Raw genomic sequence first — 72,089 nt, forward strand, 5'->3', positions numbered from 1 at the left:
GTAATATTTGATTACAGTCTATTTATTATTCCCATAATTACAGATTTACATACACTATTTCTAACAATCTTAAGACAAATCTAGATTCTGTAATTTTGGGATTGAAATTGAAACCATGTCTTCCCAAACCGAAAGACCTGAGAAATTTAATGGCTCAGATTTTAGGATTGGCAAGAGAAGATGAGATTCTTCCTGATATTTCTTAACCTAGACTACATCTTAATTGATTATGAACCATTGGAGAATGGGGAAGAACCGCCCAGAACTCATCTCACAGAGAAAAGGAACAGAGATAATTATCTCTGTGAAGGTCATATACTGAGTTGTCTCAGTAACTAGTTGTTTGATGTGTTCTTTAGGATCGAATCTGCCAAAGAGTTGTGGAAAACTCTAGAGCGTAAATATCTTGTTGAAGCAGCAGGTTCAAAGAAACATCTGGCTGGAAAATATTTTAGGTATCACATGGTTGATGGAAGATCAGTAATGGATCAACTAAATGGGATCCAATTACTTGTATCTGACATTCTTGCAAGGGGAATCAAGATAGATGAACAACTCCAAATAGGTGCTATTATTGAGAAACTTCCACCATCCCGGGAAAATATTCAAGACACACTTTTACATGACAGGAATGATTACTCTCTTCAAGACCTGTTTGTATTCCTTAGAACTGAACAAGAAAATCGGTTCAGGAAACAAAAATCTAAGGTCTACGAGTTCAACTCTAAGGAAAACCTCACCGAGTGATCACATGGAAAGAAACTGGAACTGGGAAGAATCATTTTAATAAAAATAACAAAGGATTTAAGAAGAAGGTAACTATTTTGTGTGTGGAAAACCAGGAAAGGGCAATCAAGATAAATGAACAACTCCAAATAGGTGCTATTATTGAGAAACTTCCACTGTCATGGGAAAAATTTCAAGACACACTTTTACATGACAAGAATGATTACTCTCTTAAGACCTTTTTGTATTCCTTACAACTGAAGAGGAAAATCGGTTCAGGAAATAGAAATCTAAGGCCTATGAGTTTAACTCTAAGGGAAATCTCACCGACTGATCACATAGAAAGAAGACTGGAACTGGAAAGAATCATTTTAAGAAAAATAACAAAGAATTTAAGAAGAAGAAAGGTAACTGTTTTGTGTGTGGAAAACTAGGACATTATGCTAAGAATTGCAGGCTTAACAATAAGAAGAAGAACCCTAAATAAAACAAACACCTGAGGCAAATGTGGTTGAAGATCAATATCTTTCTGTCGTTGTATCTGAAGTAAACCTGGTTAGTAATGTGAAGGATTGGTGGGTGGACACTGGTGTCACCAGATACATCTGTAGTGACAAAAGCGTATTTTCTTCCTACGAGATGGTAGGAGATGGAGAGTGACTTTTCATGGGCAACTCGTCGTCAGACTCTGTGGCGGGTAAAGGAACTGTGTTGTTGAAGTTTACGTCAGGAAAAGTGTTGAAGCTCTGTGATGTCCTTCACATACCAGATATACAGAAAAATCAGGTGTCCGGGTCTCTTTTGATTAAGAAAGGGTTCAAACTTGTATTTGAAGCAGATAAGTTTGTGATAACTAAGAATGGTGACTTTGTGGGAAAAGGGCTACTCGAGTGAAGGCCTTTTGAAATTGAATGTAACTGAGAACATCATGAATAAAACATCATCATCTTCTTCTGCTTACATTACTGATTCTGTTTGTGTATGGCATGGTAGACTAGGTCATGTTAACTATGCTTCACTTAAGAAAATGATGGACTTAGGACTAATCCCTAAGAGTGATCTAACACAAGAAGAAAAGTGTGAAATATGTGCAATCAAAGTACTCTAAGAAGCTTCTTCACAAAATAGAAGAAAGGAGAACTGAACTCCTAAGTTTAATTCAGAGTGATGTGTGTGAATTAAATAATGTATTAACAAGTGGAGGTAAAAGGTATTTTATCACATTTATAGATGATTTCTCTAGGTATTGTACTGTTTATCTTATTAGAAGTAAAGATGAATCCTTTGATAAATTCACTACATATAAAACTGAAGTAGAAAATCAGCTAGAGAAGAAAATGAAAATCTTAAGGTCTGATAGAGGTGGTGAGTATACCTCAAATGAATTTAGTGAATTTTTTGAATATCAAGGAATAATTATCAAGTTACTGCACCATATTCACCTCAACAAAATGGAGTTGTTGAACATAAAAATAGAACTGTAATTAACATGGTGCATTCTATGTTAGGAAGTTCAGGATTACCTCAAAACCTTTGGGGAGAGGCTCTTCTCTCTGCCTGCTATGTATTGAACAAAATACCCTTCTATGTATTGACAAAATACCTTTTAAAAACTCTGACAAAACTCCATGAGTTATGGAAGAGTAGATGTTTAAATACCCCAAAGTGTGGGGGTGCCTAGCTAAGGTTAGGATTCCAGATCCTAAGAGTTCTAAGTTAGGTCCTATAGATTGTGCATTTTTTGGATATGCATAAAACAATAGTGCATATAGGTTCTTAATACATAGATCTAAACATCTTGATATGGGACCTAACACAATTATAGATTCTAGAGAAGTTGAATTCTTTGAAACTATATTCCCTTATAAGACTAGTCTAAGTAAGAACTCACATAAAAGAACCTTGGAATCTATAGTAGATGAACATCGGGTAACAAATGAATTAGTTGAGCCTAGAAGGAGTAAAGGGCAAGCATAGAGAAAAATTATGGTCCAGAATTCACTGCCTATCTTCTACAAGGAGATTCTAGGACATATAAAGAGGCCATATCATCTCCAGATTCTTCATTCTGGAAAGAGGCTGTCAAGAGTGAGATTGACTCAATTTTGAGTAATGGGACATGGATCTTCACAGACCCTGGTTGCAAACCTATTAGTTGCAAGTGGATCTTTAGAAAGAAATTAAAAACTAATGGAACTATAAATAAATACAAAGCAAGACTAGTAGATAAAGGGTTTAAACAAAAAGAATGGATGGACTTCTTTGACACTTATTCACATGTCACTAGAATAACCACTATAAGAATCTTAATTGCCATAGCAACAATTTATAACCTGAAAATTCATCAAATGGATGTGAAAACAACATTTTTAAATGGTCAATTAAATGAGGAGATCTATATGGATCGGCCTGAAGGATTTGTAATCCAAGGCCAAGAACATAAAGTGTGCAAGTTAATAAAGTCGTTATATGGACCAAAACAAGCACCTAAATAAGTGTGCAAGTTAATAAAGTCGTTATATGGACCAAAACAAGCACCTAAATAATGGCATGAGAAGTTTGATAGTATGATGCTATCAAATGGATTCATAATTAATGAATCAGATAAGTGTGTTTATAGCAAATTTAGTGGAGTCACTGGATTTATTGTTTGCCTGTATGTAGATGATATGTTGATCATCGGAACGGACATAACTTTAATCAAAGATACTAAGAAGTTTCTTTCAAATAACTTTGATATGAAAGACCTAAGAAAGGCTGAAATTCCAAGGGTGGTCCCTAATATGGCAACTAATGAGGAGGTAAAATTTTAGGTTAATAACAAGTTTTAATCTTTTGAAAAACTCAAACCCAAAAATAGAAGATTAAGAGATCAACAATGAAATTCAAGCACACAAGTTAAATCCTAAGTGCAATAAAAGAAGGGCAAGAGATAAGAGAGATTGCACCCGAGATTTAAAGTGGTTCGGTCCTCCAAACATGAGGCCTTCTCCACTCCACCAACCAAACCCGTTGATGGCTTCACTATAGGATCTTCTTAACTTCGGCGAAGATCAATGCCGATTACAATTCCGATCGCCTTTAACCTTGGTGGCAATCTTCACCACGGAGAGTGGGCTACGCTTCTCCGAACACTCGCCCGAATACAATCTTGATAAAGAAAGAAAGAACCAAAAATCCCTCACAAGGGTTTACAAGATTTGTAGAAGATGTACAAATTGAGCCTAATGATCCAAATCCTAATCTTAGAGGATGAGAGGCATAAACAAGCTTTAATCACTCTTTGGATGTTCAAATGAAGTTTTTGAGTGTTAGGATTGATTATTGGGAAGATTAGAATACCCATATATATATATATATAGGAAAACCCAATATGACCGTTTGAGGGGCATTGTCGTAAATCTGGCAAAGTTCCCAACGGTCAAATTTCTTCCCGTTATAGTTGTCTCGGAGTTCCGAGAATTTCTCTCGGAGTTCCAGGAATACAAACAGAAGATGAAAAATTCTACTGGACCAAATCTCGGAGCTCCGAGGCGTTTCTCGGAGTTCCGAGAAGCCTATCAGCAGCAGATTTTCAATTCTGTTTCACTGACTTCCAACTTTACACCAATTTGAGATTGTTATGAGGGTTCCACATTGTTGGAACACCACAAGGACAAACACTTTGACATTTAGGGTGTGTGAGATTAACTTAATTTATGCCTCTTAAAATCTAATACTAGATTAGATCTTATACATTCTAATAGACTTCGATCTTCAATAGATTCTTCAAGTCTTCATGCGTCTTGGATCACCGATGACTTTGGCCTTCATAAGTGGTCTAATGAGAGCTTCTTGGCCTCAATCCAAGCAATCTTGTCTTTAAGCAATTATGATCTACAACTTAGACAATTAAACACATTAGTGATCTTAAATCACTTGTGTATTGGAATCATCAAAATAAGATGGGAATTGCCAAGGTGGGAACCATTGGGCTTACAAAGGCACATGTAATTCTGGGTAATAAAATTAAAAGAAGCCCAGAAGAAATAATATTAACCCAGTCACACTGTGTAGAGAAAATACTAAAGAGGTTTAATCAATTTGATTGTAAACCTGTATCCACCCCTTATGATTCTAGTATAAGATTGTGTAAAAATAATGGAACAGGTGTAAACCTACTTGAATACTCTAGAGTAATTGGGAGTCTGATGTATTTGATGAACTGCACTAGACTAGATATAGCCTATGTAGTAGGAAGACTCAGTAGCTACACTTGTAATCCTGGTCATGATCACTGGGATGCTTTAATTAGAGTATTGAAATAACTGGGATGCTTTAATTAGAGTATTGAAATATATGAATTGAACCATTAACTATGGTTTACATTTTACTAAATATCCTACTGTACTAAAGGGGTATAGTGATGCCAATTGGGCATTTGGATTGGAAACTAAGTCTAGGAGTGGATATGTCTTCACCCTAGGAAGTGCAGTTGTTTCTCGGAAGTCAACCAAGAAAATATGTATAGCTAGATCCACTATGGAATCTGAGTTCATTGCTTTAGAGAAAGCAAGTGAGAAAGCCGAATGGCTTAGAAACTTAATGACATATATTCCACTGTGGAATAAGCCAGTACCAGGTATCACAATCCATTGTGATAGTCAGGCTGCTATTGGAAGAGCAGGAAACAATGTGTATAATGGAAAATCCTGACATATTCGTCGGAGACATAACTCCATAAGACAACTTCTGAAGAATGGAGCAATAACAATTGATTATATGAGATCAAAAGACAATATATCAGATTGTCTTACAAAATGACTAAATAGAAATTTAGTCATTAGCACATCAAGGGGGATGAGGCTGAAGCCCACTACTTAGATCACCTATAACGGGAACCCAACCTATCTGACTGGAGATCCCAAGAAGTAGGTTCAATGGGAAAAATAAGTTATTTGAGTGATCTGTTATGTACTAAGTTGTTAGTGAATTTAATTAACTGAGTCTATCCCTATGATGTGGGTGCAACTTGTAATGATAAGAGAATGAGTCGTAGGACTCTTAATGTTATCTATAGTTGACTAGCTGTCTAACTAATTGTCAGTGGGGTGCATAATTACAGGGCACTCCTGATACATATACCTATACAAGTGTGGAAGTGTGGCAACTTCCTATGAGAATTGAGCTAATTTTTCTAAAGCTTTAGCACATGGCCGAAAAGTGCGATACCGTATGAGCTTACTTATGCCTTTTTGTGTTGTGTGTGCAGTATGTTATCTCAGTTTATTACTCGAAGTGTTTGGTTCAAGACGTAAGTTCACCGAGTACTTGATAAACTCGATATACCTACACTAAGTAAAGGTTCAAGTCCAAAAGACACATCTACTGATGCATAATACATCTTTGCCTTGATCAAATCAGTTCTTTATGATTTCACGATTTTATTGCAATTTTGAATTGGTTGGGGATTGTTGATTTTTAAATAGTGAAAAACCAAGTTGTAATCCAAAATTACAAATGATAGAATAATTTTGTCATTTTGTGGTTTGTCCTTTGTGACTTGCTTTATTGTTTGTCTTTTGTGGATTCTTTGCCTTTTGAGCCTTTTAGCTCAAATTTTGAGATTCCCTCAACTCTTCTAAAGTATGGTGAAAAACCTTGAGTCCTAGATGGGAGAAGGGAGTAGAAACTTATGGGCATATATATATATATATATATATATATATATATATATATATATGAGCTGATATTTCCGCTCCCCTTTTAGACTAATCCGCTCCAAGTTTCTTTTTCACCCTAGCAAATGACAAGAACACCCTTGTGGCATGTTCTGTTATCTTCACACGCCAAATTTGCCCCTGATTGCTTTAAGCAGATGGTCAACGTCAAAAGCCACAAAAAACGTATTGAGGGCAGTGCGTATCAAACGGTTATGCTATGTTTGGTTGTGTTTTTTTTAGAAAAATAGGGGATTTTAATTCTCGTGAGAAATTAATTTTTTCCGTAATTGTCATAACTTTCTACATTTTGTTGGTATTTTTTCGTAATTTTCAAACTTTATAACCATTTCTAGGTAATTTTTCATTTAAAACTTTATAACTTCAGCTATTTTACTTTTTTTGCGTAATGATTACTTTTTTTTCTTATTTTTGCTTTTGCTAGCAACCTTTGCCATGTGCGCATCTTTGCACCAAGGATGGCCACATGCCGAGAAGTGGCATAGGAGAAGTTTGCTAGCAAATTCCTATAAAAAAAAAGAAGAAAATGTTATCAACAGTACTGTTTTCTTATGAGGGCACTCTCACTTTATTAAAAGTATGGTATGGCCCACACCATAGGATGATCCAAACCGTGCATTAGATGGGCCATAGCCTAAATAGGTTATGCTCCAAAAATCGTTTCCATATGATGATCCTAACCTTCGGTGGGACTAACAAATGAACGGCTTAGATTAACCAAATACCTATTGAGGGAAGTGCTTATCATGTAAAATCTCGGGTATAAAAGCGTTGCTTTGGCAAAAACCCTAATTTCATTGTTTTGGGGATTGAGGAGTTGCAGCAAAAATGGTATTCATCTAAAACTGATTTCTTTAATCCGTCTCTTCCTCATTTTTTTCTCCTTCTCGATGTGTGTTTATTTATATGTATTTCTTTTTAATATTTATTTATATGTGTTTAGTGCTTATCATGTAAAATCTCGGGTATAAAAGCGTTGCTTTGGCAAAAACCCTAATTTCATTGTTTTGGGGATTGAGGAGTTGCAGCAAAAATGGTATTCATCTAAATCTGATTTCTTTAATCCGTCTCTTCCTCATTTTTTTCTCCTTCTCGATGTGTGTTTATTTATATGTATTTCTCTTTAATATTTATTTATATGTGTTTCTGACCATGAAAGCTTGCAGAGATAACTTATACTGAGAATGATTATATATTCTGATTTTATTTTGATGGGCCATGGCTTTCATGAGCAGAGCACATAAACTACCATGTTTGTCCTTCGCCCTCTCTATCTCGCCATGTTCGTCCTTCTGATTTTCTAATTTGGTCTAACAAAAATGGAGCGAAGTTTTTCAACGGAAGGAATTTCGGAGCTCACCGAGATCATCGAGCTCGTTAGCACTAATAGCTTAGAACAAATTGCAGAACTCTATCATCCATCTATTCCTTCAGATGTAGATGATGGAGAGGTGGAGATAAACAATCAAGCAAACAATGTTGAGTCTAACATATTGTTTTCCTTATCAACAAAAACTTTCTCAAATCGCGAAGAACTTATTGCTAATATTCGCGACATGGTCTTACTTCAAGGATATGCAACATGTATTAGAAAATCTAAAAGAGATCGTTATGTCATTATTGGTTGTGATAGAGGAGGGAAGTATTGACGTAGAAAACCGGTATCTCAAGGGAAAATAATGGGTGGAGGGAAAAGAACAACGGCATCTCGGCTTATTAATTGTCCTTTTGAAATTTGGGGAAAGAGGCGAGTTGATGGAATTTGGTGGGTGGTGCTTAAAAATATTTCGCATAATCATGTATCTTCAAGTGATAGGTCAGGACATCCCTCTTGTCGCCGGTTTTCTAAAGAAGAGATTGAGCAAATCAAAGAGATGACAATAGCCGGTATTCCACCACGACAAATACTTACTTCACTTCGGCAAAGTAATCAAAATCTTCAAGCAATTGCTAGAACTTTGTATGATGCAAAGGCGAAAATACGAAATGAGAGCTTATTGGGTCGTACACCTATTCAAGCTTTATTTGAAGATATTGGTCAAGGTGGTTTCATATATGATTTTAAGCATAATAAGAGTGGTCATTTGACTCATTTGTTCTTTGCACATCCGTTATCGGTTGCTTTGACAGATAGCTATTCTTATGTCTTTTTGATGGATTGCACGTATAAGACAAATAGATATAAAATGCCATTACTTGATATAGTTGGTGTAACGAGTTTCAATACTTCATTTTATTCTTGTTTTGCTTTCCTGGAAAGAGAGGAGGAAGAGGACTATGTGTGGGCATTGGAGAGATTTGGAAAAATTTTGGGTGTTGATGGTCATCCTTTGGTGATTGTGTCTGACAGAGATTTAGCTTTGATGAATGCCATTCAAGTTGTTTTTCCAAGGACTACACATCTTTTATGTGTATGGCATATTGAAAAGAATGTTCTTTCAAAATGTATGTCTCAGTTTGAAGAAAAAGAAGAGTGGGACATGTTTTTATCAACTTGGACATATTTGATAAAGTCTCTAGATGAATCAACATTTGATACGGCTTGGAAGCTTCTTGAAATCCAATACAAAGAAAAGGTATTCATTCTCAACTATCTTAGAAATACTTGGCTTCCTTTCAAAGAGAAATTTGTATACGCATGGACCGAGAAATATATGCATTTTGGAAATCATGTGACATCAAGGGCAGAAGGTGCACATGCAATGCTCAAGAAATATCTTCAAGTTTCGACTGGCGACTTTCGTGAGGTCAAAGGAAAAATTTGTCTTGCAATAGAAAATCAATTTCAAGAAATCAAAGCAAGACTTTGTAGTGAAAAAGTTCGCATTCCACATAAATTTCATATTCCATTATTTAAAGAACTTGTTACTCATGTTTCCATACATGCACTTCGAGAGATTTTTAAGCAATATGAGCTGGCCACATCCGCCACACAAGTGGCTACATGCAGAGGTCATTTTTCAAATACAATGGGTCTTCCTTGTGCACACAAAATTAGGGTTAAGAAAGATGGAACATTGGAACTTGATGACATACACCAACAGTGGAGAATTGACATAAGATCATTTACTAACATTGATGGTGCACTGGATAGTGAAGGTGTACAAATAGATTGTCTACTAAAGGAGTTTCATGAAAAATACCAACAAATGCCTCTAGTCCAAAAGGAAGATGCCCGAATCCAAATTGCTCAACTTGTTGATGTTCCATTTCCCTTCATTCATGAACCTAATGTCCATCCTCACAAAGGGCATCCAATGGGTTCACAGAAAAGAAAAGACGATAGCTCTACAAGACGTGATCCTTCGGCATTTGAGATTGTTGAAAGGAACAAAAAATGTGGTGTATGCAAAGGCGTTGGACATAACAGTCGCACTTGCCAATATAAAGTCACTGCATTGTCTTCAAGTAAGTGTGCACAGAATTTGGTATCCTCATTGTCTTCAAGTAGCTCATATTTCCAATCCAAAAAAAAAAGTAGTCTCAAATTTTATCTGTTATTGCAGGTATGGAACATACATAGTCCTTGTTCATTTATAAGAGTGAGTAAAAGCATAACTTTTCTGGCAGGTTAGAATAATTATTCAGTTTTTCAATCTTGCATTTGAATGAAATGAAGCAACGATCCCCAATTCATTTTTTGATTGCCCCATAATGTGTAACTATTGGTCATGCTTGCAGGCTAAAGATTGATAAGAAGTTGGGATGGGCTGCTAGTTGAGATCTGGGAGTTGTTCTTTTAAGATTAGTTTCGTTCCTTGGATTTTTTTTGTCTTTTACTAGAAATAAATAAACATATTATTTTTGTTGATGCATGAAAATATATTTGGCATGTACTAAAAGAAATAATGATCTCTTTTAGATTTTCTAATAGGATGCCACACCAAAAACGGGTTGATGCAGTCATTGCTAAGATAACAGGGGCAAATTTGGCATCAGCGTGTTTTTGTGGTTTTTGACGTTGACCATCTGCTTAAAGCAATCATGGGCAAATTTGGCATGTGAAGATAACAGAACATGCCACAAGGGTGTTCTTATCATTTGCTAGGGTGAAAAAGTAACTTGGAGCGGATTAGTCTAAAAGGGGAGCGGAAATATCAGCTCCCTATATATATATATATATATATATATATATATATATATATATATATATATATATATATATACACTTTTCTACGTGAAATCCCAATAGGCAAACCAAGAGGGGGTGAATTGGGTCTAATTCAAAAAATTTGAATTTGCAATGTGAGTTAAACCCTAGAAATTGAAAGTGCAACTAGCCCTTGTTAATTTATAAGAGAATAAGGAAAGATATTACCAATAATATTGCACAAAGGAGAGAAGAGTGAAAGAGACAACGAACACAAAGATTTATGTGGTTCAGAGCACGTCCTACATCCACACTCCACGTATGTGTGCGGATTCCAGTATCTTGATCCTCCTTCAAACGGCAGGATTAATGAGCCAATTACAATCAACAAGTTTCTCCTTTCTTAAGGGCCGAAGCGTATGACCCCTTACAAACAAGCTTCTTCTTTTCAAAGGGTTGAAGCATAAAACCTTCTTTACAATGGATGAAGGAAACAAAGAATGAACACTTAGCCTCTTGATTGGGCTCTGAATACAACAATAAAGGCTCACAAACTCTCAAAAAATGAAAGACAATAAAGCCTAAGGAGATCTCTTCAAGTGTATTGAATGCACAAGTTTAGAGTTTGAAAAAGTTTGAAGAGAGTTGAAAATTTGAAAGTTCTAGCTCAAGAATCAAAGATTTGATTGTTAAAATCTTGTTTTTGAAGGTCCAAAATGGCCTATATATGGCCACAAACAAGGTATGACTGTTGGAGGGCGAAAGGGTAATTTTGCACTTTAAAAAATTAAAGACTCGTTGCCCAACGGTACTATTTTTGCGAGGCTAGACGTCTGGTCCATGATCTGGTTTGGCATTTCTCTATGCTGTTACTATGAAGCCTAAGACATCTAGACCTCTATCCTAGACTCGACCTAAAAGATCGGACTGATTTTTAAAGTTTCTTTAGCGATTATTTAAATTCAAGTGGATTCTAGATTTTATGACACCCTATAGGCCCTATCTAAATGCAAGTTAGCCTTAAGCTAATGCAGGTGGTTCATATATCCTATGTGTAACTAGGCTGCATGTCCTAAGGAAAATAATGGGCTATCTAACGCACCCTGCTCTAGTCATCAGTCGGTGATGGGGATCGCCAACTGACCGGATGGAGGCGTTCCTGGCTAGGACAAACTCCTAACTCTAACACAAACACACAACAGCCAAAACACTCTATCTAAGACAAACTCCTAACTCTAGAGGAAGATCTTTTTGAAAATAATGTTTATCGAGAAAGCTTTGAAATATTTTTGCATTTTTGAAAGGTTTAAACGGTTTCTTTATAAAGTTTGAAATGATTATTTTGAAAGGTTTAACTGAACTTGGGACGAGAATCCCAAGCTGCCTACGTACCTCGTGGAAGATGATCAAGCCAACGTAGTTCGAAAACAAATACTCATAATACGCTCTTAAAATTTCTTAATTTTTCAAATGTTTTTGGTGTTTTAAATTTCAAATGTTTTTGAGTTTCAAATTTCTGATGATTTTGGATTTTAAAATGTTTCCATGTTTTTGTGATTCAAAATTGAAATGTTTTTTATGTTTGAAACGATTCAACCCTTAGCCAAAGAGAACAAATGAGAAAAACGCACTCGATAATCCAAATCGTGGAAGAGTGCAAACACCGTAAGGTAAAACCCCTAGGGCTAAAAGAAAAAATAAATAAAAAGGTAAACAAGTGTCCAAAAAATAGTAAGGGCACACAAACAAGTAAACTAGTGTGATAAGGTAAATGAAGAAAATCCTAAAAAGATAAAACTCTAACAAGACTGAGTTAGTCTCTAAAAGATGAAAAGGCAATCAAGCTAAGCAAAAAAATCTTACTCTAAAAGGTTCTACAAAGGAAGTGCTAATGAGAAAAGGCATGTCTCCTAAAAGGGTAAAAACAAATAGAGCAAACGAGACAAAGCCTGTTTCCGATAAGAAGAGGATAACTAAGATAAATGAGACAAAGTTTGTCTCCTAAAAGAAAGGGGAAACAAGAATGCTAAATGAGACTGAGCAAGTCTCCTAAAGGTATATATCTACCACTAATGAGACAATGTATGTCTCCTATGGAGGGCTCCAAGTATCCTTATCCTTGCCCTTGCAATGATAAGTAGGGACGAGGCAACTAACGAACCAAGTTAGTCTCCAACTAGTGTGGGTACAAGTTGGGGTACAACTTAGAGAGGATTCTATGAATGAGGCCAAGGATGCCTCATATGGGTAAACTCTCTAAATAAGACAATGCTTGTCTCCTAAAGTTGGGAACTACCACTATGAGACTAAAGTAGTCTCCTAAAAATGGAGCTCTAGATGACTTTCATTACCCATGCAATGAGGGAAAAACTAGTATCTAAAAGACTAGGAAAGCACCTAAAAGAGAAGGAAAAATACACTGGGACTTAGAAAGTCCCCTAAATGATGGGCTTAGGCTAACGCCTTCATCGCCTTAGCGATGAAAAGAAGTTTCCCAAAACTAATAAACGAAATTGAGTAACGGGGATAATCCTAATCTCTGATGACAATCTCACAGATGAAGGCAAATTCACAATAAAGTCCAGATGCTGACACAAACCAAAGCACCTTAATGATTACCCAAACCTGCTAGAAAGAGAATGATTTATGAAAGATGGTAATAATCAGCCCCAGATAATGGGGTTCAAAATCCCATGCTCAAATAACATGATTGGAAGTATTGAGGGGATTAGGCCACAAAAGGAAAGTTTGGCCAACTTGAAGGGAATACAAATGGGAACTTGTAATTGGATAGAGGTCAAAATCTTTTGGTTAAAACTATGATAGAATTTAAAAAATATCCCGTGCAGCTAAAAAACCTGGATATATTTAAATCTCTCTAAGGTTGACTCTAACACAGCAATAACAGAGAACTTTCAATACAGAATTCCATGCTAGTTTGTGAAATGAATATAGAGTTGATTATATTGGACTAGACACGAATTCTATCCCTAAACAAAAGGGCAAATAGACAACATAACAGCACGGGGCAGCAGTCTTACTTGGAGCTTGTCCAAACTGAACTTTACGATTCAAAAGAAAACTTTACAATTTCTAGAATGAGTTCAGTAAAGAGGATTAGAATGCAATAGAATTAAAGAAAATTTAATCATGTAAAAAAATTTCAAGTACAACAAAGCATATATGATCAGATAATGAAATACACAAAGACATATGTCCATAATTATCATGACACAAGCAAGTGTGTGTACTACAATTAGAACAAGAGGAGACATATAATTACATTTTCAACTATCATTTACTAAAAACTCCTATGACTAAAGAAAACCAATATCTATGAATATAAAGTAACATTCCAGGGCAGTATCATAGCAAGGCATTTGTCATCACAATGGTGCAAGCAGACCATTACATCACTATTATATCAAACTATGTGAATTTTGATGTTCTTAACTAAGTGCCTCGTCTTAGGCATTTCTAACACCTGTTATAAAAACTACCTTATGAATGGGCTGTTGCAAATGAAAGTAACCACATTAGGGATGAAGGCATGATGGGCTACAAGATACGCCACACTTATGATTCTTAAACTCACCTATAATGAATGTGAGAAGGTAACAAATCCCACACAGTTATAATGGTATCATTTCACTGACAATGGAAAAATATACAATGTCTAACCAAAAGAAAAACCTCACCATAGCAGTATAAACTGATTTTACGAACATACGAGAATGAAAATATGAGTTGAACTGGAAGCATATGTGCTTTATAAAACATGTACTGGGCTACCAATTGATGTGCTAAAAAAATATGAGCTGGACTGTAAAGGGATGTGCTTAAAAAAATGAACTGAACTATGCATAAATGTACTTTCAAGACATAAGTTGGACTAGATGGGTCAATTTTTATAAACACATAGAGGATAGACCTGACCACAACTGGATAGACCAAATTTCACACACTCACAGACCATGAATTATACTTGATGCAAGTGGTTTAAGAGAAAAACTGATCTTTATATAACTTGTGATGTAAACAGTGAAGGGAAAACTGAGTTTGGGCAGCTTGTAGTGCCATAAGTGAGGTGAAAAACTGATCTTTGGCAACTTGTGATGCGTCATGTGAGTTGGAAAACTGATTTTGGGCAGCTTGTAGTGCCGTAAGTGAGACGAAAAAAAATGATCTTTGACAACCTGTAATGCCACACTAAGAAATGGAAATCTACCCCAAGTGATGCGAAAAATCAATTTTTAGCAACTTGTAATGCCCACTATGAAGTGGAAATTGAAATTTTTTTTTCAACTTGCAGTGTTAATTGTGACAAAAGGAGCTGAATTTTGTGACATGCAGTGCTGAATGTGAAGAAAATAGCTGATTTTTATGTGACATGCAGTGCTGACCTGTGAAGAAAAGAGCTGATTTTTATGTGACATGTAGAACACAGGCTGAACTACAAATTGAATGAGCTGCTATATGAAAAAAAATCTACATTATGATATTATCCACACTCCATCACAATCTTTGTCAATGGGACATACCATGACATAAAACAGTAGTATCATTCCCCTAAAATGATAATAGTACAAGCATATCTATTTCTATCTTCAGGGCCAAAAGATAAACAGAAAGTATGGGCAACTGCTATGCTTATACAACAAAATGAAGGCTACTACTAAAACAAGGCAAACACTTGAGTATGTCATTACAGGTATATCTACTATTCAAACATAAGCCTTTTAGATCATAGAATTGATGCAAAAAGAGAATAGAACTGAACTGATCTATTGTGTTCTCTGAACCAAGCAATCATAATAACAAATCCAAAGTTCTTAGAGTCAAGGGATTGTTTGGATACCACAAATATATTTTGATTGAGAATTTACACAAGCTAAGTATTCCACAGGATATAGCATCAAAGGAATAAGCATAGAAATCATATATCCAACACTACACAGGAATTCCTAAATTGAAATAACACCTCCGTATTCACTCAAGTTTATGCAAATCATCTTATTTTTATCAATTCAGGATAGACAAAGAAAATATTTCAATAAAACCAAATCTATATTGGAACAATAAATCTCATTATATCAGCACATTTCATTTAGAAAGAACGACCATAATGAAAAATCCAAAACAAATAGCATGAAACTCAAATTAGCACCTGTAAACTCAAAAAATCATAATAATTATATTTGTAAAACATTACCTGAACGATGAAACCTTGTCCTTCGCTCCTCAGGAATAAAAACCTTTAATCAAGCTCTTCTTCTTCTTCTTCTTCCTCTCGAACATCAACAAATTCTCCTGAGTTCAGGTCTTAAAACTGAAATTTCCTTCTCAAATCCGAAACTTCTTTTTTTTTATGAGGATGTGATGTAAATCTAAGATTTCAGAAGGAGAAGAATGACAATTCTAAGGTTTTTCGTGAAAGCAAACGAAAGATCTATAGTTTTATCTACAGAAACAAAGCAGATTCGTAATTCTATCTCGAGTTAGGATTTCAATCAAGAAGATGAGGTCATTTTAGAATCTAGGGCTTAACACCGAGGGAATCGAAAGATCTACAATTTCTAAGCTTTTGAAATCACAGAACCTCCGTATTACAACTTTGATTTCAGGTTTTAAGATTCCAGTTTGCTCTTGGAATGAGGTTTGAGGTTCGGATCAAAGATTTAGGGTTTCTAAGACAAAAACATAACAGATCTAAGGTTGTAAAAGGGAGAACGACTACAAAAGCTAACAACAGAAAGAGAACGCCGCCGGTGAAAATTGGCCAGATTTGGGTCAAGTTTACCGGCAAAATCTGATCGGAGAAGAAATAGAAAGGTTAGGGTTAGGGATTTGGGATTTGGGGATTTTGCTCTCTCTAGATTAGGTTAAGAAAACCCTCATTAAAATGAAAAATGAGAGGTTAAGTTGCTATTTATAGGAGAAAATGGGTGCTCATATTGACACAACTATTTGATAAGGTGTGCGGTTGCGCGGAAAAATTAATATGCGCACGGACAGTCGCGTCCTATTTGATCCCGAGTCGGCCTCTTCCAGGATAATTCACCCCCTTCTGTATTTAACTATGCACAATGTCTCGGCTCGTTCGCTAGGCAATTCAGCTCGAATTTCAACGAAATTTTGCAGAGACCTTGGTGGGATCCTAACCTAGCTTAGGATGAAATTTGGGGTATTAATTCAGTAATTTGGTAAGGTTTTGCTCAAACAAAGTGAATAGGGGTTTCGTCAAAATGGGGTGTCTACGGGGCATCGAAACTGAGCAATTCGAAGGGGGTAATAACCATGACGGAAATCCTGATGGAGGAAATTAGAGCCTCTTGACATGGTTTTCGAGATTACTCTCAAAGCGGTTAGCCTTACCATAAAAAATAACACATCAGATGTAAGGGTGAATCAAAAGTGAGTCGAGTCCTTCGAATAATGTATATCTTCTTTGATAGAGTCCTTGGAAGTCTGTTTCTCGTTCATATTCGTTTTCCTTCAAGGTCCAAGTTGTCTGGCACTGAACGAATGGGTGTATACCTTCCGAAGTGAAAAAAAAACCTCGGAATAAATCCTGGTTTAGGTATCAGAGAAAGGCAAGAAATATCCTGTTTAGACATAATGGAGATGTCAAGTATCAAGCAATGGTCAATGAAAGGAGAAATTTTTGTGCTCAGTTATTATCTGATCTTTATTCTGAAGAAAGAACCCATGCAAATCTAAATTCCCCTACCAACCTCGGCTCTGCTTTCCTTGAGACTCTTATCATGGAAGTACAATACACTAGGGGCATCTTTTATGACTTACGTCATAAAAGATATCAAACACACAAAGGCAATCAATGCCAATGTTTACAACAAGTTGAGATAAGAGAGATACGAGCATATTTTGAGCCAAATCTCTAAACTCCTCAAATGAGTCCACTCTCTAGAAGTGTTAACTTTGAAAGAAAATTAATTTTCTCAGTGGAGTCTAGAATTTGCTCCCGCAATCTTCAAACCCCAGCAGAATGCTTTTTCACCTGTTGAAAGGGTCAATACCCAGAAAAACCCATCAAGTTATTTGAGTCTGATCCTCAGCAAGGAACTCGTACTCCCCAATCTTCTCGGCAAGAGACATTTAATCTCAGAATAATCATTCAAAATCAATCAATTTTCAACACCCCCAGGGCTCTTTGTGGTTTTCCAGTTACGTACACCATGGACCCTTGCATTCCTATGTGGCTGTTCATGATCTGTCTTTTAGGCTATATCACGGACCCACTACCCTTATTCATTCAAGGCTCTTCATGGTCTACCATTCAGGTACACTGTGGACTCTTGCCCCTTGAGTGGCTCTTCATGATCTGTCTTTTGGGTTGCATCATGGACCTACTATCCTTGTCTTTTGGGTTGCATCATGGACCTACTATCCTTATTCATTCAAGGCTCTTCGTGGTCTACCATTCAGGTACACTATGGACCCTTGCTTCTTGAGTGGTTCTTCTTGATCTATCTTTTAGGCTGTATCATGGGCCTGCTATCCTTGTCCATTCTTGGCTCTTCATGGTTTACCATTTGGGTACACCATGGACCCTTGCTCCCCTAGTGGCTCTTCATGATCGGTCCTTGAGGCTGTATTATGGATCCATTATCCTTATTCATTCTTGGCTCTTCATGGTTTGCCAGGCAGGCACATCATGGACCCCTGCTTCCTGAGTGGCTCTTCGTGATATGTCCTTTAGTGTATATCATGGACCCACTATCCATGCTCATTTCATTCATCTCCATTACTTGTTATTCTTGTTGGGCTCTTCGTGGCTTATTATCACGGACCCCAAATGTAGTGCTAGGCTCTTCATGGCTTATTGCCATGGACCCTAGATTCGTCATGTGGCTCTTCACGGCTTGTTGCGGTGGACCCTCGATTACTTCTTGGCTCTTCGTAGCTTATTACTATGGACCCTCGATATACAATTTCCTAAAAAAATGTGTTTTTTCCGCGAGGCTCTTCGTGGCTTACCACCATCGACCCTCCATTCTTGCTTGTTGGGCTCTTCGCGGCTTATTACCACGGACCCCAGATTATGGCTTGGCTCTTCATGGCTTGTTGCCGTGGACTCTCGATATACAATATCCTAAAAAAAAATGTTCTCTGCAAGGCTCTTCGTGGCTTATCGCCATGGACCCTTGATCAAAATTTCCATTCAACTGTTGTTCTTTTTTGTCTAATTTGGTGAAAAGCTGGACCGCAACTTTATCTAGTTATTTTGTTGTTAGTAATGAAAGGCCAAGTCATGATCCGTCGTTCCACAGTGTACCGCCATCCAAGTGGGGAGTCAAGAATACCTGTGTGACCGATGTGTTACCCAAGTTATATGTTTGGTGGGAGACTGTCTCACCAATATGTTTTGAATGCCGAGTTATGTGTCCATCGTTTCACCAAATTAATCATAAGTCATGTTGAATGTAAAATTTTAAAACTAAAATCTATTTTACCCTTGTGAATACCGTTTCAAAACCTAAAAACCCAAAATTTTGTTTTGTTTTTGAGCTTTTTGCTAGTTTACCTTTGTGAATATCATTTCAAAACATAAAATTCAAAATTTCATCTGTTTCATTTCGGGTAAGCCAAAATGTGTTGTCTGTTCAGCTTTGGCATTCGTGTGACAAGCACACTCTGCCAAAGAGGAGCATTTGTAGACACCCCATTTTGACCGAACCCTAAGTAGCCAAGTTCTAATAAAACCTAGAACCCCAAATTTCACCCCAGGGTAGGTTAGGGTCCCCCATAGGTCTCCACAAAATTTTATCAAAATCCGTCAGGATTTGCCTAGCAAACGAGCGCAATTCGAAAGATAGTGTATATAGTGTAGCAGAAGGGGAGTGATTTATCCAATCTAAGGGGTTGTCTGGTTAGAATAATTTATAGCAGAGGGTTGTTTCTGGGTAACTTAAAGGGGCGAATTTGTCCCTTAAATTTCATTAAATTCTTTTCTTGTGGATCACCTTTGCCCATTCAACACAAATGTAAAATGTTTTGCAGAGGGGTGCCTGGGAAACTTAATGGGCTTGAAAATTAGCTAAAATCTCTATAAATAAGATACTTTGGCTTCATTTTTTCTAATTTTAGGGCTTATAGCAAACCCTAGCAGAGAGAGGTAGAGAGAGAGAGAGAGAGAGAAACGAAACCCCAGCTTATATTCCCCTTCTTCTCCGGCTTGCTCCGATCATTTTTCGGCCAAACTTTGATCAAGCTTCAGCTGGTACAAAGTAAGATTCAAGTGATTCAGTTGAAGAAAAAAGAAGAAGAAGGAAGAATCGGAACAGAGAGATAGAATAGGAGAGTGAAAATACATTATTTTCTGCATGAGGGGGTGCAATTACCAAGCTTAAGGGTTGTTAATTTCAGCCTCATTTTCACCTATAAAATGAGAAATCGGCTGGGATTTGGGGGGATCTTTTTTTTTTTTTTACAGATCTGATTTCAGAGAAAAAAGAGATAAAGAAAGAAAGCTAGGGTTCCTTTTCCCTTTCTTCCGATCATCTTCCCCGGTGACCTCGCCGGAGCACTGGCCGGTCTATTTCAACTTGTTATCTTACTCTTCTACTTACCTCTAACCTTAGAGCTTGCTGTTATACCTTAAATGTGAGGTGTTCTTCCACCGAAGCCCTATTTTACTTCAAGAAACCCTAAGTTGAAACCCTAAACCTCTTCTTTGTCTTTTCTCCGGCTCTGTTTTGTCTATGTACCCTAGCACAAGAGAGAAAACCCTAGAAAAATTGCAGAGGAGATAAAGGGAGTTCGAGCTCCATCTTCATTTTCCTCATTCACGACCACCATCTCAATTGATTTCGGCAATTTTGTCGGAATCCGTCCAAACCTTCTTGAAATCCGGCAAGTACAACCTCCATTTCCAAGATCTGATGCATTCCCTACATGATTTTTTTTTTAAGAAAAATCTGAGATGAGATACAAAAAAGAGATAGGGAGAGCTGAGAGATAAGCAGTAGAGTTGATGGAGAAGGGAATTAAGATGTTTTTCAATTACGAGTTGTAGAGATAAAAGAGAGGTTTGTAAAGGAAGCTTAGAAAGTTGAAGAGGAGATTCACATCTTGTAAAGAGGTATTCATTTCCTGCTCTCAATTTGAAGGTATGATCTCTTGTTTATTTTTTTATTTTTTTGTCTATCTTTGCGCTATTGATCTTGTCTCGAATTATTCATTTGTGTTGAGAAGAGAGTTGGAATTTTCTTAGAAAGCATGGAGGTATTCACTGTGTATTTTTTTTTCCCACGAATTTTTTTCTATTTAGAACTTTATATAACTACATCACAAAGATTTTCTTTACCTAATTTTTGATAGATCTGTATCTTTAAGATTACCTCCCTGACTCTAGGGGATTGACTTTGAAATGTATTGCTCCATGGTAATGTGTCTGATGTGATGAGGCGTTCCTTAGCTTTCTTTGATTTTCTGGTGATTAAGAAATATATATCAGTTCTGCCCTTTTATTTCCATAGCTTACCGGTAGATTTTTTTATATATATACCAGTTTTTCTTTGTTTAGGAATAATGCTTTCAGCTATAGAATGTATCTCCCTGTTATGTTTCACCCTAAATCTTTGAATGTGTAGTCAAACGATTCTTTTCTTTGAATTTTTGTTGTGTTAATTACATTGATAAGCGAGTGTTTAGGCCTCAAGTATTTTTTTACAAACTTTATCTTTAACAGGAAAAAAGAAAGATTCAAATAAATTTTGTCTTAATTTCAACTTTTTGATAGTTCATGTTGATTTTATAGTGCTCTGTCTTTGTTAGAAAATTATGATAACATTAGCATAACCCTTTGTAATAAAGCTAGTGGGCATGGGTCTAGTTTCTTGTGGAAAATGGTGTCAGCATTATTATGTTTGGATAAAATCTGTGATTTAGGGTGTTATACTTAATGGGCCTACAAGATATTTTAGAGCTGTAATGCCTTACTAGCAGTCTTTGAATACAAATAGATAACGAATTTTTGTATACTCTACCAAGTCATAGCCTCGTGTCTCAAGCTTGTATATACTCAAAGTGTTTATGATCCTATCATTTTTTTTTATCTGGTCATTTGTTCCAACATCACATAATCTCAAAAGCTTTGATTATTCTTATAGTAAATTTAGAGGATAGCTGCTGATGGTTATTTTATTATGATGGATTGGTCAGTTAGTTTTTATTTCTACGGGATCCCATGTTCAAATGTTTGCGTGTTAATTAATGTACATGTGTGTTTCAGAAGTATATCTTGCAGGTTATGAATTTTGACTTAGTAATTAGGTGTTGCAGGGGCTTTTGTACAAAACAGTGAAATAGACGTAATGTTTTCTTTTACTCTAGCCTTGGAACGTACATAAGAAGATAGATTTTTTATTTGAATCTGTTGTGGTTCACTTTGTTAAGTGATGGATATAATGTTTGGACAAAACATATTTCGGTCTTAAGTTTCTTTTTCAAAAGTTTGTGTAAGAATTCTTTAGTAGGAGCAGCCCTGTAGTGTTTTTAACTTGAGAAACATCAGTAATAATAAGACTCAGCTATCCTTTGTTTTGAAATTAGAAGGGTAATTTTAAGCAGGGCTTTCACCTAGTAATTTGTTCATGGAAATGGTTTTACTTAAGAACCTACACCTATAGATATCACTTTTATGATCTTAGCAAATAGAAGTGTTGCAATTTTGAGTTGGTAAGACATTATATTGAAGGATTTTCATTGGGATTTGCACTATGTTATTTGGTGGTTTTGAGATTTGTCAAGATCCCAAATTTTGGGTTGTGTACTGTTAAAAAAAATTCATGAAGAGCTCATGGCAATTACTATTGTGAGTTTCCATATTATGTAGCTTTAGCTCTATTGTTTTCAAGATCCGGTTGGGAGTGGGTAAATTTTGACTAATATACTGGAATGGTTACATTTGGTTATTGGTATTAGAGTTGCATGACCGTTTGGACTACCCAACTACTCTTATATGTCTGTGGTTATTGCTTCTTATTTATGTGATGTTTTGTTCCTTTATGAATGGTTGAATTGACATATACCCTGTCATTTTCATAACCATGTTTGATTTACATGCACAATTTCAGTTAGTATCTTTCCCTTTATGAAGCTTACTAAGGCTTTCCATAGGATTTGTTTGAACTTTTTGACTGCTCTTTAAACACCAAATGTCAAGCTCGGTTAGTGCTAATGCTGAAATATGATTATGATGATATCATTTCCCTATTCATTCCACCATTCAAAAGCCCAAGTGTATTAGATAGCCCTTTTTTTTAAGGGCGATGAAGGCGTTAGCCCAAGCCCATCACTAGGGGACTTGCTTAGTCCGAGGAGCACTCCCCTCTTTTATTTAAAAGACTTGCCCAGTCTTTTAGATGTGTATCCCTTAAAATATAAGGTCCTCCTATTCATTGCACGGGCAATGAAAGAGTCATCTAGAGCCCCCTCTTAGGGGACAAGCTGTGTCTCATAACGAACCAAGTTGTACCCTTGAGAGACAGGCTTTGTCTCACTAGTGAGCAACTCATAGGAGACTACCCAAGTCTCATTATTAGCACATCCTTATTAGAAGACCAACTTGGTCTGTTAGTTGCCTATACCCATATTCTATCTATCATTACAAGGGCAATGATAAGGTTACTTGGAGCCCTTCATACGAGACATTCAGTGTCTCATTAGAGTTAGTTGTTTCTCCCATAGGAGACAAGCTTTGTCTCATTGGCCCTAGTTATCCTCTTGTTTTATGAGACATGTCATGTCTCATTAGCGCCCCTCTTAGAGTTACTAGCATAGGAGTTTGTCCTTAGCCAGAAAGTCTTTTCTCTAGATAGGAGTCTGTCCTTTAGTGTTAGGAGTCAGTCCTTCAGTTTCAGGAGTCTGTCCAATCATCATAGGGAGCTAGGATTCTGTCCAACCTTTCATCAAGTCATGTGATTCTGTCCAATTCTTCCAAGGCATAGGATTCTGTCCAACCCTTATAGAGTCAGGATTCTGTCTCCCCCGCAAAGTATAGGATTCTGTCCAACCTTTGCGGGTTGTCCTACCCTTATAATGATAGGAATCTGTCATCTTGAGTGAAAACAACAAAAACACTTGAAAACATGAAAACTTAAAAATATTCAAAAATTTCAAAACATCTGAAAAATCCAAATCATCTGAAAAGTCATCGAGTCACTAGGAGAGTAGTTAGGAGAGTCTGTTTTCAAACTACGTTGGTTTGATCCTCTTCCACGAGGTAGGTAGGCAACTTGGGATCCATATCCCAAGTCCAATCAAACCTTCAAAAATAAACATTTCAAACCTTCAAAAACAAATCATTTCAAACTTTCTAAAATACAAAAATTCTTCAAAACCTTTCCAAAAAGATCTTCCCCGAGAGTTAGGAGTCTATCTTAGAAGTTTGGGGTGTCTTAGAGTTAGGAGTCTGTCCTGGTTATGTTGATGCTTTGTGTGTCTTGTCGTGTGAGTGTTCCTAGAGTTAGGAGGCCTCGAGTCGTGGTTGGTTAGACATTTAGTCAAACCGATGGCTAGACTAAGATGCACTTAGTTAGCCCATTATTTTTCTTAAGACATACAGCCTAGTTACACATAGGATGTAGGGCTCACTTGCATTAGTTTAAGGCTAAAAACTTGCTTTAGTTAGGGCATATAGGGAGTCCTAAAAATTACAATTCACTTGAACTTAAGCAATAGCACAAGAAGCTTTAAAAACTAGTCGAGTCGAGTCTAGTTGATCGAGTCTATGATAGCGGTTCTAGAAGGGTAGGCATCGTAGCTTAGAATAGGCCACCGAACTACGTTGACTCTTATTCTTCCTGAGGCCGGGAAACGTAGAGCAGCCGGGATGACCATCCTGGTCCGAGTCAAATTTCTCATTATAGTCTACGGTTTGTCATGTTGTATCATGTGTGATGTCGAGTCGTGTTATGTGTTTTGTTATGTTTTCTTATTTTCATGTACAGACCTTATACCTTTAGATCCAGTATGCATGCGTTTGCCCACCAGAACTTAGACACCAATTAGGCATGCCACTTATAACCTAACTATGCTTAGGTGACACTTCTTTCATTTATTTTGTGTGTGTTTGTTATTTCCATCCACGGGACATACATGCTTAGGTAAACGTTATCTCGGGGATATCCGTTCCCATTTCACATGATTTTCGCTCAAAATTCTTCAAAATTAATAAATAAATGGCATAAGAGACCAGGTGTTTACACTCAGAAGAATTGGGGGCGCCTAACACCTTCCCCATTCATCATCAAGCACGGACTTTTGTATCTCTAGTTATCCGTTGCGACAGAGTATAGTATAAGATCCAAGGCCCACTTCCTTGGATGGCGACTCTGAGTTATTTTAGGTACGTCTCGATTCTGGGCTCGTCCCTAAATCAAGAGGTATCTCATTTTACATCACCACTCATGCTGTGAGGGGCACTCTTTCGAGAGTTCATTAGTAGAGCTCTCCTTCACGTGTGGAGATCTTAGAGGATTGACAGGGATCTCGTATCCTCTCCTCCTTCCTCGGGATCGGGGTCCACAGAATGGGGCGATGAGAAATGCAATTAGGCGTGTTTTTCCAAATACACGCCATCACTTTTGCTCTTGGCATATTAGTGGGCATCTAGTTGAGCATGTTCCAGCCATGCGAGATAAAACTAGTCTGTTTTATAAGGAATACAACCATTCGTTTTATAGGAAACATAAAGCCGACAGTGAGAAGGAATGGGGAGCTTTGGTGGAGAAATATAATTTAGATGAAAAACATTGGTTATGTAAGATGTGGGATTTACGAATCCACTGGGTTCCTGCTTATTTCAGAGACACATTCACAACTGGAATGACTTCAAGTGCACGTAGTGAAAGTATTAATGCTTTATTCGATGGATTTGTTAACCAAAGTACCACTTTACAAGAATTTGTGGTACAATATGAGAAGGCACTTGTAGATCGGCGGAGAAAGGAAGTTGAAGAGGATTGGAGGACTAAATCATCACATGCAGTATTGAAGACAAAGAGCACATTGGAAGCAGATGCTGCAAAGTATTATACTAGGAAAAAATTTTACTTGTTCCAACTTGAATTTCTAGCGAGTATTGATTGTTGAGAGGACATGGAGTGCGAAGAGTAAGAATGTGTAATGAGGAGGAGTGGAAGAGTTACAAGGTTATATATGATGTATCTGAAGGTCTTAATGCTACATGTGAGTGTGCGATGTTTGAGACCATAGGGATTCTATGCAGACACATACTTCGCATAATGGATATGAGCATTTAGGTTCTATTCCGGAGCAATATCTCTTAAATAGGTGGACAATTGGGACGAGATATCAAGTGAATGGTTTGGCATCTACAAGCATAGGAGATAGTGACGAAGTAACTCCATTTGAGAGATTGTGTATTACATCAAGGGTTCAAAAAGTACTAGATGAACACCCGAGAAAGAAGAGTATTTTGAAGAAGACGGAAGAAGACTTAAATGTGTGGTTGGCGGAATGCGACCAAGCAAAGAAAGGCAAGAAAAGCAGTCCAACTATCTTGGAAAGCAGTGGCAGTCAAGTACAGCCCAACTATCCTAACGAAACACCCGAGATATGTATTCACGACCCTCGAGATGTGAAAACCAAGGGTCGGCCGAAAAATGCTACAATGTTTAAATCTCCAGTAGAGGCCTCTCAATCTCAACCCAAGCAGCAAAGGACGTGTAAAAAATGTGGAGGAAAAAGCCATTATGTGACCACGTGCAAAAACATACCCAAGGTTTTTATTCTGCTTAGTATATATATCTCAATGAGTTTGGAATGAATTTTTTCAATGTGCAAGATTTATAATATGTTTCTCATATAGATGCCTACAACGGAGGTTGAAGAGGAAGGAAATAGAGTTGGCGAGGACGAGGAAGAGGATCTCGGTTGAAGTAGACTAAGTAAGTGTTGACAATCATCATTTACATTGGCTTTATCTCACATAATTGGTGTCATCTTTTATTTATTTATTTATCATTTGAATAGTCACTTGGTGTCTTCTTTTTCTTTTTTATCATTTGATCAGTCACTTGGTATCACTTGAACATATTCACATTGGTATAAATTCTTCTTCAAATATTTGCAGATTCACAATTATTCTTTTGATGAATTTTACTCATGCATTGGATGCAGGTCAGTAGAAGAGCAAGAAAATTGGTGAACGAAGACTGTCATCCATATTTGGGGCCTAGGAGGGAGAGGAATGGGTGCACCATAGGAACAGACCTTGTAGACATGTATGGTAGCCGTGGGAGTTTTGGTAGCATTTTCCACGTCCTTAATTTGATGTCTGTGAAGAACAATGTTTGTTATGGGCCTATGTGAAGAACAATGTTGTAATGTAACTGGTGGTTTTGTGAAGAAGAATGTTATATGTAACAGGTGAAGAATATGTAACTGGTGGTCTCTTCATTTAATACACAATGTAATAGCCAAACCAATTTTAATCTCCACTCCTTAGTCATTTGGTGCAGCTCTTAAGTTTTGCATTCCTTGTCGATTAAATGTGGATGAGAGAGTTTTGCATTTTAAATGTGTGCTACCAATTTCTGTCCTTACATGGAGAGTTCTACATTTTGCTCTATGGCCTTGGCTTGTACAATTTTTTTGGATGGAGGCTTTGCACTTCCTAAGTTTGAGCCATCAAAATTTAACTTAAATCTCCTAGAAGCAGAAGAACAAGCGAGAGGATATACAGATGAAAAGCTCTCCACTCTACAAATCCTTACTATTCTAAAAGCCTAAACACCCGAAATTTTGTCAACCATCTTTCACGAAAATTCCTTGCCCTTCCATTTGTATATTTTCCTACTGCGTCCCATATCTACAGGGCATTTTCGTCATCATGGCATTTCTACGGAGCAACGCAGATGTCGTCTATCTCCTTTCACGTGTCAAAGAAAGAATACATACTTTTGACGTTGATACCAACGATAGGGCCCCTTCCTTTCACTTAATTCCTCGCCCTTGTGTTCTAAAATCTTTCCATTATGTCCCATCACTGAGGGGTATTTTCGTCATTCAAAAATGCAGCCATCTGTCTCCCGAAAACAGAGCAGATGTCGTATATGCCTAAATACGCATCCTTTAATTTTAGCCGCCCATTCTTTCAAAACCCTATTTGGAAAATTTCTCTCTCTCTCTCTCTCTCTCTCTGGTCAGCCCATCACATTGCAGCAGCAGCGAACAAGAGAGGAGTCGGTGGTTGTAGCTCACGTTAAAGGTCTCTCTCGATTTCAACGGCTTTTTTTCGTTCTTCTCTTCAAATTCCTTATTCTATTTTGTCTCTCCTTCTTTTACTTTTTTCTTCTTGTGAATGGGTTTCATCTTGATCTCCTCTTTGGTGCTAATTACACTTGCCCCTTTCCTATAGCATTTTAGCATCGACAATGTCTCTATTCCTACCGCCCAGATTTAGGGTTTAATTTTCTGAACAAAAATGTAAGGAATGAATGATCCTTTTTTTTTCCTTAAATGAGAGAGATAATCTCATCAATCCCACTAAATTCGGGCATTTGATAATTTTCTTCTTCATTTGGGAATTCATGGTTATTTTGGTCAGTTTTACAAATTCAATGACACCGTGAGGAAGAAATTTGATAGTGTTTCCTCTTCTTTAAATGCAAATGCATTCCTTTTTTTCTAATCATGTCAAAATTGATTGGAGATCTTGTGGTAAATGTCATTTCATTATGTTGTTTCCATATTATCTCATGACATTGATATTTTTATTTATGTTCTGGCAACAAAGCTTCACTATCATTTTTTCCTTATTCCTTCTCTATTGTTGTCTCGATTTTTATTTTATTTTTACTATTGTTTATTACAATCAAAGTGAGTTTTAATAAATTTATATTTTTGAATAGTTTCTGCTCTTAGAAGCTGGTATGAGTATTGTTTCTTTTTTTATTGGGAATGTTATGTAAATCCTTCCATAAATTGTTCCTTTGATTGGATATCCTTCCGGCACAATTTTTTCCTGAAATTATCTTGTCTATCACTAATTTTGCTCTGCTAATATTTTATCCAAGAACAAAGGATAGCGATTCTTGTCAAGGAGAAAAAAAATTCATGCTTGCTACCGTGTAGAGAAGAGACCCAATTTGATCGATTGGGATATGAGTTTTGTGATTGAGCAAGTTTGGCTTGGTTTATCTGGTCTTATGGGGTGATTAGCTTCAAAGCTTACGAATGTTGGACTGGTTTATTTGATCTATTGGCATAATTTCAAACCTGGGTCTACTTGCACAAAATTTGTCCTGAAATTTGTTTACTAATTTTGTTCGGCTACTATTTTTATCCAAGAACACATGATAGGGGGTCTTTTCTAAGATAAAATAAATTCATGCTGGCTACCCTGTGGAGAACATACCCAATTGATATATTGGGTTATGGGTTTTGAGTTGAAGCAATGTTGGCTTGGTTTATTTGGTCTAATGGCGTGTGCTTTGAAGCTTAGGAATGTTGACTGGTTATTTGATCTTTATTTGATCTATTAGCGTAATGGGACTGCACATTATGGAAACCTCTATAGATCGGAGGGTTAGGATTATCTGATGGAGATGATCTATGGTGTTGGCGCCACTGTATTTTTGAAAAATACTAGAATTTATGTACATTTATGATTTTTAGAAGGGCTATTCCACCATCTACTACCTTTTTTACGCTTTTTAAATTTGCTGTTAGTGCCATTATTGGATCAATTCAAGTGTATGGGAATATCACCTCCCACAATTCAAGTGTGTGGGAATCAATTTACGTGCACATCATCATTTGTAAATAGAGAAAACATTAAGGGCCCGTTTGGATACCTAATATTTTGTATTTGGATTTGGAATTGAGTTTTGAATACAAAATGAATAGATCCAAAGTAAATAGATCCGCCAGCTCATGTTGAGGGAGATAGAGAGGGAAGGGGGTACTTCCTACTGGAAGAGAGGGGTTTAGGAGCAAAGAGTGTGAAGGAAACTGTCAGATCTGTGGATTTCCAATTACTTATTTCCACAGCATATTTGGAAATCTGATTTTTTTCACTGTCATCGCTGATTTGGAAATCAAAGGATTTTATCCGGATCCAAATCACAGCACAAAAAGTGCTGCAAATGTGAGAAATCCAAATCAAAATCCTCTTCATCCAAACGGGACCTTTTTTACTACTTTTTCTTTTCTTTGCCGACCAACAAAGCCCTTCACTCTTTGCTTTCGTCTTCTGCCAATCAATCGGTGAAAGGTTCTACTGCCCACCACCAATCATTGTTCTTACACGATTTCTGGAAAACAAGTTTATTTGGGTATGTAAAAAAAATCTTTATTTTTTGTTAATGATTTTTTAAGAGTTTCTCTCTGATACAGGTGCATTCGACACTACACAGCTGCTCGACAATTCTTTGTTTGAGGAGCTAATGGACAAGTGGGTTTGCATGTTAGTCTTTTGATCACAGATATGGTATTTATGCATTGTTGTATCTTGTTCGTGTTAATACTAACCATTCTAATTATGTATGTCATTCAGTGATCTTCAAGGTGTATGATTGAGGCTGTAATGGAAAGGAGAACTTCAATGATGTATTAAAGGTGCTGCAAGATTTGACAAGATCGTTCATGTTTGAGGAGCAAAGAGAGTTAGCTATTTGCAGTCCTTTCTTTTCTTTGACTATTATCCACATGTTTAGAAGAACTTTTTGCATTGGAAGTTTTAGGAGTGATATGACCCATGTTTCCACTTGGTATTCTTAGTTGGACATACTTGTTTTGGTCATAAAGAAACTTGGAGAAAGAATATTTTGTTGTTTTTGTTTAAGGTGTTTTTAATTATCTTGTTATTGGTTATAAAGAAACTTGGAGAAAAAGTATATTTAGCTCTTTTTGTTTAAGGTGTTTTTAATTATCTTGTTATTGGTTATAAAGAAACTTGGAGAAAAAAGTATATTTAGCTCTTTTTGTTTAAGTTGCTTTTTATTATTTAACAATGAAAGATATTGAAGTCGCAAGTTAATTATGAATAGATGGAAATATGTCATGGTAAACTTAAAAAATATTATACAAATAGTTTCTCTTATCATCAAGGTATGATGATTTGATTAATTTAAATTGCTCGGATGATGATTCATTTGGAAAGCTCCAAGGATGATATAAATTCCTAAGCAAGACCTTGTCTAGCTTCATCTTTAAGACATTCCTAGAGAAGTTCCTCATTAACAAATGAGTAAATAGCCCTCTAACCAATCTATCTATCTTAAGGGTAAACATGTATAGAGATTTCAGTTGTGGACAAAGGAGCATTGCTTCATTTCTCGCTTCCCTGCTCTTAGAAAATTCTATAAGAGCTCGCTATAATATATTATTTTCCTTGTATTAGGGCTAACACATATAAAACCCCTTTTATTTCCTTGTTAGATTAGTTTTTTATGAAATGGATTTGGGTTTGGGCGACTTGGGGTTTTGCAAGAAGGCTTCCTTACTTGTTATTTTTGGTTGGAATGGAGGAATTTCAAAGCTTTGTTTTGAAGCGTAATTTCATTTTTCCTACTTAATCCCCTGGTTTAAATCAAGGTTTCAAGTTATTTCAATAATGCTTTGCATCCTCTATTCCTTGCATGTTTTTTCTGAAAGATCTATGATCTTCATGATATGTAAGTAGGTTTAACCTCTGTTCATTGATTACATTAGAATATAGCAATTTAAAAATTTGTTTAAGAATTGCTTGAATCAAGTAAACAAGACAGAATTGTAGTCTCGGTTTGCAATCTTAAAAATCTCTGCAAACTGAGTCCAGTCCGCTATCGTTTGAGATTTTCTCCCCGACTTGGATCTCCAACTAATCCTCCGAGGTAGCCTCAGTTAGATCCTCATCAACTGCTAGTGAAAATATCAGTTATATTAGAGGTCCTATCTAAGAGCCTAAAGCACAGTTTCTCATAAATCTGGCCCTCTTATACATTACTAATTTTAATATTGTGGTGCAAATGTTAAATTCTAACTATATGTGAGTGGATTTTAAACTTTAAATGGAATTCCATTGAATGTGCCTGAGCATGTCTTTATTGCTTCCTTTCCAAGTAGATGCCTTTGTGTAATTTAGAATTGCAATGGAATCCTCTGGGACCTACATACCAATAAATTGAGCAGGCATGCATCTTTGAAGTTTCATTTAGAGTGACCAAACATATGCAGAAATTGGGGTTCTCTGGTTAGAGTGACCGCACAAACAAATTTGAAATCTGTTCCATTGAAGCCTAGAAGCTTTGTTTTTTCAATTAGTGTTTTAAGTCTCCGTAACAGGGGCAGAAAGCTTGCTAATTCATGCCAACATAGCTCATGGATTGTTAATTGCTAAATTATTTGGGTTTTCCATCACAAGCCTATCTAATCCCAATGTGAGTTAAATGTTGTCTAGAACCATGAACAGTCCCTATGGCAAGATAGTTTCTATTGAATGGGATTTTCTACTCGAGATACTACTCCATTGTTCTCTCAATTACTGGATGAATTAGCTTAAATTTTAAAGTCAACACTATTCCGGATATTATCTTGTGGCTGTTTATCTCAAGTTAAAGGTGTCTTGTGTGACTATGACTGTGAAAGAGTTGTGTTTGCGGAATTATAATAGCAGAATTCAGCTCATAGTGCCTTATATCAGCCCGTATTGGATCACATGTTGCCTTTTTGGCTTTGACTTGTACTTCCTCATTCGCATCGACATCTCCTTGCAAGTTACCTTGCATCACTAATGAGTACCTTACTCCTGATGTACCATAATTTCTTTCTTGAAAGTTTGTGGCTAAGGGACATTGTGGTCTATAGTCTGGAAATGAATGTGAGATGTCTGCGAGAACTATTTATTGTACAAATATTGACAAAAAGGTGCCATTATAAAACGGGTAGATCCCTTTTACCCTCTTCATGAAATTTTTTTTTCTAAAGGATTCATTTAGCCGACCCCAATTAGCTTGGGACAAAGGCTTTGTTGAGTAGAGTTGAGATATATTGACGAAAAGGTAGATTTAAAATTATATGTAATGCTTTGAATTGGTCTTGGAAACGGACGCCAAACTGGTTTCTAATTTATTTGTTCATTCAGTGTAAGGCTTCTCAAGCAGATTTTACTCTTCTTTGAAACAGTATGTGGAGTGGGGAGGTTGGTGGCTGCTATTGTAACGAACTTCATATTTGGTTTCTCACGATCTGTTTATGCTGCTTTCAGAAAGGAAAGACTAACGAAGCTATATGATGTACGTTTAGTGCTTGAGACTGCTTGGAGGCTCAACATTCCACTTGTGTTGCTTTAATCGAATTTGTAAATGTAAGTATTTCTTATTTTTTATTTACTCATGCAGAATTTTTACTACATGTTTATGTTATTGCAAGTATTTCTTGTCTTTTGTTTATTTATGTAGAAGTTTTTTATTCGTGCTGAAGTTTTACTACCTGTTTATGTTATTTTGTCATGGAAATTGTTTTTTGTACGCAAAATGAAATCCTAATGGACGCTGGAGAGATCTCAATAGATATTTATAAGATAAAAAATCTTAATATGTCGCATGTCAGACTAGCTACCTCGTGAATGGAGACCAACCTCGCAATTCCCTATAATTTATTGTTACATTTAGATTATGGGATTTGCTAGGGTCATTCCCTATAATTTATTGTTACATTTAGATTATGGGATTTGCTAGGGTCCATCACAAGGGGCATTTCGCGGTCGCAATTCCCTATAATTTATTGTTACATTTAGATTATGGGATTTGCTAGGGTCCATCTCAAAGGGCATTTCGCAGTCACGGCTGGTCTGTTGCGAAATGATACCTACAGTGTGATTCGAGAAGTTAGCAATCTTCTGAAAAAATCTTGGACAGTATTCATATAAACCATTGAATTCCAGTCTTCTGTTGCAGTGATAGTGCTTGTGATTAGTTCTGTTGTCCCAAGATGATACCTACAGTGTTATTCGAGAAAAATACTTTGGTTGATTAATAAGCTTATGGTGTCAGCACTATGTTTATTAGTATTCTCTAATATAATTATGGCCTTTCCAAGTGACTTAGATTGTTGGACGACACGTAAAAATCTCTATTGAAGATGTGAAACCACTTCCAACTATCTAAAAGCCAAGTTCATTTACCATTCAGAAAAAAAAACAGCAGCCGAGTGTCTAAAGTTTGAGCCAAGACTTACTGAATGGAAAGAAGAAGCAATCATAGACGATGAACTCAGAACAAGATTGCCTGCATTATACTTTGATAGGGTTTTCTTGCCCAATGTAGAGGGTTTTAGGATTGTTGCGGTCACATCCTATGAATGTAGCCACCTTCTGAATCTTCCCAAGCCAACTGCCCATCCGGTATTTGTTTAATGTTTACAGGATTATTCGTCAACGAACTTTTGCTATAATTCCATACCCCTATGTTGCTAAATCTTCCTCTTGTGTTCTTTTTTCAGGGTCATTTTCAACATTTCAATTCCTATTCTACCCGTCTCTTTTGGTCTTTTCACTTCTAAATATCCCTGCACAAGCGTAAGTCACCGTTTCTTTCTACCAATCAACGCTTCTCTTCTCTCCACGCCTAATCACTGCCTTCATCTTCCAACACCTGTTCGTCAAACGAGACCACGTATTGTCGAAATGTCACCACCTGTCGCCGCAAATCTGTCCTTCTCTCTAGAAATGGTATTTTGAAATTCTCTGAGAAGCCATGAATATTGTTTTAAACAGATGAAAAATCTCAAAATTGTGGTGATATAATTTAATTAAGATCTGTCTAGAGAGATATGCCATTCAATATCTCTATGAAAAATTCAAATCTGTATTTGACCTACGGAATAAATCAGATGGACCAATGTTTATTTCAGTTTTGATTATAGAGTTGTGTTCTTTTTCTTTGATCTATCCGCGATGTTTTGAACATTTTGTTCTTTCTTTCTGTTTTGTAATTTGTTACAATTGAAGTATACGTGTATTTTTGAAATGGGTATTGCGGCTGATAAGTGATTTTCTTTTTAATTGATCATATTGTTGAGTTATTGGGAAGTAAATAATTGGAAGTCTTTCCATACATTGTTACCCTGTTGCCATTCCATATGACAGTTCGGTCCTAACTTGTAATGCTAGGTACCACTAATTCGTATAGATGTATTGGTTCAGTCTTGATCTTACTTACCAGATGTCATTTGGTCTACTGTTTTATTTAAAATTTTGGTTATGGCCTGTTCCCTTTGTGAATATGAGGGTGAGTAGTTAGTGGCCCGCCTTCTAAATGTTGGACCATTCCAATGAGAGACCATATAGATTGATTGCTGATTGAAAATTAGCAAGTCCTCATGTCAGGGTTAAAGTCTCTAAATTTACACAAATTTTGCTGGAGTGCTTTGTTGATGGCATTTTAACTTTTAATTTTTAATTTTTTAATGCTTGTTCCCTCATGTGCACATGACTCAATTATCCTGCCGGATTTGTGCTCTGTTTTAGATGGTTCAGTATAACCTTTTAAGTTGTATTAGGTTTTGATATGCCTTTTATTGACCAATAAAGAAAGATAAGAAGAGGGAACAGAGCAAATTGTATTGTAGATCAGTAAGCTATGTTGAAGGGTCTTAGACCTTGGATGGGCCATTTCTTGAGGAAATCAACAAAATGATATGGTTTTTGATTGATAACAGTTCTACTCCTTGAACAAGTGGATTGGATGAGATGAAAAAAAAAATGTACCACAGTTAGCTTCATATAAGAAACTACCTTATTACGGTTATCCCCTTTTTCTTTCTTTGTTGTGGTTCCACGTTGTCTTTTTTTAAGGTGCGAGTATTAGTTCAATTCAGCTTTCTTGTGTTAGTTCATTTTCAGTCCAGCACTCATTTAAAATGTGCATATGAATTGAGTATTCTGTTACAAAAAAGACATGGTGAAGAGCTATGCTTACCAAAATTTGATAAAGCCTATCTTATTGGACTAACTTCTCCATTTACAAAAATACCAACAATAGGAACCACTCTCGACCCTCCATGAAAGAATGAAATGCCTTGGGAGACATTGAATGAACTCTCTTTGTAGTGGGCTGACTTGGAACCACATATCAGTCCAAAGATCAACATGCAAGTGGGAGTCATAGGTTTGAGTAAATTGACATTCCTGATCAAATGTAAAGAAAGAATAAAGGAAAGATTAAACTTCCTCCCAGATTTGGTACTAGATTTTCTACCTTTTGTTCTTTTCCTGCATATGTTTTCCTGCATTTGTGAAGTTTTCCTTCTTTTGGTTTTATTCTCATTTTCATTTTATTGGCACAACAATGCTAGGCTGCTGATATTGGCACTACCATGCTTTGATAATACACTAACTCATCATGTCCTTTGTTATTTAAAAAGCTGTCAAATGTTATTACAGTTCCCAAAATGCTCTGAGAAGCCATGAATGTTGTTTTAAACAGATGAAAAATCTCAAAATTGTAGTGATATAATTTAACTAAGATCTGTCTAGAGAGATATGCCATTCAATGTCTCTATGAAAAATTCAAATCTGTATTTGACCTACAGAATAAATTAGAATTTCAGATGGACCACCTTGGATTCCAGATCATGGCCATCAGATGAGATGAATCGAACTATCTAAAATGACCCAAGAATAAAAATATTCACCATGGGTTGTTTGAGACTTCTTGCTTCAAGCTGGTTTGAAATTTAAAAAGCAGGTTGTGCGTGCTTTTTATTAATTTATGAGAACTAATAATAGTTGTTATGTGCAAGATAAGACAGTGAACTGACACTCAACGCCATTTTACCAAGGTTCTTATAGTAGTTGGAATAAATTTGTAGTACCTGCATAGTGTATGCATTATTTGTATAGGCTTCACATAGAATACCAGATTTTGTCCATCTTCTGCTCCAGCTGATGATTAAGTACTGGATAAATGGCTGCAAGTACGATCTGCCATACTAGATACATGGCTTCCGGAGCTGGTTGCATTTATTCAAAGTAAATATATGGATCATTTATCAGGCTTTTGAGATTTCTAATTCATGCCAATCAGCTGGTGTTATGTTATGAACACCAAGCTAATTCATTTTTGTTTTGGACTGCATTCAGCAATGGGAAATGAGAAGTCTAATATCTACTGGGAAGCAGAACTGCCTCCAAAATATGACAGAGTTGGGATTGAAAACTTCATCCGTGCCAAGTAGGTTCTTTAGGGCGAACATTTTCCTTAAAACTCTGTTTTATGAGCCTCAATGTTTCTTTGATGCGTTTGCCTTATTAGACGAGTAGAGGTGTAAGAACACAGTTTGTAACTACATATTAACTAATAAATGTGGAATTTTCAGGTATGAGGAGAAAAGGTGGACTCCAAGGAATGAGCCTTAATAAATGGTTGAGGTGACGCTCTTGCAGAGAGAAGAAAATTTTTCCGAAAAAATGAAGCTCGGATTCACTTTTGATTTAGAGATGCATGAAAGGTAGAGAATATTCAAATCAGATTTTCTCCTTTTTGTTGGTCTTTACACATTATAATTTCATGAGGAATGATAGATACAAGGGAGCCCTTGCATAAAGAGCCAAAAAAGGGCTCTTGATTGGATCCATGTCATCAAATGTAAATGATTTTACTGTTTCAACCGATTTTAAAATGTAACTGAAAATGACATGGATCCAATCAAGAGCCCTTTTGATGCTCTTTATGCAAGGGCTCCCTTGTATCTATCATTGCTCTAATTTCATTACCTCCATTTTGTAAGATATTGTTTCTTGATTATGGTTCTTCAACTTCCAGTGTTCATCTTATAGACAAAGATTGTTTGCTTCTTTTTAATGACAAACTTCTCCATTCGTTCTCTCGGTACTAGCACGTTGCAACGAACGTGCACTTTTACTAGTTTCTCACCAGGTCTTAAAGTGCTTATGCCAACTCCCCTAAATATATGGACAATGCTCGCCCAAAGCACCATCATTGAAATATGTTTAAACATGTGGAAGGAACCCACCTCTGATTGATCCGAATTGTTCACTTGATATTCCTTGCTTTGGATCTTCTATGGCCCAAGAATCACACCAAATCATGCAATAGAATTGCTTATATGGAGTTTTTGACAGCCAAGATCAGCAACAAACAATACAGTAGTAAAGATTGCATTATGAGCATGATTTTAGACAACTGAGGATTCAAAACAAGTCTAACCAAGTGAACAACTTAGATCAATTATGCCAATTCTTATTTTTCTTTCGTTCACCTACCAAATATTTCATCGCAACTTCAATTGAACATGAGCTGCTGAAATCCAACACATACCAATTTCGATGTTAAGCATGCAACCTGTCATGTGCACTTGCTCAATTTTGAATCAGCTGCCTCTTGATTTTGATTTTGAGGACTGAGGTATTATTAACTCATTTGGGAGGTTCCATAAAATCAGGCCTTCGCTCTCACTCTCAGCTGGGAGATGTGCTATCTGATATGAGTTTTTTCTCTCATTTGGGAGGTTCCATAAAATAGGAAACACATATAATCTGCTCACGACTCAAAGCATTGGACTGTGGTTAAAGCATTTGCAGGTGCAACCATGGCGAAAGCATATAAGCTTACAACTCTACAAGCAAAGCATTACAAGAGATGATGTCTGTTACAATATGATTGAGACTCTTTCATTCTTCTCACCTCACTTAGTGCTACATTGATAAAAAAAATAACAAGGAAAAAAACCACAACGCCCATAACTTTAGTCCACCGAGTTTCATTCTCGACCACTTTAACGGCTTCACGTCCCTGTTGCACCAACACCTTCAATTCAGCAACCTCGTTATCCAACCTTTCGACCACTTTAATGGCTTCACGTCCCTGTTGCACCAACACCTTCAATTCGGGAACCTCGCTCTCCAACCTTTCGACCACTTTAACAGCTTCACGTCCCTGTTGCACCAACACCTTCAATTCTGCAACCTCGCTCTCCAACCTTTGCAGACGTTGATTTGCAATCATGCTGTCCCTCCTCAAATGAAATTCGTTGTCATCAACATCATTTTGACACCAACGGAAATACTCACACTTCTTGATGTCAAGTTCCTGTGTATTGTATGAGCTTTAGGAATTTGAAATTTGGTCAAGAAATAAAATCACACGTATTGAAACGTATTGAATGTTTACTTACAATGAATCCACATGTGTAGTAGGGCCGTCCTCGATTGCCATTCTTATCTGACTTAGTTATTCTGATACAGGCTTTCTTTTGACACTCACAATTCACCACAGTTGAACTACCATCACTCTCGGTAGACGATGCCATTGATTAATCTTAACTATCTACACACAAAAATCAGGGATTTCATCATAAGTAAAAGAATTGGTTACGTATATATAAAGAAAAATTCAGGGAATCAAGGATGACGTATTAAACATCGACAACTTCATATCACGCCAAATATCCTCATATATGAAGAAGAATTGGTTAGGTATCCTTAAACCTCTCAGCTATTAACAAATGAATAACAATATCAATAAAATCACAATGATTTGAATGTAAATAAGGTTTCATTGCGGTCATGGAAACACAATCAGAACATATCCCATATCTCCACTTCAAATGTTCACAAAAAATCCTCTTTGAAACCCACAAAAAAACAAACAACATGAACAGAACATCCATTAAATGATGTTCACAAAAAAGTTCAAAACATATGTATGTAAGAAACAATAGAAAATCAGAAGACATGTATGAAGGAAACCCTACCTCTTGCGATATCGAAACCCTAGCTCTAGAGAGATTGAAACCCTAGCTTGTAATATTACAGATTTATTAACACAAAAACCCTAGCTTGAAACACTAGCTTTAAATCAACAAAAGAAATCAAATATTACCTGTAATATTAACTAGCTTTAAATCAACAGAAGGACCCTAGCTTTAAACCCTCCACAGTTTATATCTTAAAAAATCAAGTTTTAGGAGTCAAAAAAATAGTTTTTGGGTACTAAAACATGGATCTGAAACCTAGGTTTTCGCTTTCGAAACCCTAGAGAGGAAGAAGAAGAATCTAGGTTTTTAGCTTTCGAAGTCCATCTTCTAAGCCTACAAAATATGTATAGAAAAACCTGGTTTGTGGATAAAATGACAGAGACAGAAAAGGAGAAAGACAAAAAAACCTGAAGAGCTCAACGACAAACTCTTTTTTAATTGAAGAAGAAAATGAAACCCTAGATTTCTTGGAATTATCAAAGGAGAAATAGATAACACGCTAATACGAAGAAGAAAAAAACCCTCATTTTTCACAAATTTAAAGTATATTTGAAACACTTGTGTGTAAAGAATCAAAACCCTTACCTATAAAACGAGCAGAAAACCTGAGGAGATGATGGGGAGGACTCCAGCGAGGTGCGAGGGCTAGAAAATCCCTGTTTTTTTTTTTTTGCTATATCGTGGGTTTCATTCGTGCAAGGGTTTGCAGCGGCAAGAGAGCTCGAGGAAGAGAAGACGAAACCCTAAGTTTTACTCGTCAAGGGTTTCTTTCGACTGTCTTGAAAGTCTAATATATTTTCTTTCATTTGTACGGTTGAGATCAAAGTGATCCGAGGCCTGCTGTTAAAAGGCGCTTAAGAGGTTACTAATGTGTAGAGAGTTTCTCTACACACATGTGTAGGAACCATTTTCTCATATATATATATATATATATATGAGGAAATGGTTTGTGTGCAGCAGCTGCACAGATAAGCTATCTGTGCATGGCTACACAAGCCATGGGGGTTCACATTTTTAGGGGGATCCAAATCATTCATTTGGAAGGCCCTTCCATGGATAGGGTGTGTACCAAAAATTAGCCCTTTAGGATCATCCTAACCCTGCCATTCGTGGAGGGAAAAAATGGGCAGAAATAGTGTCTGTCCATTTTCCCCTCCAACTTTGATTGGGTTAGGATGATCCTATAGGCTGATTTTTGGTACACACCCTATCCATGGTAGGCCCTTCCAAATGAATGCTTTGGATCCCCCCCAAAAATGTAGCCCCCACTATGGTTTGTGTAGCCATGCACATATAGCTTATTTGTGCAGCTGCACACAAACCATTTCCTCTCTCTCTCTAGAGAGAGAGAGAGAGAAAACGGTTTCTACACACAAGTGTAGATAAGTTATCTATACACTAGCTTAAAATATAGTGGAGGGCATATTGTTTAGGTGATCCAAACCATTCATTTGATTGGCCCTTACATAGATAGCGTGTCTACAAAAAATCAGCTCCATAGGATCATCCCAACCCTACGATTTGTGGAGGTAAAATGGAAGTGTATAAACCTTCACAAATCTGTCCATTTTTTGCCTCCATGGTTCGAAGGGTTAGGATGATCCTATGGAGCTGATTTTTTTGTGGACACTCTATCTATGTGAGGGCCAATCAAATGAATGGTTTGGATCACCCAAACAATGTGGGCCTCCACTGTATTTTAAGCTAGTGTGTTGATAACTTATCTACACTTGTGTGTAGAAACTGTTTTCATAAATAAATAAATATATATATATATATATATATAGAGAGAGAGAGAGAGAGAGAGTTAAGTGAAGCTACACATACGTGTAGCTAACTTAGCTACACCGACGACTTAAAATACAGTGGGCCCACATTATTTGGGTGATCCAAACCATTCATTTGATAGGACCTCACATTGATAGGGTGTGCCCAAAAAATCAGCTCCATTGGATGATCTCAACCCTTCAAACTGTGGAGGCAAAAATAGACAGATTTGTGAAGGTTTTTACACGTCCATTTTTGCCTCCACAAATCGTAGAGTTGGGATGATCCTATGAGGCTGATTTTTTGGGCACACCCTATCTATGTGAGGGCCCATCAAATGAATGGTTTGCATCACCCAAACAATGTGGAGCCCACTGTATTTTAAGCCGTCGGTGTAGCTAAGTTAGCTACACGTATGTGTAGCTACACTTTTCTCATATATATATATATATATATATATATATATATATATATTGAAATTCCACTTAGCAACCCAAGAGGGGGTGAATTGGGTTTCTTTTTAAATTTTAAGAATTTTGAAAACTTAGATTGCACTAGTTTTAGATTTAATAGGAAATCAAAAATAGTATTCAAAGCAATAGTGAAAACTTACCACACAAGAAGAGGTGAAGAGGCAAAGAAGCTTTGACAGAAATATTTTTATAGTGGTTCGGTCTTAGCTCAAGACCTACTCCACTCTTCTCAAGTTACTCTCCTTGAGGATTCCACTATCTTCTCCAAGGAACTTAAATACGGCGTTCCTTCCGCCTTGTACAAATCGAGCTCCACGCTCCAAGGGTCTTCTACGGCGCCCTTTGTGCCAAATACAAAGAAGATGAAATGAAAAGGCTTGCTTGCCTCTAGATAGGCTAATTTAAAGTAAAGCTCACTCACTCTCACAAGAACAAGATGAACAAATGAAGGTCCTAAGGTCTCTCAAGAATAATCTAAGGTAAATGGCACAAGAGAGAGATGGAGAGTGAAGATCTTCAAGAGAATGAGGATAAATGGTTTTTAGTGCTCTTGAAATCTTTGTAAAATCCTTAGGTAAAAAGCCCAAGAGTCCCTAGGTTCATATATATAGGGAGGACAAAGAAAACACAAAATTTCTCTCCCCAACGGTCGTCTCGGACTCCAGGCTCGGAGCTCCGAGCGACATATATTTTGAACCTGGAACAATTCTCGGAGCTCCGAGAATATTCTCGGAGTTCCGAGAAGCCTACGAACAGCAGAATTTCCTTATATTTTTGCTGTTTTTGTTTGGGCTTTTGGAACTTTGATTTTCAAGATAAATGGAATGTCATGAGGGTCCAACAATGTTGGGACACCACTATGAACATTCACAAACCCATTAAATTCTATCTAGGTTGTTTTTAACTCTCCTTTGTGCCATAGACCTAGACTAAACATTAAGGACCATTTACATTCTAAATTTACTTAGTCTTCAATCTTGTTGGCACCTTGTAGGGGCTTTGACATGTCTTCACTCAACTCCAATGATGCTTGAGCCAAGCTTGAACTTTTAAGTTGATTTGCCATTCTTGTGCTTGAGTTGATTTTCCATTCTTGTGCTTGAGTTGATCCTTGTCATGCACTCTTGAGGATGGTACACTGTGAACATTATAACTTTGCCAATGGAAATTATTAGTGTATAAAACCTTTATAACAAATTGAGTTTGTTAATCATCAAAACAATTCAATAGGAGTACTTGTTGAACCCTTGGGCTAACAATCTCCCCCTTTTTGATGATGACAAACATAATTTGTTTTAGAGTAGGAGCTCCCCCTTTAGGGATGAATAAAACACTTTGGGCTCCCCCTAAGAGTTTGATTTAATTAAACATTTAAGACATTGCTTTAAGGATGAAAATTTGATTGCAAAATTTTAAGCATAGAGCTTTGCTCCCCCTTAGGATATGCATTGGGAGCTCAAATATTCTCCCCCTTTTGTCATCACCAAAAAGGTGGAACAAAAGGAGTGAGGGTAGGTGAGAGCAAATGAACAAGTAACGTGTAATGCTATAGAGAGAGTAGGCATAATACAGGGTAAGCAAGCAAAAAGAATGAAACATAGAAGCACACTGCACAGAAAACAACAGAGATATATATATATATAGAGGATGTGAAATGGCATACATAAAAGTGCATACAATCAGTCAGCGTACATAGCATTCATGACACATCATAATAGTGACAGATGTAGATAAACCTAATACATCCCCAAAAAATCCATACAACCACCGTATTGTCCAAAGACTATCGATACAAAATAGAACAGATAGATACGCCGAATAGAAATAGAAATCTGAGCAAAAACAAGAGCCAACATCAGAGAACTCGAGCCATCTACTGAGGCGGAGGAGGCGGTGGCTGATGAGAAGAGATGCCCGGCGCCTGGCCCCACTGCTCACCGGAGAGGTAGCGATAATAGGCGGTCCACTGGTCATCAACATGGGTAGTCAGGGTCTGGAAGCGAGCAGAAATCTCAGAGTCGACATGGGTAGACAGCTGCGCGAACTGTGAGGCCATGGATCGCTCAATAGCCTCCTGCATGTGAGCCAAATCCTGGCGAGTGCAGAACTGAGAGGGATCCTGTGATGGCTGGGGTGCTGGTGCAGCATGGGCCTCGGCTTCGTAGCCGCCTTCATCGTCAGAATCAACCTCAATTGCTGCTTGATTCAGAGCCATGCGGTTAAAGGTCTGAACGTCAAACGGGGCAGTCGGAGTCATGGTCAGTTCTCCATCCAAGGTGATGCCAAAGTGACGGAAGACACGGGTGAGGACCATGCCATAGGGCAACGAAGAGCGGTAGCGGCCAGGGGTCTGAAACATGAAGCGGAACATGATGTACGGCAGACAAAGCTGGCGGCCCTCAAGGATGCTATAGATAAGATAGGCCTCTAAGGGTCTGAGGGCTTCACGCATCCCAGCACGAGGGATGAAGATGTGGTACATGAAATTGTGAAGCATGCGCGATACTGGTATGAGGTCGGCGGATTGGACGGGCATATTTGAGTGGTAGCGCCGCGTAATCCGACCATAGACCGTGTCATGATCGATATCATCAAGTGAATGTGTCCCATCTTCCGGCCAGAAATAGTGTGTGAGGCCATCAGAGCTGATCCCAAGAAGAGTGGCAAAGGTGTGATAGTTGAGTTTGATGACTGTTTTCTTGATTTTGGATTCAATTTTGAAGAAGGAAGGAGAAATTGTGAGATTGGCGTAGAAGAGACGCACCAATCGAGGGTATACTGGTTCATTGAGGTGAAGGATGGGTGTCCAATGGAGGGCATCAAATTTGGCCTATAAATCAAAATGTTCAAGGATAGGGGGATCAATGTACCTGCCGGTGAGGATGCCCCTTGTGCCGACGTTGGCCCAGATTTTTTTGGCTTTATCCCCAGTAAAAAATGAGTTGGGCACAACCTCAGCCGTCACAGCCTTCGCTTTCGCCTTCTTCCGAGAAGGCCCTTCGTCCTCGGGAACTTCTTCAGGAACGTATTCGGGATCTGCAGCTTGGGAGGAGCCTCCAATGTTGAGATTTTTGGTTTTAGGAGGCATGGTGAGAAAAAGATGTGGGTGGAGAGAAAAATAAAGAAGAGAAGAGAGCCCTAAAATGAAAGAAATTTTGAGAAATAGAGAGAATTAGAGAGAAATAGAGGGAAATAGAGAAGAATAATGGTGTAAAAAGAGAAAATAGCCCTAGAATGGAGGAAATTAGAAGAAATGGAGAAGGGAAGAAGGAAAGAACAAAAAAGGGGTGAAATTCTAGGGTTTTAAGAAGAAAAAAAAGGTTTTTGGGAAGAAGAGAGGGATTTTGAAGGGAGAAAAGAGTTGTGGAGGAATGTGTAGGGAGAAAAAGGAAGAAAAACAACAAAAATTGAGGTAGGGTTTGAGGAGAAATGGAAGGAAGAGGGAAAGAGGAGAGAAAAATAAGCAAAAAAGAACCGGGTCCAGGGGTTTTAACGCTCCTGGCCCGATTCTCGGAGCTCCGAGAACATACGCAATTTTTTTTTATTTTTCTACTGTCCGATTCTCGGAGTTCCGAGAAATTTTCTCGGAGCTCCGAGGACAATTTGGAAGAAATCTCGGAGTTCCGAGAAACGCTCCAGAGCCCTCTGTCCATTTTCTCGGAGTTCCGAGACAAAATCTCGAAGTTCCGAGAATTTTTATTTTTATTTTTTTTTGTTTGAATTGAATGTTAGGAGAACATAGTTACATGTGATATTTCGAATGGCAACTTAACCATGATACAATGCATGAACACGCAAATGACTTACCGAGGGTGTAGATGATGGCGCAGGGCCAGAGATTTAGGTATCTTAATTTAGGGTGATGGTACCGACTCCCCCTTGAAATGAAGTGGGCTATGGGCACCAATTGAGTGATTTTTAGAGTTAGGGTTAGATCATCTAAAACCATGTTGTCACAATCAAAATATGAGATATATATAGACATATACAAAGATAATTGTATCTTCTATTCATGCTTCATGTGCAAACTCTTTCACTTGATCTAGACTCCAAATGTTAAGTCCACTCCTAAGGTCACAAAATCGATCCTCATTAAGGGGTTTTGTGAAGATGTCCGCCAATTGTTCATTGGTGTGGATGTACTTAATTTCAATATCCCCTTTTTGAGAATGATCTATTAAGAAATGATGCCTTACCTCTATGTGCTTAGTTCTAGAATGTTGAATTGGATTTTTGGTCAAGTTGATGGCACTTGTATTATCGCAATGGATTGGAACATTACTAAATGCAAGATTGTAGTCCATGAGAGTGTTCTTCATCCATAGGATTTGTGCACAACAAGCGCCGGCTGCAATATATTCTGCTTCAGTAGTAGACAAGGCTACCGAGTTTTGTTTTTTGCTAAACCAAGACACTAGAGACCTTCCAAGGAATTGACAAGTGCCACTTGTGCTTTTTCTATCAATTCTACAACCGGCAAAGTCGGCGTCCGAAAATCCTACCAGATTGAACTCATTTGATCGTTCATACCATAAACCTAAAGAGGGAGTTCCTTTGAGGTATTTGAATATCCTCTTAACGGCACTCAAATGAGACTCTTTAGGAGCCGATTGAAACCTAGCACAAATACACACACTAAACATTACATCCGGCCGACTAGCGGTCAAATATAATAGACTACCTATCATTCCTCTAAACTTTTTCTCATCAACCGGTTTGCCAATTTCATCATTTTCTAATTTGGTGGAAGTACTCATAGGAGTTGGCTTGATTTGGGAGCTATCCATGCCAAATTTCTTAAGGAGTTCCTTAGTATACTTCTCTTGGTTGATGAAAATTCCATTTTTACATTGTTTGATTTGAAGTCCTAGGAAATAGGTAAGCTCTCCCATCATACTCATCCCAAACTCTTTTTGCATGGATTGTGTGAATTCTTCACACATCTTATCATTGGTAGCACCAAATATTGTATCATCTACATAGACTTGAACAATAAGCATATCTTTTCCTTTTCTTTTAATGAACAAGGTTTTGTCAACCGTGCCCATTTGAAAACCACTCTCTAATAGGAAGGAGCTGAGCCTCTCATACCAAGCTCTAGGAGCTTGCTTTAGACCATACAAGGCTTTGTCCAACCTATATACGTGATTAGGGTATTTAAAATCCTCAAAACCGGGAGGTTGTTCAACATAAACTTCCTCCATAATATACCCATTTAGGAATGCACTCTTCACATCCATTTGATACAACTTAAAGTTTTTATGGGATGCAAATGCAAGTAGCATCCTTATGGCTTCCAATCTAGCAACCGGAGCAAAGGTCTCATCATAATCGATACCTTCCTCTTGGTTGTAACCTTGGGCTACTAATCTAGCTTTATTCCTTTGAATATCTCCATGCTCATCGAGTTTGTTTCTAAACACCCATTTAGTCCCAATAACCGGGTGATCACTAAGCCTAGGAACTAACCCCCATACTTGGTTTCTCTCAAATTGGTTTAGTTCTTCATTCATAGCAATCATCCAAAATTCATCCTTTTCAGCTTCTTTTATGGACTTGGGTTCTATTTGGGAGATAAAGGCCATGTTGGCACAAACATTCTTATAGTGAGATCTTGTCTTAACTCCTTGTGAGGTTTCACCTATGATTTGAGTAGAAGGGTGACTAGACATGATTCTACTATGTTTAGGAAGACTTTCTACTTCAAGTTCTTCTATATGTTGACCTTCTAAATCAAGATTTTCTAAGGGTTGAACAATGGACTCTACTTGGCTATGAGGCTCTAGAAGATTAACATCGTCATCATCTTCATTAATGACTTTAGGAGGTTCAAATGACTCATCAAATTTGACATGCACGGATTCTTCCACAATTTGAGTTCTTTTGTTATAGACTCTATAAGCTTTACTATGGGTTGAATAGCCTAAGAAGATACCTTCATCGGATTTTGAATCAAACTTGTGCAAGGTGTCTTTCATGTTTAATATAAAACATCTACAACCAAAAACTTTAAAATAGCTAACTTTGGGGAGTGTTCCACTCCATAGTTCATAAGGTGTTTTGTTAAGGTGAGGTCTAATGAGCACTCTATTTAAAATATAGCAAGCCGTGTGAACGGCTTCCGCCCAAAAGTTTCTTGGAATATTGTGCTCATTTAACATGGTTCTAGCCATTTCAATAAGTGATCTATTTTTCCTTTCAACTACCCCAATTTGTTGGGGAGTTCTTGGAGCCGAGAAATTGTGCTTGATTCCATTTTCATTACAAAAGGTATCAAACTCAATGTTCTCAAACTCGGTTCCATGATCACTTCTAATTTCATTTATGAAAACCCCTTGTTCATTTTGAATTCGCTTGCACAAGTTGAAAAATTTCTTGAAGGTTTCATCTTTACTAGTTAAAAACAACACCCAAGTGAACCTAGAGTAGTCATCAACAATCACATATACATATCTACTGCCTCCTCTACTACTAGTCTTCATGGGACCAAATAGGTCCATGTGAAGAAGTTGTAGTGGACAAGAGGTAGATAATACACTTATGGGTTTAAACGAGTTTTTAGCATGTTTTCCATGAATGCAAGCACTACAAACTTTATCTCTAATGTATTTGAGTTTAGGTAACTCTCTCACAAGATTCTTAGAAGATAATCTTGAAATTAAATCCATATGAGCATGACCAAGTCTCTTATGCCATAACCAAGGGTTATCATCCATGGCGGATGGACATTGGATGTTTTGATTTTCAAGGTCTTCTAATGCTAATGAATACATATTTCCATCTCTATATGCAACAAATTCAACTTCATTATTCTTGGAATTCAAAATTTTACATCTATCTTTTTCAAAAAGAACTTTGTGACCAAGATCACATAGTTGACTAATGCTTATCAAATTAAATGAAAGACCGTCAACGAGCAAAACATGTTCAACCTTAATGTCCTTAATTTTAATGGTACCTTCACCGAGGATTTTGATTCTTGTATCATCCCCAAAGGTGACATTTCCTTGATGACTCATGGTGACAAAGGCGAACTTGCTTACATCTCCCGTCATGTGCCTTGAGCAACCGCTATCCAAGAACCACTTGTCCTTTGAGGGTTTTCCTTTCAAGCACATCTACAAGAAACAAAGCTCATGTTGAAGTTTTAGGTACCCACTTTTTCTTGGGTCCTTCAAGGTTAGCAACATCATAAAGCTCATTCTTTTTAACCCACATAAATTTTGTTGCTTTTGATTTCTTAACATTGCATGCAAACCTTAAGTGTCCTATTCTACCACAATAGTGACAAGTGGGAATAAAAGCACTAGTGTTAGCATTGATGTGGGAGAAATTTCCTATAACTTTATTTTTAAATGAGGCTTTTCCTTTAGAAAAGGGTTGGTAACCAAGACCATTTTTTTCTAGAGAGATAAGCTTATTTTCAAGAATTTCATCTAGTTTATTTTTGCCACATGAGAATTTTTTAAATGTTAAATCAAGTTCTTTGCATTTCAAAATAAGTTTCTCATTTTCTTCTTTTAAGCTTTTGTTTTCAAAGATTAATTTGTCTACTTCTTCATTCAAAGCTTTGTTTTCCAAAATCAATTTTTCACTTGTATTGGTTTGCAAATCGAATTCCTTTTTCATGAACCCAAAATCCCTAGTGACATTTTGTAAGGACTTTTTCATTGTTTTATTTTTGGCGAGTTGTAAATCCAAATTTTCATGAAGTTTTTCACAAGCAAAAATTAGTTCATCATTAGAGAATTCATGAGTATATCATCAACATCATTTACTTCGGATAAGGAGATATCTTGTGTTACATCGGCGAGTCCCATGAAGCAAAGGTCATCTTCATCCTTTCCGTTGGATTCATTTCCGGATGAAGCACTCCCTTCATCCCAAGCCGCCGCACACAAAGCCTTTTTGCCATGTCTTCTATTCTTCCTATCCTTGTCATTTGGCCGTATATGACCAACCTTGTTGCACTTATAGCATCTCATCTCCTCTTTGTTTGAAGGCCTATTTCTTCCTTGGCTAGAGTTGCCTCCTTTCTTGAATTTGAGAAATTTCTTGAATCTCTTGGTGAAGAGAGCAAGATCATCTTGTGTGTCTTCTTCACTCTCTTCCTCTTCACTCTCAACTCTTGCTTTGAAAGCTATTCCTTTTCTTTTTGTATCTTCCTTTTGTTTGTTTAAGGTTTCTCTTCCTTTTAAAATTATTTCAAAAGTTATTAAGGAACCTATTAAGTCTTCTAAGCCCATTTTTGATACGTCTTTTGCTTCTTCAATGGCGGTGACCTTGGGATCCCAATCTTTAGGTAAAGACCTAAGTATTTTGGTAACTAAGTCCTTGCTAGACAATTGTTTACCTAAGGATCTCAACCCATTTGTTATGTTTATGAACCTAGTATGCATTTTGGCAATGGTTTCATTTGGGTCCATCATGAATAGCTCATACTCTCTAAAGAGAAGATTCATCTTGGACTCTTTCACTTGATTTGTCCCTTCATGAGCTATCTTTAGCATATCCCAAATCTCCTTACCGGTTTCAAGAGTAGAAACTCGATTGAACTCCTCGGGAGATAAGGCACAAATCAAGGCATTCATTGCTTTTGCATTGATAGTGAATTCTCTTCTTTCATTTTCATCCCATAGTTCCATATCAACACTAGGTTCATTATATCCATTTTGGATACTTCTCCAAACATCAAAATCCAAAGATTTTAAAAACACTCTCATTCTAGCTTTCCAATATGGATAGTTTGAGCCATTGAAGAAGGGAGGTCTAGTGGTGGATTGCCCCTCATTGCTATGAGAAAAGGTTGCCATTTGAATCTTTCCCTTGTAGGTTTTCAAAGAGAATTCCTATGTAAGAGCCTATGCTCTGATACCAAGTGAAATTCCACTTAGCAACCCAAGAGGGGGTGAATTGGGTTTCTTTTTAAATTTTAAGAATTTTGAAAACTTAGATTGCACTAGTTTTAGATTTAACAGGAAATCAAAAATAGTATTCAAAGCAATAGTGAAAACTTACCACACAATAAGAGGTGAAGAGGCAAAGAAGCTTTGACACAAAGATTTTTATAGTGGTTCGGTCTTAGCTCAAGACCTACTCCACTCTTCTCAAGTTACTCTCCTTGAGGATTCCACTATCTTCTCCAAGGAACTTAAATACGGCATTCCTTCCGCCTTGTACAAATCGAGCTCCACGCTCCAAGGGTCTTCTACGGCGCCCTTTGTGCCAAATACAAAGAAGATGAAATGAAAAGGCTTGCTTGCCTCTAGATAGGCTAATTTAAAGTAAAGCTCACTCACTCTCACAAGAACAAGATGAACAAATGAAGGTCCTAAGGTCTCTCAAGAATAATCTAAGGTAAATGGCACAAGAGAGAGATGGAGAGTGAAGATCTTCAAGAGAATGAGAATAAATAGTTTTTAGTGCTCTTGAAATCTTTGTAAAATCCTTAGGTAAAAAGTCCAAGAGTCCCTAGGTTCATATATATAGGGAGGGCAAAGAAAACACAAAATTTCTCTCCCCAACGGTCGTCTCGGACTCCGGGCTCGGAGCTCCGAGCGACATATATTTTGAACCTGGAACAATTCTCGGAGCTCCGAGAATTTTCTCGGAGTTCCGAGAATTTTCTCAGAGTTCCGAGAAGCCTACGAACAGCGGAATTTCCTTATATTTTTACTGTTTTTGTTTGGGCTTTTGGAACTTTGATTTTTCAAGATAAATGGAATGTCATGAGGGTCCAACAATGTTGGGACACCACTATGAACATTCACAAACCCATTAAATTCTATCTAGGTTGTTTTTAACTCTCCTTTGTGCCATAGACCTAACTAAACATTAAGGACCATTTACATTCTAAATTTACTTGGTCTTCAATCTTGTTGGCACCTTGTAGGGGCTTTGACATGTCTTCACTCAACTCCAATGATGCTTGAGCCAAGCTTGAACTTTTAAGTTGATTTGCCATTCTTGTGCTTGAGTTGATTTTCCATTCTTGTGCTTGAGTTGATCCTTGTCATACACTCTTGAGGATGGTACACTGTGAACATTATAACTTTGCCAATGGAAATTATTACTGTATAAAACCTTTATAACAAATTGAGTTTGTTAATCATCAAAACAATTCAATAGGAGTACTTGTTGAACCCTTGGGCTAACATATATATATATATATATATATATATATATATATATATATATGTGTGTGTGTGTGTGTGTGTGTGTGTGTGTGTGAGGAATAAGATTGTGCGCTCGACCGCACCAAGCTTAGGTGCGATCGAGGGCCCAAAACTCATGTGGGCCCACATTGTTAGGATGATCCAAAGCATTTATTTGCAAGGCCCTTACATAGATAGGGTGTGTACAAAAAATCAGCTCCATAGGATCATCCTAACCCATCCAAAAGTGGAGGGCAAAATGGACAGACACCGTTTGCCACAAATCTGTCCATTTTCCACAAATCTGTCCATTTTTTCCCTCCACTTTTGGAGGGGTTAGGATGATCCAATGGAGCTAATTTTTTGTACACACCTATCTATGATGGGGCCTTGCAAATGAATGGTTTTGATCACCACAAAAAATGTGGGACCCATGTGTTTGGGCCCTCAACCGCATATAACCTTATATGCGGTCGACCGCACTCTCTCTCTCTCTCTCTCTCTCTCTCTCTCTCTCTATATATATATATATATATATATATATATATATATATATGAGAAAACGGTTCCTACACATATGTGTAGAGAGTTCTCTACACACTAGCTTAAAATACAATGGGGGCCCACATTGTTTGGGTGATCCAAGCCATCCATTTTAAAGGCCCTCACATAGATAGGGTGTCTACAAAAAATCAGATCCATAGGATCATCCCAACCCTACGATTTGTGGAGGTAAAATGGATGTCTTTAAACCTTCACAAATTAGTCCATTTTTTGCCTCCACAGTTCGAATGGTTAGGATGATCCTATGGATCTGATTTTTTGTGGACACCCTATCTATGTGAGGGCCTTAAAATGAATGGTACGGTTTTGGAAAATAGTACAATTCGGTTTTCGGTTTCGGTTATGGTTAGTAAGGGAATTAATACGATTTAACCGAACTAACCGAATTATCACTTAAGTCATTAACTTTGTTAGTTTTTAAAGGGAAATGATGACCCCATTTTTTTACATGGGACAGCCCCCACACAAAATACTCATTCACTGACTCACGTATGGGGTTGTGCCGAGGAGAAAAAGAGTGAAATTTTAAATGTAAAAACCTAAAATCGACTAATCGAGAATTCGTGTCAACGAGAATCAAAAGAGTCTAGGGTTTGAGGATCTGCTGTTGAATCAAAATATGGAGGGCCTCCAACAGCAGCTCACTTTTTGAGGATGGGGTTCAAGTGTTCCTACGACCCTTCATCATATAAAAACTCTTCAAATTGTATATATTTGAGGAGCTGCTGTTTGAAGGTTTGTATATATAAATTGTGTATATTTTAGGTACACTAGTGAGACCATATAAAAACTCCTGACATTGTGTGCAACTGTGCCTAATTCGGTTATAGCCAAACTAACCGATTAACCGAAAGTTTATTTCGGCTCGGTTAGTTTTGGTCCTGGGAAAATATGGTTTCGGTTTCGGTAAGTGATTTTGACTAACCGAAATTATTTCGGTTAGTAAAATAAAGGCAATTTGGTTCGGTTATAACCGAATAAGCAGCCCTATGTGTTTGGGCCCTTAACCGCATATAAGCTTATATGCGCTCGAGCGCACAATCATTTTCGTCTCTCTATATATACACGATGACTTTGAGCCACATACTTCTGTATGTGATGGATATTAATAGCCATGCATATACATATGATGATCTGGGTTAGACCTGTATATCTACTTGTACCATGAATTGGTTGATAACCTTTTTATTTGCTTTCATGTTCTTACTATCGTTCTCATGCTCTAACTGCTATTCTCATGTTCCTACTCCCATTCCGTAGCCTATTTGTTATTTGACAAAGGGAACGTTGTTATAATGCAATTTCATTATTGTTTACTCTTATTGTGTAGCCATTAACTGACTTTGCTCTCTGATTCAGTTTACTACAGTTCTTGTAGGTTGATATGATGACATGAACACAAAATAAGGGAGCTTAAAGGGATCGATGGAAGAGTGTTCGGCCAGGTGGCCTTGTAGGTTTGAATAGTTATCATTGTCAGGCAATCAACCTTAGTTTGTTTTATTCAGTTGGTTAGTTTCAGCTTATGTCAGAAAACCTTTTGAATTTTAGTGTCGGGGGTTTGTAATTTCAAAAATGATGTCTAGTATTTTTGCAGTTGTGAGTTTTATCTTGTCCCTTTTTTGGTAGAATGATTCGGGTTTTAGGATTTAAAAAAAATTGCCCCCAAAATTCCAGGTGGTAACAACTTGTGTGCCATGTGTCATTGCGAGGAGGAATCTCTCGATCATTTGCTTGCTATTTGCCTGTTCACGACCATGTTTGGATGATGATTTTCAAATCATTCGGTAAAGAATGGGTGCTACATAATCAAATAGCTAAAATTATACTACACTGTGCGGGGCATTCAACGGATGCATTGGTCAATCAATGTGCTGGAATGGCAACAAATTGTACTGGACATTCGGATTTCAATAATTACATGGTCTCATGCAAAAGTCGGGATTCCCTACTGAGTCGGGAAGATACTTCGACAGTGATTACGGAGAAGAGGCCTTCTAGTCTTATTATGCCGAGATGGGAGCCACCATCGGATGGATGGCTCAAACTTAATTTTGATGGACGTTCCTTTGGAAATCCGGGTAGGGCGGGAATTGGGGGCTCATCAAAGATGTTAATGGGAGTATCGTCATGTCCTACTCTGATCGGTTGGGATATGTGATGCCAATGAAGCGGAGGCGAGAACTCTTCTTTCTGGCCTACGATGGTTCGCACAAAACAATCAGGGACCGCTTATTGTTGTGGGAGATTCAGCTAATACGATTTCCTAGGCATCCAACCGTTCATGTGGGCCCTGTAAATTATATAATGTATTAGAGGAGATTCGAGATCTTATCCGGGAAATCCACCCTCATATCTGCCACTGCAGGCAGTGATCGGCAAATATCATGGCAGACGAGCTGGTAAGAAGGGGTCGATATCTCGAATACGCACATTATATTAGCTACCAGTGGGGGGTTGATTTTACTGTGATGTATCACATGGGGGACCTCTTGTCCCCTATATGTAACTTTCATTTTGGAATAAAGGGATAATTACATTTACACCCCCTCTAGTTTCCCACACATCCACTTCCACCCCTATAGTTTAAAAAGTGACAAATACACTCCTGTAGTTTCAATTTGTTTAAGGTTTGCCCCCTCAGCTGAAGGTCCGTCCATAGATTGAAGGGTTAGGATGATCCGATGGAGCTGATTTTTTGGGCACACCCTATCTATGTCAGGACCCATCAAATGAACGCTTTGGATCATCCAAATAATTTGGGCCCATACCCGAATCCAAAGCGTTTGGTAGTGTTTGGATTCGGGTATGGGCCCACATTATTTGGATGATCCAAAGTGTTCATTTGATGGGTCTTGACATAGATAGGGTGTGCCCAAAAAATCAGCTCCATCGGATCACCCTAACCCTTCAATCTATGGATGAACCTTCAGCTGAGGGGGCAAACCTTAAACAAATTGAAACTACAGGGGTGTATTTGTCACTTTTTAAACTATAGGGATGGAAGTGGATGTGTCAGAAACTAGAGTGGGTGTAAATGTAATTATCCCTTAAAAAAAAAACTTAAATCTATCTTTCCATGCCTTTGGCCTTTGTAACTACAGTTGCAATCTAGTCAGAACTCATATATGCTGCTATAGGTAGTACTTTTGCTGCTTTTCTTTGTTATTTTTTTCCATGTCAAACTATTTTGCATGTTCTTAATCATACAATGGGTAAATGATCCTTTCGTTATATGGAAACTTCTCTATCTGAATTCTGAACATGAATGCAAACTTTTATGCATGGTTCTTATAAGATGGATCCTCATAGTTAATTTTTTCAAGGAAAGATAATAAGCGGCCAAAGTGTTCACCACGCATTTGGTAATGATCCAAACCATTTATTTCCATAAAAGTCCAAGTGGGCGTACGTCCTCAGTCATCCAAACCATTTATTTCCGAGGAAATAAAAAAGCATGTCGGCCCAGCACACTGAAGGGTCACCACGATGAGGGACCCCGCCTTTGGGTTTTGGGGTAATCTCCATCCTCCTTACAAGAAGCCTCTAGATTAATATGATTAATCTTCATTAGTCTAATGATGTTTAACTTAACCGCATGAGCATTAGTCTAATTATAGTATGATTTGCCTTCTTTTAGCTTAATAGGTATTTAACATAAAGGGCATTAGCATGCACTAGTATAGTTTCAGGATGATAGGTAGTTTTTAACTTGAAAGCATTGCATGTTTTAATATGATTATCTTACAGTAGTTTAATTATACCATTTAACACCACTCTTTCTCGACACATTATAGCTCAGTCTTAACGTAGTTCTAATGTTCATCTCGTCCTGTTTGACTAAATGTTTTAAAGGTGCAATTTAAGTTAAAGATGCACCAGTGGCCCATAAAAAGACCAGAAATAAACCATTTGCATGACAATCCGAAAATCCAAGTGACAACTAACACCTTTGGCATTTCTATAGCCATCTACAATCTCTCTAAAGCTTCCTAAACTCTTTCATTTTTGTTTCTCTCTAGCTATCTAGTCTGTAGCAGCATAAACTGGTATCATAAAGACTTGTCTAATCCGAGGGTGTTTGGAGTATGTTTCTGTTCGTGCATAGACAGACATCAATAGATATTCTACTATCTTAGAGGCAAATTTGTGGAATCCTTTTTTTAATGGTCGCTGAAAAAGAGACCGAGAAAGTCCAGCAATACAACGAGAGAACAGGAACAGAATGAGAGAGAGAGAGAGAGAGAGAATAATTAAAATAAAAAACTAGGGAGGGAGAAAATCAAAAAGCCCTTAGCTCTCCCTTGACACTCCTTGTCTTGCCAATCTGTCCTAGGGGTGCAGGGTTGGATCGGGTTGACGCCAACCCTAACCCAACCCAAGATCGCATTTTGTCAACCCTAACCCGACCCAACCCGAACCTCGGATTGAGGATGGCCAACCCTAACCCAACCAGCCTCCAAATCGGGTCGGGTTGTGTTCGGGTTCATCTAGGGAGAAAGTCTGGTTGGGTTCGGGTTCATCTAAGGCCATACAGAAAAACAAGAAAAAAAAAACATAACCCTAAGAAAATCATGATAAAACTAGAGGACGGAGGTCGGGTTCGGGTCGGGTCGGGTTGCTAAGGCCTCAACCCTAACCCAACCCAAAATTAAATTGGGTTGGCTTTTCCCAACCCTAACCCAACCAAAGAAAATACCAACCCAACCCGAGCTAAAATCGGGTTGAACCCGTCGGGTTTGGGTTGAACCCGACCCAAGTTGCACCCCCAATCTGTCTGCCTCCCCATTGGCAGACCACCTTACATGTTGGAAGGAGAATGAAGCTGAACCCAATCTATCCTGGATCTCGTCAAAAAAGGCAGTAAATCTCCAGGGAGCCATGTGTGGTCCTCTTAGCCATTTGATAACGTTAAATTTGTGGAATCCTTGTAAACATCAATTGATGGGGGCAAATATTATCGTAAGGAAAACGGCTATACTAACTTGCCTTGAAACAACCTTTTCTTCTATTTCTCACCATATATACTCTGTCCCCTACCCACTTTTGCTCAAATATTGCTCAAATATTTCTAGAGATCCACACTTCACGTGATCTCAAACAATTACAGCACCACGTACACAATAATTTCTTAGGAAGATTTTTCCTTCCATAAATTAGAAGGAAATTAATGATATGGCTATGGATTGTTTAGAGGGATGCCGTCGGAAACGGAAGGACCCTTTAAATAATACTTGAAACCTATTGGTTCAAAAAAAATTTCATGTGCCATTAAATAATGCAAAAAATAGAAATTATGAAAAAGTTCTTCCTTCTTCCAAACTTCTTTTCAAAAACGTTCCTACAATTCAAACAGGGCATCAAGGTTATCTTAAACAATCGTGCTATCTGCCAAAAAATGGGTTTCAAAATGATTTTATATAGTTTGATACTTCTCTATTTGATTTATGAGAGCTTTTAGGAATCAGATTCGATACTTCAAATTGGAGATGCAGGTCAAACCGCGACCAAAGGAAATCCTAGTCCACTCCACACGGAAGGATCGAGTACTCGGTTAATCAGTTGAGTGTTGGGTTCCCATTGTCATAACTCGGAAGGGTTAAAGAAGTTTTGATTGACTATAATTACAGGGTAAAATGCGGACAAGAACATTCAGAAACTCTTTGCCAAGGTAAAAAAAAGTTGATGGTGCCTAAAAAAATGGAAACCTTATTGAGTTTTCATAAATCAACCAATAAGGAGGGCGCCCTTTATTCTATTATTTCTCACAAAATAAAATAAAAATAGGTTACCGATATCGGCACTGCCATGCTTTAATAATTGCACTAACTCATCTTATCTTTTATTGTTTAAACAGCTGTCAAAAGGCTATATTACACAGTTCCCAAAAAGCGCTCAGAAGCCAATTAAAACAGAAAATACAAGCTAAGTTTGTGCCATTATTAAAACAAGCTAACGCCAATAGCCCAATATCAGCAGTCTAAAAATAAGATGAGTTCGTCACTTCGTCCCATTATCAAAACATTGTCAGTAGGATGTGAGCCATCTTGACTTTGTTGCAAATAATTCCACATCATGCATGCACTCGAGGAGAGAGAATTTTAGAGAATAGAAAAGTAAACAATGGGAGACAAGGGCATCGGTACATGCAAAGCCGAGGATGGATAGGGAGATGGGGTGAGCAATGAATGACAGCTATAGGGTAAGCTCATTACCCCACAAATCCGTCTCCCTACGAAGTACAGAATATCAACACCTGCAGCCCAATCTCTGAGCTTTTGTTCCCTCTTTTTCTCCCTCTCACTGCCAATCCTGGTTTCATTAGCTGTATTCCAACATGAGACAAATGGCCATACTATCATTTTCTCTCCCATTGATTTCTTTCTTTTATCATCTTAGACTAGGAGTGTCCCCACTTGATCCAACGGTCTTCTACATAAATTCTAGCCAAAGTTGGGGCCCCACTTCTCTTCCCAATACTTGATCGAATACGTGGTGAACATTTAGTGGGGGATCAATCACAAGGGACAATCCTATCCACGCGTAATCTAGACCGTTGATCTTGTAGACCATCATGAGGGGCCGTTTGGATACGCAGATTTTAGAATCCAGGTTTTTAGTTTGAAAACAGTGTAAACGAGGGTTCATGATCAAGTTGTTGTATTCTATCCTAACAGCATTTCTTGGAATTTAAGTGAGAAATTCAGGTTTTAAAAATCTCTCCTGCATCGTGAGATTTCTAAAACCTGGGTAAATATGGGAGGATCTGCTACTCTCTTGCTGACGGAAAGAAAGGCGAGATAAAAAACGACGGCTGGTCAGCTTCTTCTCTTAGCTACAATTTCGAAGAAATCCCGGTTTCTAAAATCCATGTATCCAAACAGCCCCTAAACGAATGGCTAGGATTGTCAAATCAAATGGGGCGAATCGCAAAGGGAAGGAATTGTAGTTAATTGTTGGACAAGTGGAACGAATCACATCCACAAGGCACACGTGGGTCTGAGAGACGTCTTGTGTGCGGCTCAGATGATTTAGATCTATCTATCTCGTGGACCGCACCATGGATGAGACTAATGTAGCACCCATCATATGATCCTAACCATTCAAACTGAGTGACTAGTTACTACACTAGAAAAAGGTACATTAATCATGAGTGAATTCTTGTAGGGGTCTGCCTAACTCCAAATTACCTACCAAAAAGAAAAGGAACACTAATCAGATGGTGTAATTATTTTAAGACAAACCATCGAACGAGGATTGTCTGTCAAGATCATTTGGTCGGTAATTTGCGATGAACAAATCCTGGTCCTCCGCAACATGTTGAAGACAACATCTATTTTTAATATTTTTTTATCTATTTAATTATGTATTTAGGGCGGAAAGCTTTGTGAAGAGCCAACTAATTGCCCAGCTAAGATGGGTCAATGTCTTTGAAAATTGGATAAAAATAATGCTAATGAATAGTTAAGGCTAAGTGGTCCTCCTTGTGGTCGTGTCGCTGTTTTAAACCTAAGAAGACCTAGAAAATCTAGTTTTTGGTGCTTTCATTCCTTCTTTAATACCTACTTCCATAACTAAGTCAATTGAAGGTCTCGATGGCAAAAGCCAAGTTGGTACATGTCCAAGTCATTGAAACCCTAGTCTTGCGAGAGACTGGACAGCCAAAAACATGGAACCAAAAAAGACACAAGGGTGATTAGGCTCTTTTACAAATTTTTATCACTCCTCGAGCCACACCACCCCCTCATTTCTCTAAGGCTCTTTTTTTTTACCCACTTGTAGAAACCTCACTTTTTTTCGTGATCTCCATTTGTTTAATAAAACTACAGTAATGACCTTGACATTTCTCTCTCCCTTTCTTGCATCCCGTTGTTTAGACATTTTTACCAAATTATTGTCTACATGTTGCCTAGTTGCCCATTTCTATACACCTACATGCTTAACTTGTGACAAGTGGCAACGAATTTAGAGGCAATGTATGCTCCTCATTTAGTTTCTTTTAAGAATTTAGGTAGTTCATCCTCCCTCCATGTGATTTTCTAGAAGAAACATTGCCTGATCTCGAGACATTTGGCTTCTAACCAACCCTACGTCATTGGTTGTGCTTCGCGCTCTTCTTCCATTAAACATAGGGATGGAAAAGAGTTTGTACGAACTTCCAACTGTATCTTTGTTGAAAGGGGAACATGATCCTTCTTGTTGGCATATCGAGGCGATTGTCTCTACTTTTGTCTCAAATTGTTTCATTTCTTTTCTTCTTCTATTTTTTGAACAAATCTTTTATGTTCCATATGACCCAAAAAAAAAAAAAGTTGTTTTTTGGACTCTAACGCATGGGCGTAGTAGCGGATTGAATTGAACCGGCAAAAACAAGCAGCAGATGGCTTGTTGTAGAGATAGCAGCAGGTGGCTCTCTCATAGAGGGTCAAAAGAGCAACAGGTGGCTCTAGTGGACGTTCTCTAAAAAGCAACAATAGGCAACCAAATCTCATTCCAATAATGATCAAAATGTTTTACAATGATGCCTATTTATAGGCTTTTGAAAAGACTAGTCCTAATCCTAATCATACGTTAATTAATTTCCTGCTCTAAAGAAATTTCCCAAAACAATAAAACTCCTAACCTCAATCAAATTCCTAAAAATCCTCTAACTAAATCTATATAAAAGTGAAACTATTAACTAATTCATTTTCTTGGACGTCACATCTAAGAAAATTGCTAAAATTACTTAAAGCAAATCTTAAATAAAATCAAACTAAAATAGGACTCTCTTGAAGAGTAGTAATCAACATGGACCGTTGATTTGAGTGCCGCTTAATATCTTCTGATTAGAGGGATTTTGACGGTCCGATCAAGTTTCTAATGATCTTGACCGTTGATCTTCTTGAGTGCGCAAGATGCACCTGCATCAGACCTCCTTTCTTGAAAAGAACTCGACCACGAGTTCAGATCAAGGTTGCTAGATGTGGCTCCGACTTCGAACTGGAGGCCTTTCTAACGGATTAGATATTTCCACTTGGAAATTACTTTGACATGCATCGACGGACGGTGGAATTTGATTCGATCGGAAAGTAGGCCATCGATGTGGTCTTCGAATTTTGGCGGCGAAGGCAGAAAGTAGCTTTCACGTCGATCGGGATCAAGGGATTCGTATTCATCCAGGCAGACATGATAATTTTCTGGTGTGAGATCGTTTTTAATCGATTCGTTATAATCGGCATCTTGAAGAGATTCATCTATTTTCGGTGGCTCTTCTTCTTGAATTTATATTTTTCAAGGGAATCTTCAATATCCTTTGTTGACGAACTGAACGTTGATCTTTCCTTTTCATCAAGATGTTCATTCAACCGTTGGATCACTCCTTGAAGCTGTTGAATCATATTTTCTCTTCTCTCGTAAATTTCTTCCTGCCTCTGACACATATCTTCCTGGATCTTAAGAATATTCTTCATCTTCTCCAATATTAGATCTAATTGAGATCGTGGTGAAGGCATGGTGGCGGCTTTTCTTTTCTTTTTCTTTTTTTTTCAACCCAAGATTACAAAGGAGATGGAATCCTCTGCTCCCTAAGCTTTGATACCAAATAATGCATGGGCGTAGTGGCAGATTGAATTGAAGCAGGAAAAACAAGCAGCAGATGGCTTGTTGTAGAGATAGCAGCAAGTGGTTCTCTCATAGAGGGTCAAAAGAGCAACAGGTGGCTCTAGTGGACGTTCTCTAAAAAGCAACAATAGGCAACCAAGTTTTATTCCAATAATGATCAAAATGTTTTACAATGATGCCTATTTATAGGCTTTTGAAAAGACTAGTCCTAATCCTAATCATACGTTAATTAATTTCCTGCTCTAAAGAAACTTCCCAAAACAATAAAACTCATAACCTCAATCAAATTCCTAAAAATCCTCTAACTAAATCTATATAAAAGTGAAACTATTAACTAATTCTTTTTCTTGGACGTCACATCTAAAGAAAATTGCTAAAATTACTTAAAGCAAATCTCAAATAAAATCAAACTAAAATAGGACTCTCTTGAAGAGTAGTAATCAACGTGGACCGTTGATTTGAGCATCGCGTAATATCTTCTGATTAGAGGGATTCTGATGGTCCGATCAAGTTTCTAATGATCTTGACCGTTGATCTTCTTGAGTGCGCAAGATGTACCTGCATCAGACTCTTATTGAAAAAGCAGTGGGAAGTTGAAAACGACCAAAAAGAAGTGCTTTCACTGTTCACATTTTGTTAAGGACTGAATTACCCCTCCTGCACATTCCCTCCTACACACATCTTTTCACCTATTAAAAAGCATCTTTTTAGGAGGAAAGTATACACGTTTCCCAAATCTCTCTATCTCTCACCCTCTCTCTCTCTCCTAACAACAACCTTTGGTGGGCCCACCATTTGAACCCTACCCATACTTTTTACAATGAACAACCATAGTATGATCCAAACCATCCATTTGATGGGCCACAAAGTTTGCATCCCAAAATATCATTTCCATAGGCTGATCCTAGCCCTTCAATCTAAATAGAAACTACATACTATGCAACCTCTATAGAATGGAGGGTTGCGGCGAGTTGCACCCCAAAATATCATTTCCATTGGTGGGGCCTATAATTGGGCCTTAATGTTAATGTACGACCCTCACCATAGGATGATCCAAACCATCCATTTGATGGACCGCAATGTAAATAGGTTGCGCCCTAAAATATCATTTCCATAGGATTATCGCAACCCTCCAATCTATAGAAGTTGGATCATTCTATGGTGTGGACCGTACACTTTATTTTGAAAAATATGGGTGGGGCCTACGATTGGGCCGTAAAGTTACTGTACGACCAACTCCATAGGATGATCCAAATCATCCATTCGATGGGCCGCAATGTAAATAGGTTGTGCGCCAAAAATCATTTCCATAGGATGATCGCAACCCTCCAATCTATAGATGTTGCATAATATGTAGTTTCTATTTAGATCGGAGAGCTAGGATCAACCTACGGAAATTATATCTCATTCGACGGAGAAGAAAACCCCATTTCGCCACGCCGGTGAATCCCCTTCGACGGAGAAGAACCCCATTTATGGTTGAAAACTATTCTAGTGGTTGAAATGTGTTAAAATAGTGGTTGAAATCTGTTTTAGTGGTTAAAATTGGTTGAAATAGTGGTTGAAATATGTTTTAGTGGTTGAAATTAGTAGTTGAAATCTGTACCCTGTACTTATTGGTTGAAATGGGCTTGAGATTTTGGTTGAATTTTAGTTAAATTTGGTTGAAATATGTTTTACTTGTTGTTTGTGTCTTCTTTGTAGTGAGGAATTAGTATTTGAAATCTGTTGTAGCGGTTGAGATGTGTTGACATAGTGGTTGAATTCTGTTTTACTGGTTGAAATTGGTTGAAATAGTGATTGAAATTTATTTTAGTGGTTGAAATTGGTTGAAATCTGGTTTAGTGGTTGAAATAGTAGTTGAAAACTGTACTCTGTACTTATTGTTGGAAATGGGCTTGAAATTTTGTAACTGATTGTAAATGACCTTGTAAATGAATCACTTTGTATAATGTAATCCAGACACAACTTAAAGTGTGATTTATTTTTTTTGAGACAGTAGAGTCAAAGTTGACTCTAGAGTCGACTTTGATTTATTTTTTTGAAACAGTAGAGCCAAAGTCGACTCCGGAGTTGACTTTGGCGTAAATAGTAGGTTGAGAGTCGACTCTAAGTTAAACGGTAGGTTTAAAGTCGACTCTGGAGTCGACTTTAGCGATTTTTTTAAAGAAAACTGAAAACCGAAAGGTCGTATTAAATCTGATATGGATCTACATCATATCAGCATTTTAAAGATAATGAAACCTTGGTTGCTTTGGTCCCAATTTTTTGTGTGTATTAGAGACTGAAATTCTAAGAAATTTATTTCGCGATTCACAATTTAACACATCTTCATCCCCCCAACATATTCGAATGACACAGCATCCTTCAAGTAGATAAAGGAAGCCTTTGCCCCTACCATTTGCAAAGTCTTTGCAGGATGAAATGCCACTTTAAACCACCACTTTAGAACTACGAAACACTATTCAAACACTATGAACCACTATTAAGCAGATGAAATCCAATCCAATCCAAAGACAAAATATGAATAGCTGGAAACCAATCCAATGAAGAACATTTGGACAACCCTGAACCAGTGTGGGAAGGGTTTGAACAACTCCTGACACACATTAACTACTATTCACAATGTTGTAACCACTATTGATACCCTTTCAACCAGTAATGACACAACTTTAACCATTATTCCAACAATCCTCAACCACTATTGAGAGTGTTGCAATTACTAATGATAGTGTTGCAACCACTATTGATACTCTTTCAACCAATAATTACACAATTTGACCCACTACTCCATCAATCCTCAACCACTAGTAAAGTACATGAAATCCAATCCAATGACTCAATATGAACCAGATGGAATCCAATCCATTGAACAACATTTGGACAACCCTGAACCAGTGTGGGGAGAGTTTGAACAACTCCTTATAAACACTAACCACTATTCACAGTGTTGTAACCACTATTGATACCCTTTCAACCACTAATTACACAGTTTTAACTGCTATTCCAACAATCCTCAACCACTAGTAAAGTAGATGAAATCAAATCTAATAACTCAAAATGAACTAGATGGAATCCAATCCAATGAACAATATTTGGACAACTCCTTATACACACTAAGCACTATTCACAGTGTTGCAGCCACTATTAATACCTTTTTAACCACTAATTACACAGTTTTAACTGCTATTCCAACAATCCTCAACCACTAGTAAAGTAGATGAAATCCAATCCAATAACTGAATATGAATTAAATGGAATCCAATCCAATGAACAATATTTGGACAACTCCTTATACACACTAACCACTATTCACAGTGTTGCAACCACTATTGATACCCTTTCAACCACTAATTACACAGTTTTAACCGTTCTTCCAACAATCCTCAACCACTAGTAAAGTAGATGAAATTCAATCCAATAACTCAATATGAACTAGATGGAATCCAATCCAATGAACAATATTTGGACAACTCCTTATACATACTAACTACTATTGACAATGTTGCAACCACTATTGATACCCTCTCAACCACTAATTACACAGTTTGAACCGCTATTCCAACAATCCTCAACCACTAGTAAAGTAGATGAAATCCAATCCAATGACTAAATATGAACCAGAATGAATCCAATCTATTGAACTACATTTGGACAACCTTTTCGGTTTTAGGGTTGTTCAAATGTTGTTCAATAGATTGGATTCCATCTGGTTCATATTGAGTCATTGGATTGGATTTCATCTACTTTACTAGTGGTTGAGGATTGTTGGAATAGTGGGTCAAATTGTGTAATTATTGGTTAAAAGAGTATCAATAGTGGTTGCAACACTGTCAATAGTGGTTGAGGATTGTTGGAATAGTGGTTAAAGTTGTGTCATTACTGGTTGAAAAGGTATCAATAGTGGTTGCAACACTGTGAATAATAGTTAATGTGTGTCAGGAGTTGTTCAAACCCTTCCCACATTGGTTCAGGGTTGTCCAAATGTTCTTCAATGGATTGGTTTCCAACTATTCATAATTTGTCATTGGATTGAATTTCATCTGCATAAAAGTGGTTCATAGTGTTTGAATAGTGTTCGTAGTTCTAAGTGGTGGTTTAAAGAGGCTTTTCATCCCGCAAGGACTGTGCAAATCGTAGGGGCAAAGGCTTCATTTATCTACTTGAAGGATGTTGTGTCGTTCGAATATGTTGGGGAGACGAAGATGTGTTTAATTGTTAATCTCGAAATAAATTTCTTAGAATTTCAATCTCTAATACACAAAAAACTGGGACCAAAGTAACCAAGGTTTTGTTATATTTAAAATGTCGATATGTTGTAGATCCATATCAGATTCAATACGACATTTCGATTTCAAGTTTTTTTTTAAATCGCTAAAGTTGACTCCGGAGTCGACTTTAAACTTAGTCTTTAACTTAGAGTCGACTCCGTGAGTTGACTTTGGCTCTATTATTTCAAAAAAATAAATCAAAGTCGACTCCAGAGTCAACTTTTACTCTACTGTTTCAAAAAAAAATTATACTTTAAATTGTGTCCGGATTATATTATATAAAGTGATTCGTTTACAAGGTTGTTTACAATCAGTTACAAAATTTCAAGCCCATTTCCAACAATAAGTACAGAGTACAGTTTTCAACTACTATTTCAACCACTAAAATAGATTTCAACCACTAATTCAACCAATTTCAACCACTAAAATAAATTTCAATCACTATTTCAACCAATTTCAACCAGTAAAACAGAATTCAACCACTATGTCAACACATATCAATCGCGACAACAGATTTCAAACACTAATTCCTCACTACAAAGAAGACACAAACAACAAGTAAAACAGATTTCAACCAAATTTAACTAAAATTCAACCAAAATTTCAAGCACATTTCAACCAATAAGTACAGAGTACATATTTCAACTACTATTTCACTAATTTCAACCACTAAAACAGATTTCAACCACTATTTCAACCAATTTTAAACACAAAAACATATTTCAACCACTACTTCAACACATTTAAACCACTAGAATAGTTTTCCACCACAACTGGGGTTCTTCTCCGTCGAAGGGGATTCACCGGCGTGGCCAAATGGGGTTTTCTTCTCCGTCGAATGGGATATAATTTCCGTTGGTTGATCCTAGCTCTCCAATCTAAATAAAAACTACATATTATGCAACATCTATAGATTGAAGGGTTGCGATCATCCTATGGAAATGATTTTTGGCGCACAACCTATTTACATTGCGGCCCATCGAATGAATGGTTTGGATCATCCTACGGAGTTCGTCGTACAGTAACATTACGGCCCAATCGTAGGCCCCACCCATATTTTTCAAAATAAAGTGTACGGTCCACACCATAGGATGATCCAACCTCTATAGATTGGAGGGTTACGATCATCCTATGAAAATGATATTTTAGGGCGCAACCTATTTACATTGTGGCCCGTCAAATGGATGGTTTGGATCATCCTATGGTGAGGGTACTACATTAACAATAAGGCCCAATTGTAGGCCCGACTAGTGGAAATGATATTTTGGGGTGCAACTCGCCGCAACCCTCCATTCTATAGTGGTTGCATAATATGTAATTTCTATTTAGATTGAAGGACTAGGATCAGCCTATGGAAATGATATTTTTGGATGCAAACTTTGTGGCCCATCAAATGGACGGTTTGGATCATCCTATGGTTGTTCATTGTTAAAAGAATGGCTAGGGTTCAAATGATGGGCCCACCAAAGGTCGTTGTTAGGAGAGAGAGAGAGAGAGTTGGGAAACGTGTATACTTTCCCCTTAAAAAATGCTATTTAATAGGTGAAAAGATGTGTGTAAGAGGGAATGTGCAGGAGGGCTAATTTGGTCCTTAACAAAATGTGAACAGTGAAAGCACTTCTTTTTGGTCGTTTTCAACTTCCCACTGCTTTTTCAATAATAGTCCAAAAAACAGCTTTTTTTTTGTCATTTTCCCTTCTTTCTCTTCTCTTTTTCTTCCTTAAACCAAAAAAGGTGTTGAATGAAAACACCCATGTTATCTATAGGGTCCTTTTTGTGTCTTTAGATCAAGAAAGAATGTTGGGTCCTGCTTGATTGCCTTTTTTTTCCCTCAATCCCCGGATGATGTCATTGATGATGGTAAAATCATTAGTAATTATAAAATCATTCAAACAACATGTTGGTTCCATTCACATTGCTCAATTAGACTTCCTCCAAATTTATCTTCTACGATGAGAATGTAATTCAAAATTATTTTTTACAAGAGTGTTCATTCAAATTAATAATTGTGTAAGACCGGCAATTGATTCAATATGATTGTGCTCTAAAATAAAGTTCAATATTGTGTAACGTTAAAAAGGACATGCGGGAAATGTCTAGAACCAATAATCACATGGGTGTGAGCAATAAGCGATCATTATCATAATTATTATCATTTTAAACATTGTCATTTGTGGAGATATTTTTCTTCATTTTAGAAACAAAATAAAAGGCAAATGATATTTCCACTCCCTTATCCAACATTTTCATCCCTCATGTTTTTCTTGTCCTAAAGCCTAAGGCCCTGTTCTTTTTAGATCTTGACAATCGATTGTGAATCTAAAACCAATTATCGTAGGGCCATCAGCTCTCGATCGAAGATCGGTGATGGTGTTTATCTTCATGTAACAATCCCCATACACATGTTGCACACACCGACATGCATTGAGTTTTGAATTATAACATGAGAATTTATATGATGCCCGACTGTCAAAATAGCAAAGGCACCTAGCCCTTGATTTCTGATTTGGTCAAAACACCTTTTTTGAGTGTTTTGATCAGATAAAAACCCTTGTAATTTACCCGGTCGGCCATCATATAAAAACTCTTATAACATAAGCATTAATTTGTATAAAAGCAATCAATTTCCAATGGGTGTTTATCAATTTCATGGCATGTGAGTTGATGAATCATCTTGATGTGGGTGACTCATTAAGTGGTTGATAATATCCCACCTAGTGAAAGGGTAGTTGTCTTAAGCAGGTGGGTGTGGTTGGTGGTGATGGGGCTATGAATGGAGATGAAGTCTCTCCAAGTTTTAGATGAAAAGTCACTCAAGGAATCCTAAAAAAATATGTAATTTTGGAGATGAGAAATCTCCCTTGGTTGAAGATGAAAAGTATCTCGAGGGAGTTGCAAGAAATATATAAAAAGTCTCTTCAAGGAGTTGCTGGAAATAAGCAACATGCCACGAAGGGGTATATATCCCTAACATCAAGAGAAATTAGTTTAGTCGTGAAGATTGGAAATCCACAACCCGCTAAGAGAACTGATGTTGATCAAATCCATACCTGTGTGTGAACGGTCTTCGGTCGACGATCCTTCTTCTGAGGGGTGTATGTTAACCTCTTTCCTGCACCCATAGACAAGGGTTAAGGACCACCCAGAGTTGGAACTTTGGAGAGATCCTTCGACACTCAAGTCAGGTTGAGGCACCAGGAGGAAACGTGAACTAGAATGTGAAAGGGCAGTGGCGCACCTAGAGGGGTTTCTTACCATGACTCTGGAATACCAATGGTTTTTTGTGTTATATCCTTCTCATATGTTTTCCTCTCCCTTTTCTTTAAATGAGGGGTCGCCCATGGATAGGCAGGAGTTCCGGTATCCTGGATGCGATGTTCCGGTGAGGTGGATCGTGTATATTGCTAGAGATCTCAGTGTGGTAGTGCATGCGTGTACGATCCTGGAAGATGATTCGACAGGATAAGAGATCTAATGGTGACTGATTGGTGGCTGGCTGAAACTGACTTCAACATGGCGAAATTTGGGGGCTGCCACCTCCAGTTGAGCTGGCATTGTGTTACAAGTGCTACTGGCCGGATCTTGTGCCACATGGCGTGATCAGATTTTAACTCCAACAAGAACAATAGAGTTTCAATGGAAGGTTTCTACCCTAACTATCTCTTGATCTCTCTTTTGTGCATATGGTTATATTCAACATTCAAGATCTCTACAATTCACATTTAATTTTGAGTCTAATAATCAGTTTTGAACTCAATCGGTTGTGAAATAATCTAAAATGAACAAGGCCCAAATCATTTTAAGAGAAAAACATATAAAACAAGGTGGAAATGCTCACAAAAGGCGTGGATATATCATTTCACAAAAACTAAATTGATATGAAAGTAAGACCCTATTTGGATTGCAAGAATTTTCCGGAAAAGTTTCCAACCAAATGCATACTAAAAAATGGAAAATTATGTTCCATTCCTTATACTTCTATAATATGTACGTCCAAAAACGCCTTTGTGCTTGCTCCATTGAAATAATTTGAAGATTTCGAGGAGTTTGATGGAAGGAAGTTGGTGCTGGTAGGACTAATGTTGTAATATGAGCAGGCGGTGTGGAGAGAATGGCATTATCAGTAGGTTTTGACAAGCTCCCTGATCACTCCTCCCTAAGGAATGCTGAATTGTGGTTCAAGAGTGAAAGCGGCACCTATGAGGCATGATTCTTGCTTCTACCCAAGAGAAAAAGATAAGGAAAGAAATAGGAAATTATCTTCAATAGGTACATCCAAATACGGACCCTCTCGACACTCTCTAGTTGCATTTAAAAATTGTAACTACCATATACAGCTGGTTAAAACATGAAAAACAATGCAACTTCATCACACTATCAAAGCATGGTCGTGAGTTTCCAGTGGGCAATGGCCTTTATTAAAGAAAGATGTAAATTCGCCCCCCTTTCTTCCTCAGGCCACCTCCTCTCGTGTAGTTAAGACTAGGCTTTTTGCAGTACAAGTAGGGCCGGAACTTGGGTCGAGTTTTACCCTACCCGCATCGACCTGACCTGAAAATAACATGTGTCGACTTTAGAAATCATGGATTGGGTAGGGTCGGGTTTTAAATTGGAAAACCAGACTCAATCTTGGGTAAGGCCGGGTTTAAAGGGGAAAAAAACCAGAAACTTGAAACCCAACCTGACTCATATGGGTGTACTGTGACTTTCTTAAATATCTCTTGAATAACATAGGAAATTATTTTCCAATATATTGATACAATTGTTTTCATTGAGCTGATAATGTTTGTCATGTGAAATAATAGTGTCCTTCTTCAATTTATACACTTGATGACATAAATTTAGATAATTTTTGGTGTGAAGATTTGATTTTTTTTCCTACAATCTTTAAAATTTGTTACTATCCTTTGCTAAAAACTGAAAACCTGATCCGACCCTACCCGACCCGACCTGAGAATCTATATTGGGTTTTCATGTAAAAAGTTAGACCTGACCCGACCCAAGATAATTCTCGGATAGGGTAGGGTTGGGTTTTGGAAAACCCGAGCCACACGACCCGAGTTGCACCCCTAAGTACAATGGGGTAGGGGTGGTTGGTGAAGAAAAAGGGTCTAATATATAATTTCCCTTTTAATACTATATACATGAACACTAGATTTTCTAGTACTAAAATATATAACATAAAGGCTCATCTATGTAAAAGAGGAAATAAAACATGCGCACAAAGGCACCCCTCTCTCTATCTATAAAGTGTGCCATCATGGAATAAACGACTTAGTGCGATTTATTTGTCCTTTCATCTTCTTGGTACGCCTTTTTCCTTGTCTTTTCATTAGTGCTTCTAAGTGCTAACTTTTCTAGATCATTTTCACACATTCCCCTCCCCCTTCCAATATCATTATCGAAACGGTTGTGTTTTTGGCTCAATTACTATGTAATTAAAGCCACTAATCATTCGCTTAAGAAAATAAATTAGCGTAAAAGGAATAAAACTAACACGTGGAATATCATCCTACCGTCCACGTTTCGGAAGCCCAAAGCTCAGAAGCCAACGCAAAGGACGGCGACCGTTCCGCCACGTCGTTTCTTTCAAATCATATTCCGAAAAAGAGAAAAAGATAATTAAAAGTATACATGCCCCGTGCATGTGATATATCATCATGGCATGTATGATGATAGAAGGAGAGTAGTGTGTTTGATGTATATAATGTATGTATGTATGTATGGATGGGGATGAAGGAGTAATGATTAAAATGGGGTCATGATGCAACGTCCCATTCCGTAGAAATAAATGATTAGGGAGCGACATGACTGCGCAGCCATAGCCGCCATTTCCCATGATTTATCATTTCTAGAGAGAGAAAAATCAATAAAGGCATTTCTAGAGAGAGAAAGAGGGGGCGAATAGGTGTATTTAAGGCCATTAAATCTTCCCAATGATAATCTACTCTCACTAGTAAGGAAGTCGAAGA

The 72,089-nt window shown here is 37.4% G+C and overlaps 1 protein-coding gene and 3 long non-coding RNA genes across 10 annotated transcripts; all 4 read left to right on the forward strand.

Moving 5' to 3' along the window:
• Positions 1-8,125: 8,125 nt before the first annotated feature.
• LOC143850226 (protein FAR1-RELATED SEQUENCE 5-like) lies at positions 8,126-10,132 on the forward strand. The gene is made up of 2 exons (XM_077359491.1): positions 8,126-9,854; positions 10,128-10,132. Exons 1-2 carry the CDS (start codon positions 8,126-8,128, stop codon positions 10,130-10,132), a joined length of 1,734 nt encoding a protein of 577 aa, XP_077215606.1.
• A 10,343-nt stretch (positions 10,133-20,475) lies between these two features.
• On the forward strand, positions 20,476-26,946 carry LOC143850955 (uncharacterized). Its single transcript, XR_013236137.1, has 3 exons — positions 20,476-20,666; positions 26,393-26,471; positions 26,704-26,946. It is a non-coding gene; the product is annotated as an uncharacterized LOC143850955 (long non-coding RNA).
• A 722-nt stretch (positions 26,947-27,668) lies between these two features.
• LOC143849620 (uncharacterized) lies at positions 27,669-30,192 on the forward strand. The gene is made up of 3 exons (XR_013235732.1): positions 27,669-27,793; positions 29,923-29,992; positions 30,083-30,192. It is a non-coding gene; the product is annotated as an uncharacterized LOC143849620 (long non-coding RNA).
• Positions 30,193-32,711: 2,519 nt separating this feature from the next.
• On the forward strand, positions 32,712-53,818 carry LOC143851459 (uncharacterized). 7 transcript variants are annotated; one of them, XR_013236340.1, is made up of 6 exons: positions 32,722-32,872; positions 36,118-36,206; positions 36,310-36,348; positions 36,452-36,538; positions 36,650-36,740; positions 36,886-37,386. It is a non-coding gene; the product is annotated as an uncharacterized LOC143851459 (long non-coding RNA). The 7 variants fall into 7 exon arrangements; XR_013236342.1 differs by having other exon boundaries at positions 32,714-32,872; positions 36,118-36,348; positions 36,452-36,522; XR_013236339.1 differs by having other exon boundaries at positions 32,716-32,872; positions 36,118-36,348.
• The last annotated feature ends 18,271 nt before the right edge of the window (positions 53,819-72,089 follow it).

The sequence above is a fragment of the Tasmannia lanceolata genome, unplaced genomic scaffold (genome assembly GCF_043159265.1).
Source record: "Tasmannia lanceolata isolate RefF3 unplaced genomic scaffold, GAP_Taslan_0.1 ptg000018l, whole genome shotgun sequence".
NCBI classification, from domain to species: Eukaryota; Viridiplantae; Streptophyta; class Magnoliopsida; order Canellales; family Winteraceae; genus Tasmannia; species Tasmannia lanceolata.

What these genes read in the sequence shown, in the direction of transcription:
- LOC143850226 (XM_077359491.1), top strand. Translation starts at nt 8,126, where the DNA reads ATGGGTGGAGGGAAAAGAACAACGGCATCTCGGCTTATTAATTGTCCT.